General features: G+C 41.8%; 3 protein-coding genes across 9 annotated transcripts; 1 reads left to right on the plus strand and 2 right to left on the minus strand.

Annotated features, from left to right (window-relative positions):
- Nucleotides 1-17,455: 17,455 nt before the first annotated feature.
- PIGA (phosphatidylinositol glycan anchor biosynthesis class A) lies at nucleotides 17,456-34,737 on the minus strand. Of its 4 annotated transcripts, XR_014494360.1 has the most exons (8): nucleotides 34,508-34,737; nucleotides 32,806-33,575; nucleotides 30,668-30,800; nucleotides 29,633-29,765; nucleotides 25,729-25,935; nucleotides 23,646-24,216; nucleotides 18,671-18,807; nucleotides 17,456-17,608 (listed from the first exon to the last, which is right to left on the minus strand). XR_014494360.1 is itself a non-coding variant. In XM_083379324.1 (7 exons), the coding sequence occupies exons 2-7, from the start codon at nucleotides 33,521-33,523 to the stop codon at nucleotides 24,201-24,203; spliced, it is 1,308 nt and encodes a 435-aa protein (XP_083235450.1). In that variant the 5' UTR covers nucleotides 33,524-33,575; nucleotides 34,508-34,737; the 3' UTR covers nucleotides 23,995-24,200. The 4 variants fall into 4 exon arrangements, 2 of the variants coding, with proteins under 2 accessions (XP_083235449.1, XP_083235450.1); XR_014494361.1 differs by lacking the exons at nucleotides 17,456-17,608; nucleotides 18,671-18,807 and adding an exon at nucleotides 21,635-23,356; XM_083379324.1 differs by lacking the exons at nucleotides 17,456-17,608; nucleotides 18,671-18,807 and adding an exon at nucleotides 25,411-25,511 and having other exon boundaries at nucleotides 23,995-24,216.
- Nucleotides 34,738-34,889: 152 nt separating this feature from the next.
- On the plus strand, nucleotides 34,890-39,542 carry CHST14 (carbohydrate sulfotransferase 14). 4 transcript variants are annotated; one of them, XM_083379085.1, is made up of 3 exons: nucleotides 34,890-34,968; nucleotides 35,166-35,317; nucleotides 37,771-39,542. In XM_083379085.1, exon 3 carries the CDS (start codon nucleotides 38,305-38,307, stop codon nucleotides 39,409-39,411), a length of 1,107 nt encoding a protein of 368 aa, XP_083235211.1. In that variant the 5' UTR covers nucleotides 34,890-34,968; nucleotides 35,166-35,317; nucleotides 37,771-38,304; the 3' UTR covers nucleotides 39,412-39,542. The 4 variants fall into 4 exon arrangements, with proteins under 4 accessions (XP_083235211.1, XP_083235209.1, XP_083235210.1 ...); XM_083379083.1 differs by having other exon boundaries at nucleotides 37,885-39,542; XM_083379084.1 differs by having other exon boundaries at nucleotides 34,937-34,968; nucleotides 35,169-35,317; nucleotides 37,885-39,542.
- A 5,732-nt stretch (nucleotides 39,543-45,274) lies between these two features.
- On the minus strand, nucleotides 45,275-49,874 carry GLRX5 (glutaredoxin 5). The gene is made up of 2 exons (XM_083377185.1): nucleotides 49,490-49,874; nucleotides 45,275-46,144 (listed from the first exon to the last, which is right to left on the minus strand). Exons 1-2 carry the CDS (start codon nucleotides 49,785-49,787, stop codon nucleotides 45,966-45,968), a joined length of 477 nt encoding a protein of 158 aa, XP_083233311.1. The 5' UTR covers nucleotides 49,788-49,874; the 3' UTR covers nucleotides 45,275-45,965.
- Between the last annotated feature and the right edge of the window lie 21,967 nt (nucleotides 49,875-71,841).

Genomic DNA, 71,841 nt, shown 5'->3' on the forward strand with positions numbered 1-71,841 from the left:
ATGTTGTATTGGGATATAATTAATAAACTTTTATTCTTTGATGTCATGACAGAGATACATTATGGAGCCATGAACATTAGAATTAGAATTAGAATTTTATTGAATTTATATACTGCCCTTTCCCGAAGGTGGTTTACAGGGTATATAAAACATCAATACAAGAATTAAGAGCAATTTAAAAAGATTAAACTAAGTCCCTGAAAAATATAAAACCCCAGTTAAAACCCCCAATTAAAACTCAGCCTAGGCCAGAAAGCTCGAAGAGCCAGGTCTTCAGGTCTCAGCGAAATGATCAAAGGTCGGGGGCAGTCCTAAGCTCCACGGGCAGCTGGTGTCAAAGGGCAGACACCCCCACCGAGAAGGCCCTCTCCCTGGGTGTCACCCTGAGAAGGCCCTCCCTGTGGGAGCGCACAGGATGAAGGGAGCTTGATGCCGGCAGCAGGTGTTCCCTTAAATATCCCAGACCCAAGCCATTTAGGGCTTTATAGGTCATCACCAGCACCTTGAATCTCACCCGGAGGGCAACTGGAAGCCAATGCAGCTCGCGGAGCAGAGGTGTTACATGGGAGTAATGGGAAACCCCCATCACAACTCGCGCGGCTGCATTTTGCACCAGCTGAAGCCTCCGAGTGGTCCTCAAGGGCAGCCCCATGTAGAGAGCGTTGCAGTAGTCTAAGCGGGAGGTCACAAGCGCATGAGTGACTGTGCGTAGGGCATCTCGGTCCAGATAGGGTCGCAACTGGTGCACCAGGTGAACCTGGGCAAAAGCCCCCCTGGTCACGGCTCCTATTTGGTCTTCAAAACTGAGCTGTGAATCCAGGAGGACACCCAAGTTGTGAGCCCTATCAACGGGGGGGGGGTAACGAGGTACCCCCCATTGTTAACGATGGAATAGTTTGGTCAACCCGAGATGCCGGTATGCACAGCTACTCAGTCTTGGCAGGATTGAAACGAAGCCTGTTTCTCCCCATCCAAACCCGGACCGCCTCCAGGCAACGGGACATCACGGTGAGGGCATCACTGGGTTGGTTCGGGGTGGAGAAAAAAAGTTGGGTATCATCAGCGTACTGATGATACCCAACCCCAAAACCACGAATGATCTCGCCCAGCGGCTTCATATAGACATTATGTCAACTACAATTTTTACCCTGGGATCTTCCCTTGAGCTTTAATCTGTTCCTCATCAGCCAAATAAGTCACTTGTAACGTTATAAAATCTATCCTATTATCTATGGCCAGTCCACTTAGGTATATGTATTTCTACTTAAATCTTCTATGTTTAGTTTCAAAATATGGATCTGGGGTGTACTATCTTGGGATTAATGACCCAATGAAAATAATATCCAAACTGCATTCATGGTCCCATGTTCTTTCTAATATTGCCCTTCCTGATCTCAGGTGACAACAACAGACAGTTTAAGAGTGGAATAAGATAACCAGGCTACCCACTCCTAGAGATCTAATAACGTAAAGGTAAAGGTTCCCCCGCACATGCATGCTAGTCGTTTCGACTCTAGGGGCCGGTGCTCATCTCCGTTTCAAAGCTGAAGAGCTAGCGCTTGTCCGAGGACGTCTCCGTGGTCATGTGGCCGGCATGATAATATTAGATTCCCTTTCACCAGGCTTAAGTCTAGAAAACCTGAGCTTGTTGATCAGAAGGTCAGCAGTTTGGTGGATCAAATCCCGAGTGCCACGTAGCAGAGTGAGCGCCTGTTACTTGTCCCAGCTTCTGCCCACCTAGCAGTTCGAAAGCACGTAAAACTGCAAGTAGAAAAATAGGGACCACTAAGGTGGGAAGGTAACAGCGTTCCGTGCTAGTCATGCCGGCCACATGACCACGGAGATGTCCTCGGACAAGCGCTGGCTCTTCGGCTTTGAAACGGAGATGAGCACCGGTCCCTAGAGTCGGAAACGACTAGCACGCATGTGCGGGGGAACCTTTACCTTTTACTATTGTCTTATGGTCTAGATAAGAATGGTAATTAAAATGGAAACTTTTAATAACCACAACAGATCATGCAAATCCATGAATGCAATTGCACCCCAAAACATGGAGCCACTTGAATAGAATCAGGACAGGCATGTCAAAATGAAGGGAACTCTTTAAGTGGGAAATGGCTGAGAAACTGTGCTATGACTGTGATTGTGAATTTAAATTACTGCAAATAATGTAATTTATTTATTTATTTATTAGTTTTTATAAACCGCCCTTCTCCCGAGGGACTCGGGGCGGTGTACAGAGGAAGGAAGGTATACAGACCGAACAATAAAATAATAAGAAACACTAATGAACACAAACTGGGACCCCAATTAACGCTATCATGCCAGGCCAGCCTGCTGGAACAAAAAAGTTTTTAAGTCGCGACGGAAGGTACGGAGGTCAGGGGCCATCCGGATTTCGGTAGGTAAGGTGTTCCAGAGGGCTGGCGCACCCACTGAGAATGCCCTCCCCCTGGGGGCCACCAGCCGACATTCCTTGAGTGGTGGCACCCTGAGGAGGCCCTCTCTGTGGGAGCGCACAGGACGGTGGGGTGCTGACATCGGCAGAAGGTGCTCCCGTAGGTAGTCCGGACCCATGCCATGTAGGGCTTTGAATGTCATTGTTAGCACCTTGAACTTCACACGGAAGGCAACCGGAAGCCAGTGCAGCGCACGGAGGAGAGGTGTGATATGGGAGTATCGGGAGGCTCCCAAGAGTGTCCGTGCCGCCGCACTTTGCACCAGTTGAAGCTTCCGAGTGGATCTCAAGGGCAGCCCCATGTAGAGAGCGTTACAATAGTCTAGGCGAGATGTCACAAGGGCATGGGTGACTGTACGTAAGGAATCCAGGTCTAGATAAGGCCGTAGTTGGCGAACTAGTCGAACCCGGGAGAAGGCCCCCTTGGTCACAGCTCCAATGTGGTCTTCCAGGGAGAGCTGCGAGTCTAGGAGGACACCCAGGTTGCGGGCCCTATCAGCAGGGGGAAGTAACTTGTCCCCAATGTTAAGCAGTGGGACGTTCTGAATCTCCTGGCTTGCCGGTACATACAGCCATTCAGTCTTGTCCGGGTTCAGTTGAAGCCTGTTTCTCCCCATCCATTCCCGGACCGCTTTCAGGCAGCGGGACATCACGTCTAGGGCATCACTGATATTGTTAGGAGTTGAGATAAAAAGCTGGGTGTCATCAGCATACTGATGGTACCCTACTCCAAAACTGCGAATGATCTCACCCAGCGGTTTCATGTAGATGTTGAACAGGAGAGGCGAGAGGACCGACCCCTGAGGGACTCCGCAAGCGAGAGGCCTCGGGGTCGACCTCTGTCCCCCTGTCAGCACCGACTGCGAGCGACCCTGGAGAAAGGAGGAGAACCAACGCAGAACCGTGCCTCCCACTCCCTGTCCCCTGAGGCGTCGCAGCAAGATACCATGGTCGATGGTATCGAAAGCCGCCGAGAGGTCTAATAAGACTAGGACAGAGGAATGGCCCCTGTCCCGGGCTCTCCAGAGATCATTCATCAGAGCGACCAATGCCGTCTCCGTGCTGTAGCCCGGCCTGAAACCCGATTGGTACGGGTCTAGATAAACCGCTTCATCCAGGATCTGAGGAAGTTGGTGCGCCACCACGCTCTCAACAACCTTCGCAAGGAAGCGAAGATTGGAGACTGGACGAAAGTTATTCAAAGAGGATGGGTCCAAGGTGGGCTTCTTGAGGAGAGGTCTCACCACCGCCTCCTTCAAGGTGTAAGGTAATATGGTGTAAGATTTGGCAAACTGCTGAAATACTTAATTTATGATTATCAGAATTAAACATATAGACATTACCATACATATAAACAGGTTACATTCTGAGAGGCTGTTCACTAGTCCATTTTGTTCATGAATTCAAACTAGTATAAAAAATGCATAGAATTCTTATCTTACATAAGGGGCAAGCTTGCAGTAAAAACTGATGGTGATGGTATTGGCTTATCCCACCAGAAATGAGATGGCTTTTCTCCATATTCCAGAAGAAGCAATCCAGTGAACAACAAACTAACCCCCTCTGCCCAATCCTACCCAACCAGAAGCAGCCCCACTAAAACTGACCAATCAATTTCTCCACTTAGACAGAAACACACAGACCCACAACACCTCCTCAAAGAAAACATGCAGATACCTAACAAAAAGACAACTTCAAATATCCCTTAAAAAGCCACATCAACAAACACTCTTGAGATAAACAGAGAAGTACCCCAGACTGCAGCCCCCCCCCAAAAAAAGAAAGGAGAGTGTTGGTAATAGGAAATTCTATCTTCAAAGGAACAAAAGCATCCATCTGCAGACCAGACATACAATCCAAGGAGGTATGCTGTCTCCCTGGAGCAAAAATCAAAGATGTGGCTGAGAACCTAACAAAATAATTAAACCCACAGATTACTACTCCCTCCTCCTCCTCCACATTGGGATGAACGACACAACAAGCAACCTGCGTATAATAGTGAGGGATTACAAACAACTAGGCAATAAAGTCAAGAAGCTGCAGCACAAGTAGTATTCTCATCAGTACTCCCAATGAAAGGCCAACCCCCATTGAAAGAAAAAAGAATTTCAGAAATAAACCATTGGCTAAAGGGTTTGTGTTGGTTTTGGTTTGGTTTCCTGGATCATGGATTGCATTTGCTACATGAAGGACTCTTGGCAAGGCATGGGCTACATGAAAACAGGGAAAAATGTACTCGGAAAAAGACTGGCCCAACTCATCAGAAGGGTTTTAAACTAAAAATGAGGGGGGGGGGGTGATCAATCTCTAGAATTTCTAGACCCCAAGACCAAACACAAATCCCAAGAAAACAAATCAAACAATGAGGTAGGGAGTGATGAAAAAAAGAAAAAATCAAACGACAACCAGGAGATACAGGAAACACTCCTAAGGACAGGCATAAAAGTCTTAAATGCTTATATACAAATGCTCAAAGATTGGGAACAAACAGGGTGAACTAGAAGCAATAGTACACGAGGGAGAGTATGACATAGTTGGCATTACAGAAACCTGGTGGGCAAAAGCCATGAGTGGAATGGATTGATGGATGGATACAAATTGTTCAAAAGAAACAGGTCTACAAAAAGAGGAGGGGGAGTTGCACTATATATAAGAGAACTATATACAGTATCTGCAGAAATGCACATGATCAAACATAAAATCTCTCCAGAATGTATATGGGTCAATATATACTGCTCAAAAAAATAAAGGGAACACAAAATAAGACATCCTACTATTAAATACAGTACATTATGTTGTTTAAGTGTTCCCTTTATTTTTTTGAGCAGTATAAAAGAAAAAAAATTGACATTGCCATATAGGGTGTATATTACAGGCCACCCAACCAATCAGAAGAAATAGACGGACTCTTTGCCAACCAGTTAACATATGCATCTAGGAAGCATACCACAGTAGCATACCTTACAAACAGAGAAGAAGTGATAGAGGGAATCAAAATTGCCAGAATCTTGGGCAAAAGTGACCATGTCATACTGGAATTTAACATAATGCAAACACTAGCAATAGAAAATAATCCAACCAATGTCCTAAACTTCAAAAGAACCAACTTTAACAAACTCAGGGAGAACCTAGGAAAAATCCCATGGATGAAAATCCTAAAGGGAAAAAAACCCAGGAAGCATAGGAAACCCTGAAAAATGTGATCACAAAATCCCAGACCAGCACAATACCACTGAGAAAGAAAAACAGGAAATCCAAGAAGAAACCAGCATGGCTGCACAACGATCTCTCTAACAAACTAAAAGACAAAAAGGACAAATACGGGGCACATAACTATAGCCGATTATCACCAGACAGCCAGAATATGCAAAGATGAAGTCAGGAAAACGAAGGCTCAGAATGAACAAAGACTTGCAACAGAAATCAAAGACAATAAAAAAGGGTTGTGCCAACATATTAACAACAAGAAAAAAATCAAGGAAAGTGTAGGCTCAGTAAAGAGAGAAGATGGAAAGGTAATTACATGCAACAGGGAGAAAGCAGAGCTGCTTAACTTATACTTTGTGTCAGTCTTCACACAAAAAGAAACTATAGTCAAACAGACCAAAAACTGCAAAAGACATACTAGAACCAAAAATTAAAATAAGCAAGAAAATAGTAAGGGAACACCTATCCAACCTTGACAAATATAAATCACCGGGACCCGACAGACTACATCCCAGAGTTCTGCAAGAGCTGGCAGACATTATCTCAGAACCATTGCACTACATCTTTTGTAATTCCTGGAGCACGGGGGAAGTACCTGAGGATTGGAAAAGGGCTGATGTGGTCCCCATCTTCAAGAAAGGGAAAAAAACAGACCCAGGAAACTACAGACCAATCAGATCCTAGAAAAGGTAGTCAAAAAACAGATCTGCGAACAATTAGAAGCAAGCAAAGTCATAACTAATAGCCAGCACGGGTTTGTTAAAAACAGATCATGCCAAACCAATCTCATTTCATTCTTTGATAGTGACTAAACTAGTAGACCAGTGAAACGCAGTGGACATAGTATACTTAGATTTCTGTAAGGCATTTGACAAGGTAGACCACAACCTACTCCTTGGTAAGCTAGGAAAAGATGGAATACACAACATCACCACCAGATGGATCTGTAGCTGGCTAACAAACCGTACTCAATGAGTAGTCTTCAATGGTACTACATCCACATGGAGAGAAGTAAGCATTGGGGTATCACAAGGTTTCGTCTTAGGCCCAGTACTCTTCAATATCTTCATAAATGACTTAGATGAGGGAATTGAAGGGTAACTCATCAAATTTGCAGATGACACAATGGGCCCTGTTAGGCATATGGTCCTAGCCTACAATGTTGGGTTGAAAATATATTAACCATAATGTTATGTCTTTAAGAAGTTAATTGGCCAATGGGTGTGTAAGTGTTCTCATGGCCATAAGAGGAAGCTAGGAACGTAGCTTCTCTCTCTCTGAATTCACTGATCTCTACTGTTACTGTTTTTGCTCTGCTGTTGGTTTACTACTGTTGTAACCTGAACTGTGTATTGACCTCTGGACCGGTAAGAAGATTTTGTAGCTTGGAATGTTGCTATTGTTTATGACCTGGACTGTTTATTTTTGACTGTGCATTTTTGTTCTTACACCACCTCAAAAGTAAACTACTTTTTGTTTTTATAACTCAGTGTATTCTTGTGTGACTTTACTGCTCTCAGTACCATTCCTTGTCTGTGCAACTCTTTGGTAGCACAAGGAGACCTCTGCACAACAAATTTCTTAACAGGCCCCATCCAGCAAAATGAGTTTCAATGTGGAGAAAAGCAAAGTCTTACATTTAGGCAGGAAAAACCAAAAGTACAAATACAGATTGGACGAGACCTGGCTTAAAAACAGTAACTGTGAGGGGGACCTTTGAGTCCTAGTGGATGACCACTTGACTATGAGCCAGCAGTGTGCAGCAGCAGCCAAAAAAGCTAATATAATCCTGGGTTGTATAAACAAAGGAATAGAATCAAGATCACACAAAGTATTGGTACTGCTTTATAAAACCCTAATAAATCATACCTGGAATACTGCAGTGAATTTTGGTCACCATATCACAAAAAGGATGTTGAGAGTTTGGGAAAAATTCAGAGAAGAGCAACTAAGATGATCAAAGGCCTGGAGACTAAAACATATGAAGAATGGCTACGGGACTTAGGTTTGGCTAGTCAAAAGAAAAGAAGAAATAGGGGAGACATGATAGCAGTGTTCCAGTATCTGAGGGGCTGCCACAAGGCAGAGGGGGCCAGGTTGTTCACCAAAGCACCAGAGCGAAGGACGAGAAACAACGGTTGGAAACTGATCAAAGAGAGAAGCAACCTGGAATTAAGGAGAAACCTCCTGACATTGAGGACAATCAACCAGTGAAATAGCTTACCCCCAGAAATTGTGGGCATCACTAAGATTTTCAAGAAGACACTAGACATTCAGCTGTCTGAGATGGTATAGGTTCTCCTGCTTGAGCTGGGGCTGGACTAGAAGACCTCCAAGGTCCCTTCCAGCTCTATTCCGTTCTGTTCTTTGGATAGTACCCTTCCTCTTTTCCCCATAGATAAGACTAACAGTGGACTGTATCATGGACAGTTACAGACATTTTTGTGAAGTGCTTGATAATAGGATCCTGTGTCTTGGACAATAATAGCATTTTGTTAATCATGCTGAACCCTCTCTGCCATCAGCTTGGTTTGGAACTGCTTTGGTGGTTCAATTTTTCCTTGTTTTCACTAGCTTGCAAATTGCATGAGATCTTTGTTGGAGAGTTCTTCCAAGTGTGTGTAACAGTTCATCTCCAGGTTGAATTGAAACTCCTTGCTGAGGGCCACCAAGTTGCTGACTATGCTCTGCAACTACTTTCTACCATTTCAAACCTTCAAAGCCCTTGACTGACCTCACAGATATTTTTCCACCTCATTGCACCAGGCTGCATTCATGTTCTTGACAAGGTCTCTCCTGCCTGAATGTGCAGTGGACAAAATATTTTTGAAGGTTGCTATCATTTCCTGGTTTATAGGCTTCAGGAAGGAGGTGGTTATCATAGACAGATAGATAACCTTCACATTTGGGCAGAAATCATCCAGGTAAAGTGGATGACATGAGGCACTATCCAAAATTAGCAGAATCTGGAACTCAACGTTTTTCTTGGGACAATATTTCTCCACTTCCAAGACAAAATGTTAGAAAAACAAGTCCACAAAGATGAAAAGGGTGACCAAGCTTTCTCGTTAATCTTCCGCACAATTGAAAGTAAGTTCTTTGAGATGTTAAGAGCTTGGGGATTCTTGGAGTGGTTGACTACCAATGGTTTTAAGTTCATTACCACAAGCATTGCCATGTAACATCACAATTAGCCTATCCTTTGCAGCTTTGAAGACTAGTGTTGTCTTCTCTTCTTTGCTGATGAAGATTTTTTTTCTGGCATTTTCTTCCAATAAGCCCCATTTCATTCATACTGAATATTTGCTAGAGCAAACAACCACCTTCCTTGATGATTTCTGGCAGCTCAAATGCATCTGCATTTCTCTGCTCTTTTTCACATTAGGCAGGTTGGTATGGGCCTTAAAAAAAACAGGAACTGGGTCCGGAGAAAGGGATGATATCTAAGTGTTATAAATTGCTGCTAACTAGGGTAGTAGGGGAGGAGGTGGTAAAAGATGCGATGATTGCCTGTGGGAAGAATTTTGGTTATGCACTTCCACTTGAGAAATGGGAAGAGATTTGGTGGACTAATATGAGGCTGGTGGTTTCCACGTCATATAAGGAGAACATATACAAAATGCTTTATAGATGGCATCTCCCTCCGGCTAGACTTTCCAAAATGTTCCCCAGATTGTCGGCCGATTGTTGGAAGTGTGGTAAAGGGATTGGCACATACTATCACTTATGGTGGACATGTCCGGAAGTGGTTAGATATTGGATGAGGATCCAAAAATGGATAGAGGAAATCACAGGGTGTTTAGTTGATCTTAAACCAGAGATGTATCTGCTTGGCTCCAGGCCTGGAAATATTAAGAAGGAAATATGGTATTTGGTTTTACATATCTTAACGGTAGCAAGGATGGGGTATGCTCAATTTTGGAAGGCAAATCATACCCCGCTGGATGAAGTTATAATTAGGAGAATACTTGATTGTGCAGAAGCAGACACATTGACCAAGAAGTTGAAGGGTAAAGAAGAGACACCAGCATTTCTATCATGGAATAAATAGTATATTTGGATGGATAAAAGATTAAAGAAATGAGGGTGACTTGGAGGTTGGTCTAAAATGAAGTGATATAGTGTTTGTTAATAAATAAGCTTTGGAGTTGGATGGTTATAAGAGACTTAATGAGTGGAATATAATTGTTAGTTTAGAAGTACATATAATGTGAAATTTTTGAAATGGTTTTCAATTTTTCGATTTCTTTGTTTTTTTTATATTGCGGCTCTTTCAGCCATCTCCTGCGGCTCCCAGTCCTCTGCCATGCGCAGTCCCAAAAAAAAAGTGGGACTAAAAAAGTTCAACCAATCAATTCAAATATGCAGGGTAGATGCATATCTTGTCTTGGCTCCACTCTTCAATCAAACCCTGTTCTGCGCATGTGCGCATGTACGCACATGCGCACACATTTTTTGCGGCTCCCAGTTTTTCCTTTTGTGAGGGAACCAGTTCCGAGTGGCTCTTTCACTGTTTCAGGTTGCTGACCCCTGCCCTATCCAATATGATTCATTGTGGGGCCCCATAAAGTCGATAAATGCATTGGACAAACAGCTTTGTTAGTGTCTTTGCATTGGGGATTTTTTTGCATGGGATAAAATGTACTTGTTTAGAGAATAGATCCATCACAACCCAAATGACTGTGTTCCCCCCACTTTCTGGAACTTCACATTAAAGTCCATAGAAATTTCCTTCTAAGATGCTGATGGTGTTGGTATTGGTTGCAACAAGCCTAGGGTCTTCCCTTGTCTTCTCTTAGCTGCAGCACAAAACGGGCAACTAGCCATGTAGCTTTCAATATTTTTATTGACGGCCACCAAAATTGCCATTTCATTAGGTGTAAAGTTTTTACAAATGCGAAATAACCAGCTGATTTTGAATCATAGCATAGCTGCATAAATGTCAGTCTCTGGCCCTTTGGGATGTACAGCTTCCCTCACACCCATGGCAAACCATTGGTCATGGTACATAGGTTCTTGTAGTTTAGGAACCATTTGTCAGTTTCCAGTGCTTTTTTGAATTCAATCCCTGCTTGGCTTGCTAGGGGCTTTTGGAGTTTGGTTTATGTTCGGGTGGTAACTTGAGCTGCTAATTGTTTTGATGGCATGAGTGGGTCTGTTATCTCTGTTCTGTTGCTGTGGTATTGGGGCAGTCTGGACAATGCGTCAGCTAAGAAATTCTTCCCTTTGGGTAAGTGTTTTAGTGTGAAGTTAAATGGGTGGAAATGCTGTGACCATCTTGCTTGTTTAGGGGTTAGTTTTCTGGGCAACTTTATGGCTTCTAGGTTCTTGTGGTCCACACCTGGAAGGGGATTTTGTTCCCTTCCAGGAAATGTCACCAGGCTAGCCCATTGGACCACATAAGCCTCCTTCTCCCAGACTGCCCACCTTTCTTCTCTTTCTATGAGTTTCCTTGATGTGTGTGTGCAAGGTTGTAATTACCCTTCATCATTCTCCTGATCAGCACTGCCCCCACAGCTAAGTCACTGGCATCAGCCTTAATCACGAACAGTTTATCAGTGTCAGGATGTCTTAGAACTGGTTCAGAAGAGAATAGTCTTTTCAGTGTTTCATATGCAGTTTGATATTCTACTGCCCATTTCAAAGGCTGACTTGGCTTTTGATTCCCCTCCCTCCCCTTTGGTTTTTATAAGTTAGTGATTGGTAGCATGATCTGTGCAAAGGAGGGGATGAATTGCCAGTAAAAATTAGCAAATCCAAGGAAACTGCAACTGCTTCCTTAGGGCATGGTGGGACCCATTGTTGTACAGCTCAGACTTTCTCAGGGTCCATCTCTATGCCATTTTGTGAGATGTGATACACCAGGCAGTCAGTTTTTTCCTTATGAAATTCACATTTTGGCCTACAGGTGAGCTGCTTGGAGTTTTTTCAATACAGCTCTGACTAAGTTACACGTACTCCTCCTTTGTTTCAGTGAATATCAGGATATTGTCCAGGTAAACAGATTGTTGGGGCAATAAGCTGACTTTGTAATAATGCCGCTTGGCGGGGGCCGAAAGCCCTAATAAGCAGGCATATACATAGAATAAAGGCTATTGCTAAGCACATTGGTTTGTGCTTAAATTGTAAGCCGCCCAGAGTCTTCAGAGAAGGGTGGGATATAAATGGGATTAAAATAAATAAATAAATAAATAAACAAACAAACAAACAAGCAAGCACTCTTTTTATATAGGTGCTCTCGGAGCACATCATTTATTAATTGCATGAACACTGCAGGTGACCCCTGAAGGTCGAAGGGTAGAACTCTGAACTGGTAACATCCTAAGGGGCAATTGAAAGCTGTTTTCCACGCCAACAAACTGGGAAGATGGTTAGCTTATAAACTTAAAAAACAAAGAAAAAAAAGATATACAATTTTCTGGATGGGAAAGGTTATTTAAAATATAAAAATGAAGAAATAAAAGATAGTTAAAGAATTTTATAAAGACTGATATGATAAGAAAGAAATTGCAAGAGAAAATTGTAAAATACTTAGAAAACAGTAACCTCCCGAAGATCTCAAGAGACATTTAAAAATATGTTAGATGAAGGAGTTACAATGATGGAAATAACAGAGGCTATAAAGACAAAAAAATGGTAAAGCTCCTGGCCCAGATGGACTTCTGGCAGAACTATACAAAAGTTTGCAAGAGATACTAAGCGATCCGTTGAAAGATGTTTGTAACAGACTTTTAATAGAAGCTAAAATGCCAGTGACGTGGATTGAAGCAAATATCTCTTTAATACCAAAAGACGATTCAGATCTGATTCAGATCAAGAATTACAGACCAATTTCACTACTTAATGTGGATTATAAAATTTTCACTTCAATAATGGCGGAGAGATTGAAGAAATATTTGGTTGAATTTATACACCTGGACCGAAACGGCTTTTTACCAAAGAGACAAATTAAAAACAGCTTAAGAATTATAATAGATATACTGGAATACTATGAATTACATCCAGGGAAACAAATGGCATTAATATTTTTAGATGCTCAGAAATCTTTTGATAATCTTTCATGGCAGTTTCTAATTTATCAACTACAAGCAATGGATTTCTGACAGAACTTCATAAATATGGTAAAAACAATATATAGTAAACAAACTGCCAAAGTAATGGTGAACGGAGATTGTACTGAAAGTTTTGAAATAAGGAAAGGCACAAGGCAAGGATGTCATCTGTCCCCTCTGCTATTCATTTTTACTTTGGAAGTTTTAAATTGAAATATAAGACAAGATACAAAAATTAGAGGTTTGGAGTTGAAAGGTGAAACATATAAATTACAGGCATTTGCTGATGATTTGGTATTCATTTTGGAAGATCCTTTGAAGATGATTCCAAAATTGTGGAAGAAATTGGAACAATATGGTGAAGTAGCAGGATTAAAAATTAATAAGGAAAAAAAACTAAAATAATAGTGAAAAATGTTACGGATAAGCAAAAAAATCGAATATCAGAGGTGACAGAAGTACAGATAGTGAAAAAGCTAAAATATTGGGGTAAATATTTATCAGCCAAATGTTCAACATTAAAATAAGACAACTATATAAGACTATTGAAACAAGTAAAGTTAGACCTGGAAAAATGGAGGAATTTAAAATTGTCCTTACTAGGAAGGATAGCTACAATTAAAATGAATATATTGCCTAAGATTTTATTTTTGTTTCAGACAATTCCGATAAAACTTGGGGGACTTTTTTTTAAAGAGTTGGACTGTTTAGTTTTGAAGTTTATTTGGCAGGGGAAAAAAGCTAGAATAAAAAAGAAAACTTTGCAAGATACTAAAGAAAATGAGGGTTTTGGTTTACCTGAGTGGACTTTGTATTATCAAGCATCAGTACTGACATGGGTGAAAGAATGGATAATTCTTAGGAATAAAAGTTTAGTTTAGTTTAGTTTTATTTAATTTATATACCGCCCTTCTCCTTGGTGGGGACTCAGGGCGGTTCACAGGGCATATATAAAAAAGACAATACAAAAATTAAAAAAGATTAAACCCATGCCCAGTTAAAAACAGTGAACAAATCTAAAACAACTATTAAAACCCATCCCCGTCAGGCCAGACCAGCTATTTCAAATAGGTGGGTCTTCAGGTCACGACGGAAAGTTCGGAGGTCTGGTGCCATCCGGAGCTCCACCGGCAGTTGGTTCCATAATGCCGGAGCGCCCACAGAGAAGGCCCTCCCCCTGGGGGCCACCAGTCGGCATTCCCTGACTGGCGGCACCCTGAGGAGGCCCTCTCTGTGGGAACGCACAGGGCGGAGGGGAGTTGACGCCGGCAGCAGGTGGTCCCTGAGGTATCCCGGACCCATGCCATGTAAGGACTTAAAGATCGTTACCAAAACCTTGAACCTCACCCGAAAGACAACTGGTAACCAATGCAGCTCGCGGAGCAAAGGTGTAACATGGGAGTACCGGGAAACTCCCAAGACAACTCTCGCGGCCGCATTCTGTACCAGTTGGAGCCTCCGAGTGGTCTTCAAGGGAAGCCCCATGTAGAGAGCATTACAGTAGTCAAGGCGAGAGGTCACGAGCGCATGAGTGACCGTACACAGGGCCTCCCGGTTCAGATAGGGCCGCAACTGGCGCACCAGGCGAACCTGGGCGAAAGCCCCCCTACTCACGGCCACTATATGATCTTCCAGAGTAAGCCGTGAATCTAGGAGGACTCCCAAGTTGCGAGCCCTATCCACGGGGGGTAAGAGCTCACCCCCCATAGAAAGAGATGGAACATTTTGAATGTTGTTATGCTTGGAGGGACATGACTTACAGTTGGGATGGCATGCATTTTTATGGTATGGGAAAAACAAAATTCATAGATATTTTCAAAACCACTGTATTAGAAATGCTTTGATAACTGTATGGGAAAAAATGAAAATGAAAATATATGTAAAAATTCCAGGGTGGTTATCAATAATTGAAGCTTTTTTACATGTAAACTTGTTAGATTTTGAAAAAACGTGGACATATAAAGATATTTTAAATATTGATGGGACATTAAAATCGAAGCAAGAACTGGAACATCAGGGTATCAACATGTCATGGTGGGTACGTTTACAAATACAAAATAGATATGAAAAAGATATGAAAATGTATGGATTTTATAAAGAACAAAACGTGTTTGATAAGATATTACTAACTTCTGATGAGAAAGTAATTAAAAATTGTATAATTTTTTGTTAAGTTTAGAGATGGAAAGTGAACAAATTAAGGGGAAAAGGACAAGATGGGCGGAGAATTTTGGTTATACTATAGTTAGAAGAATAGCAAAAATTATGGGAGAGAAATTACAAATTGACAATGTCAACTGCATATAAAGAAAATCTGTATAATATGTTTACCTCCAGCCAGATTAGCAAAAATGTTTAAAAATGTATCAGGCAAATGTTGGAAATGTAAACATAATATAGGTACATATTATCATATTTGGTGGACATGTGATAAAGTAAAAGCTTATTGGAGAAAAATACATGCTTGGCTAGAAAATATATTAGGAGAACATTTAATCCCGAATTATTTTTATTAGGTATATTTCCAGAAAAGACTGATAAAACAAAATACATACTTGGTTCTGCATATCATAACTGCAGCAAGAATAAGCTATGCACAATGCTGGAAAAATGAACAAGTACCATCAGAAGAAGAGCTAATAAAGAAGATATTGGAATGCGCAGAGATGGACAGATTAACTATGAGACTAAAAGACAAAGAAAAAACAGAATATTATGAAAGCTGGAATTTATTTTATAAATGGTTGAAAAAAAGAACCAGAGTTAAATTTGTATATGTATTAATGAATTATGAACTCAGTTCGCACATTGCTTGGAAAATTAACATATGTGTGTAAAGAATAAAAAATAAAATATTTTAAAAAATGAAAGCTGTTTCCCATTTGTCTCTCTAATTTTAATTCTGTAATATGCCTCCCTTAAGTCCAGTTTCGAAAAGATTTTTCCTTTCGACACGTGTGCTAGCATGTCTTTCATCAGAAGGAGGTGGTAGAGGTTACTCTTACTCACTGCATTCAAAGATCTATAGCCTATGCAGAAGTGAAGTGTCCCATATTTGTTTTCATGAAATAGCACAGGGGCTGCGGTCTTGGGCTTTGCCAGTTGGATGAACCCCCTCGGTTCTAGTGAGGGTGATGGGTCCACTTACCAGGGGTTCGTCCTCTGAGTTGTCATCTGATAAATCAGGTGGCTCCCCCAGTGGTGTCGGAGTTCCCCTTGCCTGCCTCAGTGGAGTTGGGAACTCTACAACCTCCATGCTTTTCATAGCCATCTTCTTCGGCTTCATTGGAGTCTTTCCAGGCTTCCTCCCTAGGGCTCAGCCAGGCTTCTGGATGGGGGTCTTTGAGCGGCAGTCAGTGGCACAGTGCCCCTTCCTTCATTTAAAACATCCAGTTGCTCTCAGGGTGGCTGGCGCTTGCTTCGTTGGCTCTTGGGATGGCTCTGCTGGCGACTTTCCCCAAGATCTCTCTCAGCGTCATTGTCTTCTGGCACGATAGATCTATGCTTCCTCAGCCAGGATGTACCAGTCTTGGTGCCAGTCCGGATCCTCCCAAGGGATGCAAGCGTAGGTCATCATTCAGGCCATTTCTGAAATGTCCAAGATATCTTGTGGCGAGTTCAGCTTGCTAGCAAGGGCTCAGAATTCTTGTGGGTATTCCACCATGGGTCATCACCCCTGCTTGACAGTTTTGATGTGCTCCCGTGTTTTCCAATTAGCCAGTGGATCTTCAAATCGGCATCTGAGACCTGCCATGAACTGATTGAAGTTTTACAGTTCTGGGGCATCGGCGTCATGGAGATTTACCATCCAGTCTGCTGCGTTGCTATCTAGGGTCTTTCCACAATCCTTATCTGACCACGGTCATTGGGTATCTCACGGCCATATTCTTCCATATAGTTGAACACTTGAGTCAGGAAAAACCCCAGTCGCCGTGGCTGTCCACAGTACCTTAATCCTATTGGTGGGAACTTTCGGATAGATCCATGACCCCTCTATCTCCTGTGATCATCGGCTGGTGTGGCTCACCCACAGGTGGCTGCTGCTTCCGTGGTACCGGTGGAAGGAACTGGGATTGCTGGTTTGCCCCCCGTTCATCTGTCCCCTCGGCTGAGCCTGACTTAGTGGTGCTTCGGCATGGGTCAGTTTTCTCCTCCTTCATGGAATTGAAGGCGAATCTCAGCATGTCAATGGCTTGCTCCAGGAATTGGCTGGAATGGGGCGGGCGGTCATCCTTGTCTTCGCTAAGGCAAAGCGACCTCTCCATCTCGACTTTCCAACCCGGTTGGTGACTGCCACATCCGAGTGTCACCCACCTGGATCTTTTCTCCCAGTCCTTCTTCCCGATGCCCATTGACCACCTTGGTTTGTGGCGACATTCCATGGCCATCATCTTGTCCGATGAGCCTGAGGATTGAGAACTTTATTGGCTGGGCTCTGCTTGGTGGGAGAACTCTGCTCCCATGGCAGGTTCTTCCCTTTCCATTTCAATATCAGACATTGTTTGCTTAGCCCCCCAGTAAGGGTCTTCCTTCCGGGCTGATTACTGCAGATCCTGTGTAATGTCAGGGCCCACTTCAAAACCTCATCCCAAGAAAGCAGGACTCTTGGAACTGTTTCATTCCAAAAGGAACTTTTATTAGAAGAAGCTGATAGCAGGCATAAAGGCAGGATCTGAGGGTTTCCTGCTTAGATCAATAGGTTAAGAGAGTCCCAAGCAAACCCCACCCCAATAGTTCATCCAGTCAGTTTAAATGAGCCAATCCCCAGGTGTTAAGTCCGCTGTGGGAACAGAGCTGATAATGGAGTCCAGTCCCATGTTTGTGAAGATGTTGTTAGGGCTTTGCAACTTCCCTTCCGCAGCGAGATAAGCCAGATAGCCGGAGGCACATTCTTTTCTCACCCCAGGTTGACATCAAGGGAGACACAGTTCAAAGAGCAACATGAAGAAAGTAGCGGAAGGGACACATTGTAGCAAAGCAGAAAAACATACCGGAGAGCCTTCCCCCCTCCCCCTCAGGAGAATGGCAGAACCCACAGAAAGAAATGGATAGAATTGAAATAGATCTTCCCCCCCGAAAAAGGAATGGGGTCTGACAATCCCTCTTGCAGTTATTGGCATTAAGCCAAATTTCACCTAGTCTATACTTATACATTTGGTTTTTCTTGCCTAAGTGTAAAACCTTACTTTTATTTATGTTGCCTTTCATTTTGTTAGGTTGGACCCAGTGTTCAAGTCTGTCAATATCTTTTAGGATCATGTTTGTCTTCTGGGGGTGTTGGCTATTCCTCCCAGCTAGTGTCGTCTCCAAATCTGATGAATTCCCTTTCAATTCCCTTGTCTAGATCAGGGGTAGGCAACCTTGGCTCTTTTATGATTTGTGGACTTCAACTCCCAGAATTCCTGAGCCAGCCATGCTGGCTCAGGAATTCTGGGAGTTGAAGTCCACGAATCATAAAAGAGCCAAGGTTGCCTACCCCTGGTCTAGATCATTTATGACGATAGTACTGGGCCTAATACAGAAACTTGGGGTATCCCACTGCTTATTTCCCTCCCTGTGGATGTAGTTCCATTGAGGACTATTGAGTATGATTTGTCAGCCAATTACAAACCCACCTAGTGGTGGTCCCACATTTTATTAGCTTACCAGGAGATAGGCTGTGGTCTACTTTATCAAATGATTTACTGAAATCTAAGTGTACTATGTCCACAACATTTCGCTGGTCTACCAATTTGGTCACTTTGTCGAAAAATGAAATATTTGTTTGGCATGATCTGATTTTGACAATCACTTTTTCTTTTCTCTTGCCTGTTATCATGGATAGTATAGGCACTGAACTTTTCACATGTTCTATAATCTTGTTTTTGTTCTTAATGATTGTTCCAATTATGGAATGGTTCACACAAAAGGAACATGACATGTTCATCATCTCTTTCCTCCCCCACATATCCACCTTCATTTGCATCTTGATGGATTGGCGCTTCTTTGTGCAGCTCTCTTCCCTGTTATCACTCTGTTGCTTCATTGCAGACATCCACAGTTGCCAAACACCACACACAACTAAGCAGCAAACACTGTGTCCAAGTGGATCTGAGAACAGTACATGAGAAAAAGCATGAAGAAATTGAAAGAAACCAGGAAAGAAAGGTGGGAAAAGGTTAATTTTCAGCATGCCACAAATGCATGTGGTGTGATGGAAACTAACTCTTTCCCACCTTCTCCTGACTTCTGGGACCTTCTAGGGTGGGCTTGTGAACCAATCTGCTCATATCACTGAAAGTTTGCAACTCAAAAGTCTGTAAGTAGAGTAATATCTGTATTGATAAGAGTTCCCATCTGTATATCATAACTTAGTACATAATTTCAAAACGTTTTTTAAACTTCTTAAATGCTTCCTGTAAGGTGAAATAGTACTCAGGAATGTTCTTTAAGGGCACTGCCTAACAAATTACCTGCAACCTACTTTTTCATGATAAATTATCAGAAAATAATAATTTACAACCATATCAACAGAGTATTAAAAACAGTTTTATTTGTAGATAAAGACAGAAACCTGGATCTTTGACATTATATAGTAAAACTACCTTTCATCATCACAGAATGCAGTACTTGGTGTAGGCCACGGGTCGGCAACCCGCAGCTCTGGAGCCGCATGCGGCTCTTTGAGCCGTCTCCTGCGGCTCCCAGTCGCCTGGTGCGCGCGCACCTCTCCGAACCTTCAAGGCGGCGCTCGGCCCAGAGAAGCGGGAACTGGAGGGGCCACGATTTCCCCTCCAGAAGAAGGCGCTGGATGCGGCCGGCCCCACGGGGAATGGGGAGTGGCGGTGGGGGGGACGGAAAAGTCGCAGAAATGGTAGGAGAGATGCTGACTGGCGGCGGCCTCGGAGGAGGCGGAGGGGTGGAGGGAGGGAAGGGTGACCGGGCGGGGGAGGGGGGTGAGCCAGAAGGAAAAGGGAAACTCATCCGGCAGAGCAGTTGCAAAAAGAGGGAGGAGATAAGCCAGCCCGGTACCTGGATCCGCTTCCTGTGTCTCCTCCGCTCTGCCATGATGTCCCCGTTTGGTCTCCTGGTGACGTGGGGCTGAGCCGGAAAAGGGGGAGGGGGAGACCGAGGGAGGGAGGGACGGAGGGAGGAAGGGAGAGAGAGACGGAGCCAGCGTCAGCCAGCGGGCTCACGAGGGGCAGCAACCTCGCGAGAGGCCACGCGCAAGCCATTAGGTAACGCGCGCGAGCCCTTGGGGAGGCGGGGCAGGAGCACGGTCTGGCCTCTGGGCTTCCTTTCCCTCTTGTCCGCATCGCTGCAAGGAATTGCGCTGTTTGGGGACGGCGACGCTCGCCCATTCACACGCTGTCCAAACGCTGGTCATTTGCTGCAGGGCTCCCGCTTGGAAGGGAAGGGAAGGTGCGGTGAAGAGGCCAGGCTTCCTTCAGGGGGCCTTTCATTCCTGTACAAGGGGGAAGGGGAACTCTCTGTGCTTTTGTGTGTGTGTGTGGCCCATCTGCAAAGATGCCGAGGAAGGAGAAGCGGGATACTGGTTGGGTGGGGGAGCAGCAAAAGCGGGGGGTGGGGGGGAGAGAGAAAAACGGCTCCGCCTTTGGTTCCCCCTCCTAAAGCACACGGGCGCTAGAGAAAGTTTGGAGTTGGGTAAAGAAGCGCAAAATTCAGGAAGGAAAGCGGGGCGACGGGTGAACCGGGAGCATTGGGGGGAGCAGAGGGGAGCGATTACTGTCTTGCTACTAAAACGAGGGCCGGCCACTCCGCTGGGACGAGCGTGCCTGTCCTGCTCCCTTTCTCTTCCAAGCGGCGCTGCTCAGCGGAGACGGCGACGACGACCTCGGAGTCACAGCCTAGGAATGCTAAGAATGCGGGACGGCCACCGGCAGTGGAAGGCAGGAAACATCGGGGCTTGAGATCTCGCTTTCCCCCCCTCTTCCTCCCTCTCTTGTGCTTTACATACACGCACACACAAAAGCACAGAGTTCCCCTTCCCCCTTGTACAGGAATGAAAGGCCCCCCGAAGGAAGCCCGGAGACCTGCCGCGTTGACGAACACGGCAGCTGTGCAAACGGGATGGCGGCGGTTTGGAGAGTGCGCGCGCACCTCTCCCAAGGACGGCGGCGGCTTTCTGACGCCTCCGGCTGGAATCACACCCATTAGCAGCAGCGTCAGGAGCGTCCGCCGGGGCAAACGAGGGGAAGGGCGGCTCCCCCAGCCTCGCAGATCCTCGGGAGCAGCAAGGACCGGGTTTCTGCTCGGAGGGAGGGGGGAGCGCAGCTCGCACGGTCCGGCTTCGTCCTCTGGCCCGGCCCAAACGCCGCCTCTCTCGCCCCCTGCGCCAGGGCCAGGCTGGGCACGCGAGGCGTTGTTCCCCTCCCGCAGGGCAGCCGCGGAGCAAAGAAGGGAGGGACGTGCTCCCTCCTTCTGCCCCCCTCCGGAAAAGCGGGCGGGGGCGGGCTTCCTGGCCGGGCTTCTTTGGGATGCTGGCGCCTGAACAAACGGCGGGAGCCGCCCAAGGTGGGCTGCAGCAACTTGCTTCTCTGCCCCCCCTCCAGGCAAGTGGGGCTTCGTCCCCCGCCTCTCCAGACCTGCCCGCGGTGCTCTGACCCTCCCACTTTTAAAAGCCACTGTTCTTAGGAGAAAAGCCCCTGTCGCCCCCTCCCCCCTGCGCGCGCCGGTCTGGCCCCGTTTGACGAATGCGGCAGGTCTCCAGACAGGACAGCGCGCACCTCTCCAAAGGGGAGACCCGTCGCCGTGCAGGTGCCTCCCATTTTGCGCATGCGCAAAATGTTTTTTGTGCATACACGTGAGTGGACGCACGTGCGTGCACTTTTTGCGGCTCCCACTTTTTTGTTTGTGTGACGGAACCAGTTCTGAGTGGCTCTTTTCCTTTTTCTGGTTGCCGACCCCTGGTGTAGGCAAGAATACTTCTACATTCCATAATTGCTATGAAGGCTATTAATGAATTGCAAAGATTTTAAAATCACCTAATTTTGTAACCTCCAAATTGGCAATACCATATATGTAATAGAAAAAGTATTAATTTTACTGTGATACATTTTCATTATTAGCCATGATTGAGAAACTGAATATTCAATTTATGAATATTTTTCATAAATATTCATGAGTTTTTTAACAGCCAAGGAGCCATTGCTTCACACTCACTAGATTACAATAATGTAGCCACAATATATGCAAATAAATATAGAAAACTAGGAACCATTATTTATTGTGAAACATGTACCAAATCAAAGAATACAATCAACATTATTTTTAACATGTAAAGGTTTTTCCTACTATCAAATGTAACATAATTTTGGTTAATTCTACCATCTATAGAATTAGAAATTGCTCATAAGGAGTGGCAACTAAGCAGAGAAAAGCAAATCACTTGACATAGTAAGGCTATGATATTTAGATATTTAAGAAAAGCTCCAAAGTATCTTCAAATATACAAGTTATAGAATAGACTTTGTAATAGTATTTTTCCTCCAGAAGAACAAGCACCTTTAGCATATCTAATTAGTCCTTTTCCTGCAGCCCTTTATATAAATTATTCCACAGGGTTAAATAAATCTGCAGAGTAAAGTCATATTGCACAAGAATAAATCTATTTCTGTAATATTGGGTTAGGCCAAAGGAACCATAGGCATAAGAAGCTGTAAAAATTCCTACTCTACAGAAATTGTTTTCTTATGAAAAGATACCTGAAATAAACTGTTAGTCATAGAAGACTGATATTGAGAGAGACCATAGTAATATTCAATTATAGAAGAGTGCTTAGAAATTTTGAAATATAAATGCTAGGTAAATGGCAAAGGGCTGACATTGCATTTGCCAAGGTATGAAGTAATAATCCAAATTACTAAATTAGTCTTCTTTTTAAAATTAACATTATGCCAGAGAAATTGTCAATTCAGATTTATATATAATATTCCTCCAAAGATGGTATTAGTTAAATTTACTTGGAGTAGTTAAGTTGGAGGTCAAGAATATTGACACAAATTCTATTGCATGTCTATCATATTTACATTCTCTGCATATTCTACTAGGATTGGCAAATTTGTATTGGAAAAGTGTCTATTTGTCCTATTTTCTTCCTCAAAATATTTTTAGATCTTTATGAATGCTTTCAACTAAAAAGATTACTCTCTCATTTACAAAATGGGAGTGCTTACCTCTTCTTTGTTTTTTACAATAATGAAAATTAAAAATAGAAATCTTAGGTGTACGTATTTCATCAGTGCTTTAATACAGTGTGGGTAATTTTTCCTTCTCAAAATAATTATGATAGGGTAAAAGAAAATGACCACTGTTTTCAAATTTTCTGGTGTTTGGAATAGTAGAAATATAACAGTATAAACAAAATTATTCAGACAAAGGTCACATATAGGAAAAAACCGAAGCACCTGTTTTTACTTTAGATATGGCAATCCTATCATGGAAGTATTGATTGGAATGAGTTTTAATAGATACTATAAGACAATTTTTATTTAAAAATGGAAGTGAAAGAAAATAATAAACATGATGCTGAGCCTTGATGTAAAAAGAGACTTTTTTCATTATGTCTCAACTGACTTATAAAAGTAAATTCAAGACTTACTCTTAGGTCTTGGAAGAACTTGGAACCTTCTTCTGAAAGCTTCAAAATATTGGCAGAGAATTCAGAATGTGTCAATTATACTTGTTTTCAAACTATTAGAATGAGTGATAGATGCCTAAACAAAGAGAATATTCTCCCAACTTCACTAATGTTCACTATCTCAACAAGTAGATTTGGGATCTATACTTAAAAAGTTAGGTATTTTGTTGTATTATACAGGATCAAAACATATACTGTTCCATACAATTTTTAAGCATACTATGATGGTGCAAGACAAATTAAAAACAGAAATAAACTCTAAAAATAGACAAAAGATCTACCAACTCACCTATTTTTCCTTTTATTTCCTCAGATGATCTCTTTCATTAATGGACATGACATTCCATGTATTTATAAAATATTTCAAGCTGAAATAAATGTGAACAGATTTTGCAGCATATCTTGGGAAAATGTCTCCTAAACCAATTTAGATTAATGCTGAGGTAGAACTTCGCTTTAGTTTCTTTCCATTCATTACTGAAAGCTGTCCAAAGACATATAAGCAGTTTTGCTTGATAAATGTAAATTTAATAGCAAATCCATAATAGTGTAAGACAAGTAAGGGAATGAAAGTTTTTTTTTCACTTCTAGCACCTTTAGGAGTTTGTAATATTTTCTTTTTTCTTTTTCTTTTTATTGTGGAAATATTTTCTAGTCCATGCTCCCTTTAGGCCTGTGGCATCTACTGCAGTATCAACAAAATCATCAGGTATCAGCCATTTCAGAAATATCAGAAAAAGAAAGCTGATCATAGCCAAAAGAGCAAAAATGCAACCAGTCACTGGGCCACAATGAGTGATAAGTCTCTCAAGTCGTTTGCCCACTGACAATACAGTTTCATTTGCTACTCTGTTGTATACCTGGAGGAAGACAAATACATAAATTAGGTTTGTTTGCAATATGTAAATTGTATTAACTCAGACACTCATTCTTAATCATAAAAATATTATAAATGTAACACTAGAATACACTAGGGAATAACCTTTGGTATATCCAAAGGAGTCAGCTAGAAGAACTAATTTCCCTTATTTTTCAGATGTTCTCTTAGAATAATCTCCAGATTCCTAAAATTTGTCATTGAACATTTCATATATTTCCTATTCATAATATGATAGGATTTGGCATGTAATCCAAACTGGATTATGAATACAAATGTATGATTATTAAATATAATTACAGAAGACCTACATTTACAAATGAATATGGATAATGAATTACCGTATTTTTCGGACCATAAGATGCACCGGACCATAAGATGCACCCAGTATTTAGAGCAGGAAAACAAGAAAAAAAATCTTTCTCCTTCTCTCTCTCCCTCTCTTTCTCTCTCTCCCTCCCTCTCCCATTGTCCCTTCCTTCCTTCCTTCCTTCCTTCCTTCCTTCCTTCCTTCCTTCCTTCCTTCCCTCTTTGTCCTTCCCTCTCTGCATTAGAGCAGTACCCGCGGAGGCGGCCCTGCAGCCCGGCTTTCTCTTGCAGAAAGCAAGCTGAAATGGAGTGAGGGAGATTGCCAGAAATGCGAATCGGCCGATCTCGCACTCCTGCAAACTCCCTCGCTCGGTTTCAGCTTCCCTTGCTACAAGAGAAAGCAGGCTGAAACGAGGCAGATTGCAGCAGCGCGAGATCAGCCGATTCACATTCCTGGCAATCTCCCTCACTCCATTTCAGCCTGCTTTCTCTTGTAGCAAGGGAAACTGAAACCGAGCGAGGGAGAGTGCAGGAGCGTGAGATCAGCGTTTCTCAGCACGTGCCGATTCGTGCTCCACTTGCAGAGGTTGGGGCTGGCCATACGGATCACCTTCAGACCATAAGACGCACCCTCGTTTTCCCCCCCACTTTTGGGGGGAAAAAGTGCATCTTATGGTCCGAAAAATACGGTAATCAGACCGTGGTAATCTCTCATCAAATCTCTGGACATAAAACCAGAAATTAGGAACAACCCATAAAGAATAACTTTTACAGCAGCAGCATCCACTGATCATGGTTTTGTGCCACATCGTTGGCTCCCAAAGATTATTTTTCCAAAGCAAAGGATTGTGGAAGAAATTTCTCCTACCCATGTGCAGTAACTCCAATCGTAATAGAACAGCAAGCAAGATATACTGGACAAATAGTCCCTAGAAATGAGACTGGAGTATAAGATGGATATGATGGGATCTGCAAAAAAATTGCCATTTGAGCTAGTATGCCATTAATAGATAAGTCTCTTGTCTATACTTACTCTGGCACACCAAGTTCCATATATGTAAGATACTAGATGGCTACAGGTTAAGCGTATAAAGATAGCAATATAACTGAATTTCCACAATGAGATAAACTATTAGAAAACGTGTTCCCAAATGAATACAGTTTCCAAACAAAAAAGTTCACCCACTTTTTCAGTTCTTTTTGCAACATTTCTCCAAGTGTAGAATGTTCTAACTTTATCATGCATAATTTCTGGAGGCAACAGTGATCCTGACTTCAGTTGGCCAATAGCCTTTTCCAATCCAATACAGAGGGATTTCACTGAAGGTTCACACAAGATTATAAAATCATCTGGAAGTACTTCAGGAATCCCACCAACTCTTGTGCTAACCACCTGAAACAACAGATAAATTATTATGTTTTTGCTACGCAATTTGTCTCTCAAGAATACAAATACTGTACTGATAATATACAACAGTTTATGTTTCACAAAAAGATCTGTTGTTTTTATGAATAGTATACAATTTTTTTAATATACTCACAAAACCATTATCTCACTTCTGAACTATTTCCTAACTATACCCTCCACTATTTTAATATTTTGTTTGTAGGAATCTTTATCCCAATAATTGTCTAGTATTTTTCTGTAAAAATACTTCACATTATCTGTCAGAATCCATTTATATACCATTCATAAATCCCTATCTGTATGTTCTAAAATCTTACATCCCTCACTGGATTCTGCCATTCCCAAGGAGGAGATGTTGAGAGCCTTGGTGGAACAGTGGGCTAATGCCTCCTTAAGTAACACCAGCTACCTGCAATTAGTGCAGGTTCGCATCCCACCAGGCTCAAGGTTGACTCAGCCTTCCATCCTTACGAGGTAGGTAAAATGAGGACCCAGATTGTTGGGGGCAATTAAGCTGACTTTGTAATAATGCCGCTTGGGGGGTGTATGAAAGCCCTAATAAGCAGGCATATACATAGAATGAAGGCTACTGCTAAGCTTGTAAGACGTCCTGAGTCTTCGGAGAAGGGCGGGATATAAATGGAATTAAAATAATAAAAAAATAAATAATTGGCCATCCTTATCCATTTATTACAAGGGTCTTTATTCAGCCTGCCTGGAGGCATCATCAGACCAGGGGAAGAACCTTTGCACTGAAAAGAACAAATAAAGGGAGGGGGGAGAGATCTGGTTTGTATCTCCGATTAGAATCTGAAAGGGAGGAAGGAAATGTCGTAAAGCCATGGAAGATCCCTCTTCCCTTGGAAGGTTTTGACACCTGAACTTTAATTGATCCGGGACTGACCAAATGGACTGAGGGGAGGGGGTTCACTCGGGGACACCTTAAAAGTATTAATCTGTAACACAGTTTTCAAATCCTGTCTAGATTTTCCACTGACAATCATGTTTTAGTAAAAAGTTCCTTTTTGGACAATTCTGTCTCCAAGAGTTCTTCTTTCCTAAGATGTGGCCTGGGGTGGGACGTGACATTATCTGTTGTTCTGACTGTATCATGTTCATTCTTTACTTTATAAAATGCTTATTACCTTCAGCCATTTAAAAGTTCAGTGCTTCCAAAAATGTTTACAGTGGGGACCAGTATTAAATAAGTTGTGTAGATTGTCCTTTCACTCCAAAATAGAAAAGAAAACAACTGATTTACCAATACCATTGTTTCAAATAGCACGTTTGTGTAATGATTAAGGCACCAGGCTAGAAACTGGAAGACGATGAGTTCTAAACACGCCTTAGATAAAGTCAGCTGGGGGACCTTGGGCCAGTCATTCTCTCTGATTCCTAGAAAGCTGGCAATGATAAACCATTTTCAAAAAAAAAATTGCCAAGAAAAGTGTGGGGACTAGTCTAGTTAGTTGCCGGGAGTCAACCCTGACTTGAAGGCACAAACACACACATGTTCAAATGGGAAAGGATACAATTGTTATGTTTCCATTTTATTTTTTTAAATATAATTTTTATTGAAAGCCTTCACATTAAAATAAGAACTAATACAAACTAAAATAAAATGAAAAAGGGAAAATTTAAAAAAGTTGAGAAAGTACAAAAAAAGTAGAAATAGAAAAAGTACCGTATATAAAGAATATAAAATTATGGCTTCCAAGTTTCTTCACAGCAGTTATAAATGCCTGTTTTTTCCCCTCTATCAAATACTTGTATTGACAGCCATAATGCTGTTTTCAGGAACAACCTGGACTTGTACCTATTCCACATTCTCTATATGCACATCTAACATATAATTTTTGAACACTGACTTTAGCATACCACAAATATCTATTACAGCCAAATATCAAGTCACGTCTTTCTAACTCTTATTCAGTCTTTGATTTTCAACAATACTCAAACAAAATGATAAACTGCAAAATACGATTTCAGATCAGGTAAACCCAATCCTCTTCTTTCCTTTGCATTTTATAACAGCTTATATTTAACTCGTAGATTTTTCCCTATCATACAAATTTAGAGATAACTTTTAGGTATTATTTAAATGGTCTATCAGTTCTCAAAAAAGGTAGTATCTGAAACAAAACTATCCTTCCAGGATTTATTTTTATCAAAGAAATTCTCCCCAATCGTAACAAATTTATTTTCTCCTCACATTAGCATGTCATTTTAATTTCATTCCATATCTTACATAATTATTTTGCAACAACATATAATAAATATTTGCAATACTCAAATATTTTATTTTTTTCTCAATCTTAAACCAATTTTCTTCATCATTTTTGTTTGATCTTTACTTTTGTATTTTTGTAAACATTTTTGTCTGCTAATTCTTAATCTTAAAACCTGCTAGCATTAGTTTGAATTACAGGCTTCCCCCAATTGTTTTTGTTTTGCCTTTCTCTGTCCTTAAATACTTAAGTCTCATTTGATACTCTGTAATTACAGTCATACAATCTGTCTCATATTTACCTTTATTTTGTCAAATCTATTGACTGTTTCTTTAATATTAAAGAAACAACATTCTACAAAAGTCTAATCTGCATGTTGATTTAGCTCCATTACTTTTAAAAGTCTTTTGCCAAAAATTAATCTTTAAAAACTACTGTCCCTTTTATCCATTTAAACTTTCTTACACCAAATTTTTGTTAAGCTTTTAAGTAGCAATTTAAAATTCTTTAAACATTTTTTTCACTTTTATCAGAAACTCACCAAGTGATTTTTCCTTATCCTGCTATTTGGAAGATCTCTCTTAACTTTAAATTGATTGCATCTGATAGTGGTTAAGAAAATGAGGCATTTGCAAATCTTATGTTCATTAAAGGCTGCATTGCAGTTGTGAGCATGACTGAAATCCCTTGACTTCCAACCACTCAACCCCACAATTTTTGCAATCTCCTCATGAGTAGCAGCTGTCTGGAATGCAGGTGCGTAATCTCATGGTCTCTCTTTGTCCAGAGAAAACTCCACTGGCTAGAATTCAATGTCTGGCCACCAATCTCCACTGCAATGCCATTCCCACTCCTTCAGGGATGTTTAGTTTGTCATTAAACCTCACGCTTATGTGTTTCCATTTTAGAATGTACATGCAATACACTACAAATGTTATTCTTCACCATTTTTTACTTGACAGATGCTTTTAAAAATTACTATTTTACCTCAAACTAGATGGAAATTTTGCTAGTAATAACCGCTAAATTTATTTTGTTTACTTATTTGCAGGCACTCCAATCAGCCAACACTGAGAAGTTTACAATTCCATAACATATAATCAGGATTTAAAATAATTTACATTAACTTTAAAACAAATTATGTATTATAATAAAATAAATGATAACATGAAGAAAGGAACACCCAACAGAACAATTTTCCTCCTCAGGAGGATGGCAGTCTCTAATCAAATATACACTTAAAAAGCCTGCCATACTAGTTTGCATTAAGCAAACAGATGTTACTGGGAGAAAGTGACAAGGCTTTAAAAGTGACAAACAGCACCCTGAATTGTGCCCAGAATGGCAAATAATGCAGCTCTTAACATAGAGGTGTTATATGGATTTTGTTCCTATTGTAGTTTTTTCTTAAGACAATGGTCCATTTAATTTCTTTCAATAAGAAAAAGGTTTACCTGTAAACCACAACTGGCAGCTTCCACTATTGCCATACAAAATGCTTCTGTGAGAGACGTATTAAGAAATATATGACCTTGAACCAAGACATTTCTAACTTCCTGGTGTTCTAAGGCTCCTAGAAGACGAACTCTATGAAGTTTTGAGAAACAAATAAAGAAAAAATATTGATAGAAATATTTTTATCAATGGAGAAAAGCACAGTCCAAGATAAATACTTGCAACTAACCCTGAAATCAACTGGATTATGAATGAACTACTAAAGTTATCGGTATCAATGAATTTTTAAAGTTAATTTTAATTACACCAAGAACAAAGTATGTTAGACTATGCTTTTTAAGAGTTTCCACATCAGTCACATTTCATAAGGAATGCAGCTAAATTAATTTTGAATTTTTTGAACTCGTCTTCAAAGAAGGCTAAAATGCTAAATGGTTCAGCTATATTGCAAATATTCAATTGTCAACTACAGAGAAACAAAATAGTGAGATCTAAGATCATCCAAACATTATCTCATGTCAAACAGTTCTTGATATTTTTACCAATAATAATTAATATTAGAAAAAAATCAAGAGAAACAGCCTACATTTTCACATGAATTTATTAAGGCTTGGTATTCCTCCAAAGGAGCAATTAACAAGCATATTGATCTAGATCCAACATATCAATATGTAGGACACCAGACCATTCGACGTGCCAATCAACAAGAGAACCAATCAGCTGCTCAGAATTCAAATTTAGCTTCTAACAAATGACCATCTGACTACTCTGGCACACAAGACATTTTTGAGCTAAGGAGAATAGGATAAGAAAATCCTGCTGCTGATGTTACCTAGTTTGGTAACAAAATGTTCAGAAATTATATTAAGTTAGGAGAACAAACCACAGCTAAAACCTAAAACCCGAGCTACAAGTATTTTCTATTATTTCAAAATATTATCTATTGTATAAAATCATCATCCCACTCCTTTCTTCATTTCCCTGGTAAATCTTTAATTAACTTAGCTATATTAAATACCATGCAGAAAACATACCTCTCATGTAGTTGATATCTTTCCCGTACTTCTTCTAATACAATTCTTTTTGGTCCTTCTCCTCCAACTAAGAAATGTAAATCTGGATACTTCTGACATAGCTCGGGAATTATACCACTAAGTAAATCAATACCTAAAGAAAAATATTTATTCAGTTTTATAAAAAATGATTCTTAAGTAATCATCTTTTTTATGAATCATTCCACCACTGGTTAGCTTTCAGAATTTCAAAACCAAAATACAATTTTTAAAATATAAGACACCTTAATAATTTACTAAACCAGTTTTATATTAATATTGCATGTTTGTAAATGACCTTCCAGGACAGAACCTCAAAAGAGCTTATATGCTGCTGACCAACCTCTGTGCAGTTTTATTTTTCTGTTCCACACCAGGGTGGTCATTGCATAATTTCCATTCAAAATTATGACAGACTTTGAAAAAGCTACCCACAACCCTTTCTGAAAATTAGGACTTTCATACCACCACAACCCTTTACAGTTGTGGTTACATTTTCGGTGCTTGGCAACCAACTTGCAATTATGACCAGTTGCAATATCCTGGGATCATGAGACTGTAGTATGCAAACTTCTGTTTTCCAGCATAAAATGCTAATTAGATATGCTGGATTTACTTAATGACCACATGATTTGCTTAATGACTGAAATGGATTGTTTTATGACTACCATAACAAAAATCATAAAACTGAGTCAGGTAACATAGTGACCGGCTGAACTATATGTAACAAGGTATGAGCAAAATTCTGAGCTCAAGAGTATACAACCTACTCTTCTTATAAAAAGTAATTTACATCTTATTTTCAATAACACTCTTGATTTCATTTAGAATAAAATAAAAACCCTAAAGCTCCAGATTAATGGCTGGCAATCCTTTAAGGTAAAAGTACCTCCATGCCTTATATTTAAAAAGAAATAAAGCATTTATCATTTAAACACTTAAAATGTCCCAAATATCAAGAATGTATATGAAAGAGATCATTTTAATTTTGGAAGTCAGGGGGTCACCTTTTAATTGGTTGGGATGTTGCCAATCCCAGTCCAGCATAATGGGAAACATTATATGCCAGTGGTTATTAACCTTTTCTTCACCACAAACTCCCATTAAAAACCTTTTGTGGCCACAGCACACCAAGTCTTAACTCAAGATTTAAATCATAACACTTTTTCAAGCCTTCACAGACCACAGGCTGGGAATCACTGTTATCTTCAATGCCTAGAGCTCCCCTGAACATTGTCACTAAACTGTAATTTTAATGCAATAGGAAGGAAAATATAATATGCAAGGAATAATTGTTCATTTTTAATTAATTTAATTTACTCTTAATTTTTATTATATTCAATTAATTCAGATTTTGACCTAGACTGGCCATTTTTTGAAAGTAACATTGACATATCAAAAGAGAGTACCTTCTTGAACACTCAGCCATATACATCTATCTTTTTCACCATTTTCAATCACAACCTGCAGAAAAGATTAGCTTGAAAAAGGTACTGGTGCAAGATTATCTGGTGAATTTCATTACTCAGTGAACATTTTCTTGGTCCTAAACTAAAATCTCCAAAAGAATAGAGTACACATTCATAACTTGGTTATACCAATCTTGAAAAATATGCCTGCTAGAAATTTTTGACTGAAGCAATCTTTTTAAACAAAAAACTCTCATTCAACATGTATATCTTATTGTGTTTTTGGTGAATGGGAATGTCCATGTCCTAGAAATTTACATTATTTCTAATTTATAAATTAGAAACCAGTTTTAGTCTGCATTTGTACAGCAAGATGCTGCCAGAATTTCTTACAATTTTACATTCAAAACCTTTGCTTAAAATTTCAAGACCATGCAAAGTAACACCATCTCTTTCCTCCCTCCCTCTCCCTCAAGTTGGTTGCAGTTCATCCAATTTATAGATTCAATCCATGACATACTATATATTAATCCAGAATTAAATTACATCTGTCATGGGTCTAAAATCCAGTTCAGACAAGACAGAAACATCTTAGGGCTTAAAAATCACCCATTATACAAAATATTTAAAATGCAAAATCAGTAAAGGTAATTTCTGATCCATACACACTAAAAAACATTTAAATACATCTTACCCTTCCAACCTTATTACCTTTTCTATATACAAGTCTGCTAACCACAACAACAGTTATTGTGTTGTTGTCACGTCTAGATGCATCAGGAGTGAAGTCAGTAGGATCAACAGCATTAGGGATGACAGAAACTATTTCTGGATTAAGTGCTGCTCTTAATACAGTATTCTCTTTGCTTGTGTAAGAAACACATACTATGTGGTTTGTATCACATAGTGATACAGTCAAGAGTTTATTTGTAAGCACCGAACTGACATCAGCAAATCCAAAAAGCGAATGATCTGTAAAAATTGTCCGTAGCTGCATTGTCTTAGCATGAAACAGTGCATCATGAGCCATAGAAGAAAATGAACTATGTGCATGGACAATGGTGATTCTTTCTCGAATAAATATGTACCTGAGCAGAGGCAGACTGTGAAAAAGAGTAGTGGCTGTAGATTGGTTGTACATAACTCTTAATGGTAAATAGTAGACTTTCAGTCCATTGGTGAGGTATCGAATGCCTTTGCGATCATCATAAGCATGGGTGACTACAATCACTTTGTGTCCTCTTTCAATTAGACACTGTGACAACTGATAAATATGGCTTTCCACTCCACCCATGTTTGGATAAAAAAAATCAGACACCATACATATTCTATGAGCTTGACTGGCATATGCCGGAGACTTATTAGAATTCATAGTTGAAATGATATTAGAGAGAAGCTGTTCTTGAGTTCCTTCTCTTCTACAGGCCATATTAGTTAATCGTTAGTCCATGTAAACACCATTCACTTTGAAAAGGAAATTCCTAGATGCAGAAAAATGCACACATTAGGGAAAAAAGTGTTTCACTATAGGGATTATCATTTTAAAAGTAGCAACATTTTACAATGCAATCCATTACACAATCAAGTACAGGTACTTCTCATTTAGTGATTGTTCGAAGTTACAGTAACAATGAAAAAAGTGACTTATGACTGTTTTTCACACTTAACAACCATTGCAGCATCACCCACGGTTGCATGATCAAAATTCAGATGCTTGGCAACTGACTCAACCAGTGTCCTGGTTTCATATGATCCCCTTTTGCTACTTTCTGACAAGCAAAGTCAATGGGGAAGCCAAATTCATTTAATAACTGTTACTAACTTAGCTACAGTGATTCACCTAAAAGGTTATAAAATGGGGCAAAATTCACTTAACAAATGTCTCACTTAGCAACAGAAATGTTGGGCTATTTGTACAGTCATAATTGCAAGTATGATAGGTGTTGCTGGAATAGCTGGAATACAATTAATAACTCTTATATCTTCTACTGAAAATCATATACCTATTAACTAAAATGAACCTTTAGAAGCATTATATTCAATGTGGCTTATTCAGACAGGGGAACCCAAATTAAGGCGGCCTCAGGAGTATATGCCTATGATAAACTGAATCACAAAACCTAAACTACCTTTTAACCTAGAATGTTAGGCAAGCCCAATTATGTAGTTAGCGTATATTCACCATGCCGTGCTAATCTCGAAAAAATGATTTAACTAAATAGACTACTGCTCAATTAACTATGGTTAAAGATATTACACAAAGGCAATTTATCAAGGGCTCCACAAAATACTGCCACTATTAATTATCGTGGAATCCCGGTTTCGTCACAGAAACGATCACTCTTTCCGACTAGTACGGAAGAAATCCCGAGTTCCCCTGTCCCAATCACAAAAGGAATGAAAAAGCGCATACCGTTCTTTCCCACAAACGAGTCGTTCAATAGAAAATGAAACTCCTGAAGATGCAAACCAACTCCTATGGCGACAGCTACAATCTTTGTTAGTCACTCACATATAATTACATCCTGACATTTTTAAACCCAATCAAAGTCCACGACGCAATTCAGGAGTCATTGTAGGCGGGAACTTTCGGAGTCAGCCGTTTTTTTCTCTTCTCACAATAAGCACCTCACCAACCGTCTGTCCCACCTTCCACTTGCCCTTAAGAAATCTTCATACCACGCGCAAAAAGTAACCAGTCATAAGCCTCTGCCGGCTCACGTGGGCAATGAAAACCAATCTTTTGAGATTTTTGGAAAGAATCTGGCATGTAATTATCGCCACTGGCTGGCCGGAATTTTTCTTACATGCCAAAGGAACTGTCTTTTCTTATTGGGGTGTAGCATTCCAGCATATATTAACGTTTTCCAAGAGGTTGATTCTCTATCCTTCCTTGCTTTTTTCCTATCAAATTGCAATCTAAAACATTTTATTCTACTTAGACTTACCTTTCTTCTTGCTTTGGGGACATATCTATGGTATTAACTCTTAATTAGCCTGAGAAAAAAGTCCTGTCCCCTGCTGGGAAATCTGATACGATTGCTTGATTTGTTTTTCTCTTGCCCTTTTAGCAGCATCCGGATGTGGCATCCTGTAGAAAAGATGGATCGACTTGAATAGCCACTTTCCCCGGCCTATCCTACAGAAGAAAAAGAAATAAAAAGGCTGATAGCTGAGGAGCTTTAAAAGCTCAATTTGTGTAAGGAAGAGGCAGGAACTAAAGGTAATAAGAAAGCTGTATTGTCATAAAGTTCTAAGTCCAAACAAAAATTGTCCCAGACAATACATGCGGGCTAATTTGTGTATTAATGAAAAATTGTATTTAGCAATTTTTAAAATTTGTGTCAGTTCCATATTGAACTTAAAAAAAACAACTAGGAATATTATTTTCTGCTTTAGCATGAAAGGAATTGCAAACGTTATGGTTATTACTTTTTAGTGTTGGTAAAATGGAATGACTTTGTTTGGACCTCTGGCATATGATACTTTGTGGGTTATATTTCTTTTTTGATAAATTGCATAAATTGTTGTTTTATTTCTGAATATAAACTTCTATTTCCCAGAGTGATAGAAGTGAAATGGGTGGCCATATAAATTGTTTAAAATATAGATCTCATGTCAAAAAATAAAAATTAAACACTGCAATACCAGAGACACTGCAATATTCCTTGCCCTCTCCAAATAATTGTGACATCATAGTTCTTTAGTGTGCAATGTATTGTTTCTATTTATTTCCAGTTTTTTTGTAGGTATGCCAGCACTAGATTTCTAAAATTGAGTTTCCAAATCTGAGTTACAAACATTCAGAATACCACTAAGTGGCAACATATGTTAGTCATATGTCTTTGCTGTCATACAGTACAGTAGTCATCCAGATTCTTGTGGATTATGTAGGATAGCCTTCCTCAAAACTTCTTAAGCTTCATCTTCAAGCTACTGGGTTATATTCTCTCACCATTTTTCCCCTTTGTCATTTTATAGCATAATTTTACCTGAGCACAACATCCTCTATTAAAAACAAAGAAATTTAACACCCTTATGCAGAATGGAGGGAGATAATAGTAGCGACAAATTCTTCCATTTAAGGTCTGGAAAGGGAGGGGGGGTGATAAAAGAAAGCAGAAGGAAGCTGATGCTGGATATACTTGAAGGAAATGAATATTGTTAGATATTAGCTTTGTGTCTTGAGAATCTCTCTGCTTACAGGAAGAGACTCCTGTAAGGAACAAAGGATATGGGTGTCAGGCTTCACTAATCCAGTATTGGAACTTAGACCCAGAGATTTGAGGACATGGCTTTTGATAAGATAGTTCAGTGATGGTGAACCTTTTAGAGACCTAGTGCCCAAACTGCAATCCAAAACCCACTTATGTATTGTTGGGTGCCGGGTGGGCGTGTCCCATTGGGTGGGCGTGGCCATGGTGGTAATGGCAGACTGGGTGGGACTAAAAAGTTCAATCAATCAATTCCAACTTTGTGAGATCTTTTTTTTTCCCTAGAAGTTGAAATTGATTGATTGAACCTTTTTTTTCGCTATGGCGGCAGAGGCCTAAAGAATTTTTTTTAATAAAACCCAGCTGAAGGCCTATGACTGGGGAGATGGTCCGCATGCCCACAGAGAGGGCTCTGCGTGCCACCTGTGGCACCTGTGCCATAGGTTCGCCACCATAGAGATAGTTTTTTTTACAGATACTAGAAATTCTATTAGTACAAAGAAAGCAACTGTAAATTAATAGTTGTATAGACATACTTAAGGTAATGTCTTAAGTCCTTTCTGCCCATATGGGCAGCCATTAAATGGGGAGGGGGAAATCTCTTCAGTGTTATAATTATTGATTTTAGAATATATGCTTATGACCTCACCCAAACCAGTTATAACAGAACTCTTGACTTACTTATTTAAGTATAAATAAGTATAAAACTCTTGACTTACTTATTTAATAGATATGCTTCCCATCTCAGTCAAGCAACTCTGAGCAATTTCACACTACAAAAGTTTGGATGCAACAAGATATTTTATGTGAGGAATTTCCTTTCATTAAAAAAATTCCTTTTTAATATATAGTGAAACACCAATCAGAGAATGGTCTTTCTCCTTTTAATACCTATAGCTATAGAGAGGAATGGGACTTGTTCAAAAATATGGCAGTCTCCATCTCAAGAGCAAGGTATTCCGGAGCTTTAGTTTTCCTTTGGCCGGAGTACAGCCATGATGTGTGTCTCTGTGTCTGTCTGTCTGTGTCTGTCTGTCTGTGTACACACACACACTCATGTAAACACTGGATTCACACAGTGAGCTAGGTTGTGGTAGTTGCTTGGATCCACATTTTAGAAAATATTTGTGAAACAATTTTAAACACATAAATACATTATGTCACCCTAAGATGGCTGGTGTTTGAGGACTGAATTTGGATATAGTAGATTAGGCTGAGGATAACTTGTTGGCATTAAGAATTACTGATTTAAAAGTGACTTCTTGTTCCTTCCTCTCCCTTGCAAAACAGTTGCATACTTTCTGGTGTGCAAATTGTGCCTATTTATGACTGTACTTCCCTATTGTGAATTATCTTTTTTATGAAATTGTGGATATTATGTTGAGACTACATTACAGTTGTTTTGATCTTTGCCTATTTCTTTCTCTTTTTCTCTGGAAACCCTGGAATAAATTGGGACTAGCATCTCACTCTGCTTCCTAGAGGGATTCTGCAGGCAAGCGTATGAAAGAAGGGAGGCAGTAGTTTGAGTATAAGTTGTCTTTTGCCTGTTCACTCCTCTGTATGTTCTTCCCAGGAAGTCTGCAAATGCAGCAGCTACAAGAGAAAGAGGAGGGGTAAACGAGGTTTCAATTGCAGGAACAGTCCCTCCCTGCCAAGCCGTCACTGCCGGCAGCCGCCCTTCCTGGGTTTTGCAAAAAAAATCAGCTCATCCAATCTTTTTCGGCAGCTGTCCTGCAGGCGCAAAGAAAGAAGCCTGGAATCTCCCATTTTCTTTTGTCTCATGGAATATGCCAGCTCATCAATTTTAGGGCCCTGCTGCTGCTTCATGAAAGATATTAGCCTGAACTGGGCCAGGCTAATTAAGGCTGCTGTCAACAGCACTATTGTTGATATATAGCCAGGGCCCTTTGTTTCCAATCCATCCAAAGCAATGTCAGTGGCAATAGCATAGTTAGCCTCAAATTTGTGCTGCCACCACCTGAGATTCCAGACTATGTTTCCACTGCCCCTTGTTCCTTTAGGGACAAGAGCTAAAGAGACGGGGATGTCTTCGATGCATCGGATGACCTTGTCTGCCAAGAATCGTTCTCGTGGTACCAGTAACACTATGCTGCTGCCTTCCATGTTGATGTTTGGTGTAATTCTGGCATCTAGTGGCTTACTCCTCATGATTGAGAAGGGAATTTTGGCTGAGATGAAGCCTCCACCACTCCACCCCTCTACTAAAGAACTGTTTTGGAGAAGAACTGGCAGTAGAACAGCAGGAGATATGGATTATCAAGTGCTGCAGGATATCCGAAATAGGACAATCCATACCATTTGCAGACAAAAAAACATGCCTCGCACCATTTGGGATCTATCAGCAGGCCAGAGAAGGACAGTGCTCAAACATATCCTGGTTAGTGACAAACATCGCTTTTTATACTGTTATGTTCCCAAAGTGGCTTGCTCCAACTGGAAACGAATTTTGAAAGTTTTAGATGGTGCGTTGGAGAATGTAGATGTTAAACTTAAGATGGATCACAAAAAAGATTTAATTTTTTTAAATGATATGAAATCAGATGAGATACGTTATCGATTAAACCACTATTTCAAATTTGTGTTTGTCAGAGACCCAATGGAAAGACTTTTGTCTGCTTATAGGAATAAATTTGGTGAGATTAAAGAATATCAGTTAAAATATGGTATAGAAATAGTGAAAAAGTATAGGAAAAACCCTGGTAAAAGCATGGGGGATGATGTCACCTTTTCTGAATTTCTCCGGTATCTCATAGATGAAGAAACAGAAAAAATGAATGAACATTGGATGCCAATTTATAATCTCTGTCAACCTTGTGCTATAAAGTATGATTTCATAGGATCCTATGGGAGACTTGAAGAAGATGCCAATTTTGTTCTTGAAAGAGTACAAGCACCATCCTTTATACATTTCCCAGAAAGGCAAGCATGGTATAAGCCTGTAAGTCCAGAAACTTTGCATTATTACATGTGTAATACTCCAAGAGAACTTATAAAAGAGCTATTACCAAAATATATTCTGGATTTCTCTTTATTTGCATATTCCCTTCCAAATGTTACTAGCCAGTTTTGCCAACAATGAAAGTTTCTTTTGTGAAGCAAATTGTGTATCCCATGCAATTTTTCTAATTTTATGGCTTCTTTTTAATACTTTTGATACATTAGTTTACTATATGTGCTATCTTTTAAAAAAGCTTTAAATTTTATACTGTATATACATACACACACATACATATATATATACACCCTATACACACATATATAATACATACACTATTGAACTAAGCACAGTATCTTTATTTGAACAGTGTTACTTTTGTGTACATTAGAAACAAGGCATTTTTGTAAATGTAAAATAGCAACCATAGGACAGTAAAGTAAAACAGCAGGAAGAACAAAAACTAGGCTTGTACAGAGGGCTCAGAAAAACCTGATGAGTGTGCACCATTTCACTTTCACTGATACAAATGTGAAAGCAGCAGTTTCACACAATATTGCATTAAAATAGTGACATAGGATTTTAAGATGGCTAATGTAGCTATTAAAGCAGATAGCAGCCTTATAGTAATTTTTGAAAGCAAGTCATATCCTGTTCGTTAGATATGCTTCCATATAACAAGCAGAGCAGGATTTAAATTAAATACAATTTACATAATGGCTCAAAATATTTATCAACACTTGTCTGAACACTGAAATATAGGAAAGGACATTAATATAGCTGGTTGAAATGATCAGCAAAATTTGATTATCTAAAATGCAATGTTTTGAAGGGAAGGGTAGGAAAGGTGAAGGTATGAGTTTGTATATGCAATTCAAATAATGTGTAGCTACATGTACTTTAGATTGCCATAATGGACATTGTATTTTTCTTACTGTGATAGTTTTTTAGGCTACCATGACATTTTTTATTTCCTTATTGAATGTAAACTTGGGTGTGCTTTATTTGTGAAAGAAAAATTGTAATCTTATTTCAGGATTTACTTCTGATAACTGTTACAATTTTGTTAGCAGCCAATTTTTCAGATCATTTGTTAAATTCTGATTATCTACCTAAATCCTCGATTGTTTATGACATTATCATCATTTCATTCCCTAGAAAGAGTAAAGCAATTTATTTTTGCACATGAGGTTGCACACTGGTCATGTGTATCATGTGAACTGCCTTTGCCATAGAAACAAGACTATTGTCAAATGCAATAGTAGAAGATACTCCTATAATATTCAATATTTTGTGGATGGAGTGAAGAACTCCCATCTTTTGCTTCAAGCAAGAAAATGTCTAGGATTAACAAACTCAATAGCTTTAATTTTCAGATGGTCATACTTTTTCCCATTTTTTTAAATGTGTAATTTTTACTTGGATATTGTATTTTGCCCTTTGCTGTACATTTTGAAGTAAAAATAAAAGCCCACCATTATAATTTGAAAGGAGATTCTTCCAATATTTTATCTTTGTTCAACTAGTTGTGTTTAGATACTGTGATTAGAAATTAAATAAGCTATGTGGTGAAATGGGTGTGGAATGTGCCTAGTTCACTGAATCATTGCTGGTCAACAAATAGGCCCACCCATGTCTGAAGTCCTTGCGAGAAATGCTTTACCTACTATCCATGCACAATTGAAAAAAGCTGTAAAAACTAAAACAATTTAAAAAGTGACAATTTAAAATATAATCCTCATTTGATCCTGCAAGATTTGTATGCTCATTTCTTTTGATCACACAGTGTCTTCTCTCAGACTCCAAGTTGTCTTCCCTGTAGTAGTGCCTGCCCTTTGGAATGAGGTTCTCCATTAGATTAGAATGAAATACATTCAATTGTTTAGAAGAACTATTAAGAGCTGGCTCTTGACCCAGCTATCTGCAAGGTATGTTTGCCACTTTTTAAAAAGTTTTGTTGTAAATTGCTGAGTATCTTTGGGAATCAGAAAGTATGCAAATTTAATAAATAAGAATAAGGCTATCAATTTTCTCTTGAGGCTATTGGTCACATTAGCTATATCATTAGGATCATAAATAGCATATCTAAATTTCAATATGGACATGACCTGATACATGCTTTATGGCTTTTTTTAAAAAAAACATTATTTGAATGCATTAAACTGACACACATTCTACGAAATGGATACTTTATACTTTTGTAAACATTAATTTATGCTCCAATTACCTGATAAAACAGAGGAGAACCATCCTTAAAAGTCAAATAAGGATATTGTATTCATTACAGTAAAGAATTTTTAAAGGATATTTTCATATCTTTAATCATGATCATCATAAGTGTGGTCTTTATACTGAGTTATAAACTACATAAATAAAACATGCTTGAGATAAATAATATATTGCCTCTAAAGAGGGCATATTTATAAGAGAATATTTATATAAATAATATTGAGCAATAGCCACAAACAGCAGGCCTGAATTTTCTGAAGCACTGTGGTGAAATTGGGAAATTAGTGGAGCCAAGAGATAGAAGCTGTCAGAACCTACCTGAAACCCACATCTTAAGAAAGCAGAACTCTTGGAGACAGTTTCTTGCAAGCAGGAACTTTTACTAAGAAATAGGAGATGGCAGGCATAATAGGCAGGATTTGAGGGATTCCCTTTCAGATCGATATTTTTAAAGTGTCTCCAAGCAAAACCCCATCCCACAGTTCATCCGGGCAGTTCCAGACTGGCCAATCTCCAGTTGGTAAATCCATCGTGCGAAAGGAAAAATAACATCAATCCGGTTCCATTTGCAGTACGATCATTCCACAGTTCTTTATACTTCCTTTGGAGAAATAAACCAGATCCTGGAGGTTTGTCTCTCTTCCCCCACCCCCACCGCTTTTCCTAGTTGCCCGGTAAGGGAGGGAAAGTTCAGAGAGATGCATAGTATAGGAAGCAATTTCTTACATTGTAATGGATAGCAGACAGGTGAATAAACAAAAGGTTACATTTAATGGAGGAAGTGAAAGCAGTAAAGCCTGCATGCCTATTCCCCTCCCCCTTGGGAATATGGCAGAATCCAGGGGAAGGTGAGATTTGCTTCCAGCTCGGAGGAGATAGAAATGAAGTATAAATCAATTCTGACAGAAGCTCTTGGTAACTTACCTTTTAAATAACAACTGAGCTCAGTTAGGAGGAAACTAGGAAGAAACATTTCAAATTATTCAAGGAGATACCACCTTAATGAGCTAATGTGTGTGAGGGTTGACAATTCACTCCCACTTTTCACAACTGTATTTTCCAAACATTCAGAATGCCATATTTAAGTCTGTACGGCCTTAATCTTTTCCAGCTGTGTGGGGCTTCACAAATATATAAAATTTACAGTAAACACATAATAATGTGAAGTGTAATAAATTATCAATCACAATGTTCAATTTCCATGGAACACCAAAAAGTGGGACACATTAAGCACTGTGCATAAACTCAGTTAAAAAGTAAAAAAATCGGTGTTCCTTGTATCCAGCTTCTATCCCAAAATATTTTTTCACAGTCCATATAAGTAGAAATGGTATTCTAATGATTATCTCTTTTTTACCTTTAACTTCAAGTTGAAAATGATGTTATGCAAAATGAGAATGGATGCTTTTAAAAACATGTTTTTGTATGTTTGTCACAATTTCAGAATCTTAAAACTAAAAACTATTTTGCAACCAGTATCCAAGTGGTTTGTGTACTGATTCAGAAGTTCAGAGATACAACCGTTTTAATTCCAAAATGAATCCTCTATTTTTATTCTAAACTGAAAATAAACATAAGTAAAGCTTATTTTTGTTATTTCAAAACCTATCAACAATATCCCAAATCCCATTAAAATATTTGGGCAACAAAATAATGGTTTTGTTGCTTTCTAACAAAATAAACAGTTAATATTTTAATGTATTTACTAGTGTTATTTTATATGTATAAACATAGGTTGATTATATGACAATAAGAGTTCTACACAGTTAAAAGTACTATATATTTGTTTTAACAAACACACAGTTCAAATGCTATGTATAAAGGACATATGTTTTTACCAAACACTTTTCCAAATTAGTTTTGGATCAATGATTTCTCACCATTAGTTACATTTTTAATGCTTATTCCCAAGAATATATCAATGAACATGAGGCATTAATAGCCAAAATCCCTATTTATGTGTTAACTCAGGAAAATCATACTGAGTTCAATAAGGGTTAGTTTTCTGATAGCACTGTTAGACTTTTAAGCAAACTAGAGGAAGCTAGATAAGAATAGTGAAATAATTGATAAGTCTGTACCATTAATCTGGTGAATGATCTCTGGAGGGCTCAGGATAGGGGATATTCCTCTGTCCTAGTCCTATTAGACCTCTCGGCGGCTTTCGATACCATCGACCATGGTATCTTGCTGCTGCGTCTCAGGGGATTGGGAGTGGGAGGCACAGTTCTTCAGTGGTTCTCCTCCTATCTCCTGGGACGCTCGCAGTCGGTGTTGGCAGGGGGGCAGAGATCGGCCCCTAGGTCTCTCGTTTGTGGAGTTCCTCAGGGGTCGGTTCTCTCGCCTCTCCTGTTCAACATCTACGTGAAACTGCTGGGTGAGATAATTCTTGGTTTTGGAGTTGGGTATCATCAATATGCTGATGATACCCAACTTTTCATTTCGACCCCAAACCACCCCAGTGATGCCCTCGCTGTGATGTCCCGTTGCCTGGAGGCGGTTCGGGTCTGGATGGGGAGGAACAGACTTCAACTCAACCCTGACAAGACTGAGTGGCTGTACATTCCGGCATCCCGGGACATTCAAAATGTTCCATCCCTTTCTATGGGGGGTGAGCTCTTACCCCCCGTGGATAGGGCTCGCAACTTGGGAGTCCTCCTAGATTCACGACTTACCCTGGAAAACCATATAGTAGCCGTGACTAGGGGGGCTTTCGCCCAGGTTCGCCTGGTGCGCCAGTTGCGGCCCTATCTGGACCAGGATGCCCTGTATACGGTCACTCATGCGCTCGTGACCTCTCGCCTAGACTACTGTAATGCTCTCTACATGGGGCTTCCCTTGAAGACCACTCGGAGGCTCCAACTGGTACAGAATGCGGCCGCGAGAGTTGTCTTGGGAGTTTCCCGGTACTCCCATGTTACACCTTTGCTCCGCGAGCTGCATTGGTTACCAGTTGTCTTCCGGGTGAGGTTCAAGGTCTTGGTTATGATCTTTAAGTCCTTACATGGCATGGGTCCGGGATACCTCGAGGACCACCTGCTGCCGGCGTCAACTCCCCTCCGCCCTGTGCGTGCCCACAGAGAGGGCCTCCTCAGGGTGCCTCCAGTCAGGGAATGTCGACTGGTGGCCCCCAGGGGGAGGGCCTTCTCTGTGGGTGCCCCGGCACTATGGAACCAACTGCCAGTTGAGCTCCGGATGGCATCGGACCTCCGATCCTTCCGTCGCGGGTTGAAGACCCACCTGTTCGAGTTAGCTGGTCTGGCCTGAAGGGGTATTTGGGTTTTTTAATTGGTTTTATTATTTCACTATTGTTATATTTTAATTTGGGCATGGTTTAATTTTCTTTTAATTTTTGTATACCTATTTATATATGCCCTGTGAACCGCCCTGAGTCCCTAGGGAGAAGGGCGGTATAGAAATCCAATAATAAATAAATAAATAAAATAAATAAATAATCTTGAGTTTATTTAGTGTCTTAGGGATGCCTTTTTCCCCTTGGAATGAAAATCGGTTTTAAACATTACGTTCTCTTCACACTTCACTTTCCTAAAGTGAAAACTAAGTCTTAAAGTTGAAGAGGTTGCTTTTTCCTACGTTTATCTTTAATTCTTTCCACTTATATTCAGCACATTAATACAACATTCAAAGCTGTTTTTAAAACTTAAGTACTTTTTATTGTCAAAATGAAAAGGTAATCTATAGCTCTTAATAGTTTCAGATAATACAAGGCAAAAAGTCTACAACCACCAACCTACCAAATAAAACTAGCGAGATGGGGTAAATTGTAAATTCAAATGTTTATTAACAACTATAACCTGCACTCTTCTTTAGATGGTTCTGGAAATTTTAACAAATTGCCTGTTTTCAATTGAAATATTGCTATCAACTTTTAGTACATTATCTCTTAATAGAACAATGTCAATACTATTAATATGAACAATTAGGTTAAAATAAAGAAAAATTAAGATGTGAGAAGACACCCTAACTTCCCAAAGAATCACCGTATGTCAAAAGCTGTTTCTTTAACAAATTGGAAGAGCATTACTATCATAAGGTGCTTCTGCAAAGAAGCTAGATCATGTGCAATGTGAAGGAAATGCAGTTAAACATCCCAAAGTCCCAAGAATTAACTTGAGGGGGGAAAAATTAAAAAAAAAATACTTTATGAAAGACATAATCCCAGCTGTTCTGGAATAAATTCTTAGCATAAAGGCAATTTAAAAATGACTAATCAAATACGAAGCAGTGCAAAATAGAAGTGAATTGCTTTTTTTTACTCTCATAGTATTGTAAATGGATGGCAAAAGTAAAAATATTCATATATCAGTTGATCATACTGTGCAACAGACAACAAAATGCTTAATAATAAACCTCATTAATTCAAAACCTGTTTTTTTTCTAAACTAAAGAACAGAAGGCTTTTTCGGTGCCAATTATCAAAATATGTCTTTGTCGAAATCACAGTAATTTTATTTTTTGCCACGGTCTTTCTCAGATTCCAGAAGTGCAGACTGAATTCCTAATTTCTTAAGCTCTTCCACTAGGTCTCCACTTTGATGCATCTGGAGTAGTATATCGCAACCTCCCACAAATTCACCATTGAGGTAGACTTGAGGAATAGTAGGCCAGTTGGAATAATTTTTAATTCCTAAATCAAAAAATAAAAGGAAGTTAAACAAGGATATTAAACAATGCAGAACAGGACTTTTGGAAGTGTGGACAAAATATAGGAACATTGGGGAATAGTGCTAATGCACTAGCTAGCTTGCCTGTCTTTGTAGACACACACTTATATTACTCGTCTCTCCTATTCCTTTTCTGATATATAAAATTAGTTTTGTTACTTTGTCATATTAATTGCTCTGATAGCACTGTATACTGTAACTGAAACTATGTTGAAGTTTCTAGACATGAAGCTTATGATACCCACTGGAGCTATTAAATTTATCACTATGTATTAATTAGTAGTTTCAGATTAGAATGGAAGCAGCATAGCCAAATGGTTTAATGTGAGAATACAGGAGCTGACATTAATGTATATATAAAACAAAGCATTTAAGAGCCAAATAATGAGAAAGTGTTTATGTAGGAAAACAAAACGAGAACTCCATGTGTAGCATAAAAATGCCCTCATTTCCCCCGTCTTTATCTTTTTTTGTTATAACTTACATAATTTCACAAAACAATAATTAGCATATTTTTCACTTGTTATACTGAAAGATGGCAGTATAAAGTGGCTAAACCAGTTAGACAGCAAATTACAATCTGAACAAAGATGTCTCCATTCCAATCAGCTACATTACATACTAAATCATTTTGCTTTTAGGGTTTTGTTTTGTTTGTTTTTTAATATACAAACTCAAATTCTAAAACTGGGAATGGCATATAAAAAAATCTTGGTTTTAAATAGTAATATACAAATGGGAAGATTAATAAAATATTGCACTGTATTTCTTTCCAAAAAGAGAATTCTTATTTCAGATTCCACAAACTATTTCTTTCAAGCAATCTACTATCCTTATATTCCTCGTATGCTCCATTTTTTACAAACCAATACCCATTTGCCACATTTTGTATTATAAATATTAACCTTCATCTGATATTGAGAAACAATGTGACTTTCAATTCAAATTCCAGCAGAGTTCTTTTGCCAAAGAACTACAGAATTATTTAAAGAATCACGTGATGTGTAAAAAATCTTTTTCAAAAATTGATTATATCTTAAAATTAAGCCTAAGATGTTTTTACATTAAATATTTGGAAATATTTAAATATTATGGTACCCACTGGAACTACAAAATTTATCAACATGTACTAATTTAAAGCTCAGCTTGTCGATCAGAAGGTCGGCAGTTTGGCGGGTCGAATCCCGAGTGCCGCGTAGCAGTAAGCGCCTGTTACTCGTCCCAGTTTCTGCCAACCTAGCAGTTAGAAAGCATGTAAAAATGCAAGTAGAAAAATAGGGACCACTATGGTGGGAAGGTAACAGCCTTCCATGCGCCTTTGGCGTCTAGTCATGCGGCCACATGACCACGGAGTCGTCCTCAGACAAGCGCTGGCTCTTCGGCTTTGAAACGGAGATGAGCTAGTCGGAAACGACTAGCACGCATGTGCGGGGGAACTTTTACTAATTTAAAAATGTTGCAAAGGGAGAGCCTTCAGTTCTCTTTGCCAACCTATTTTCATCCAAATTCTTATCTTTTTCTAACAGATTCTGGGGAGTTCAGTGTGTGGTGTATCTTGTTATGCATATATGGCATATTTTTTCTCACTTCACAAAACACAGAAAGTAAAGTTATGGCATTTTTAACTGTAAACCTCTTAAGCATGGTACTATTCCACAGGTTCACAAATCAGTTATGAAAATAATGCAGTATAACTTTAATTCTTAGTTACCCTAAAGATTTTGGATATGTGTTTGTACATACATACACATACACACATGTGCAAGCACACACACTAAGTGTATGTGTGTGTGATTAGATATGCAAAAAAGCGGAGAGGAGGGAGAAAAAAACAAGCAGGGAAGAATTCTTTGATACACATAAGCAAAAACAAAACCGTATTTCAGTTAGCACACGACAGACTGGATTTTAGGTTTCTATTTTATTAATATGAGCCTGAATTGTATAAATGAACCCATCTTTATAATTTTATGAAAATGAAATGCCTTAAATTACTTGCAAATTTGGATCTTGTTTAGAGTTTCTAGAATGCAATAGTTATTTCCACAAATGTATAAAACTGAAGATTAATTTTGCAACTTAATGGTTACTTACAAGTAATAGCTGTAAGTTCTGGAAAAAAAAATGTTATTTTCCATAAACCACCATAAATTTCCATTTAAGGTGATACATACAAGGATAAAACATTTTCCCCAATTTTGGACAGAAGAAAATATTTAATAATTGTTCTCATTAAAATAACAGTGAAATGTTGTTTCTTTTCATACATTAACACTATTCCCATATCTAAATTTGTAATGAGTAGTTTAAAGGATTAGCTATTAATATGTATATTCATCAACTGAAAATACAAAATTGTTTAATAATTATTTACTGTATTTATATATGACTCTTAACTGTTTAACAAAAATATAAACAAAAATGTCTTCCAATAAAATCCAAAAATATAAAACTAAGAATATTAACAATCCCACCAGTACAGTAGCGATGGCAATGTGCCATGCAATATGAGATGGCACTTGTTCTATTTACTTAATCCTGAATAAAAATTTTTTTTGAGAGGAGACAATCTATTTGAGAAAGACCAAAACTGAATATAACATGCATTTTATATGTCCTTATTTAGAAAGCCAAATTACATGGATATTGTTTTTGTGATTCAATTTTCTGAATGAGTGTCAAATTAGATACAAAGGAGAACAGACATGATGATTATTTCAATCAGGCAGCAAAGTAAAGACCATAGGCTATCTAGAAAGCTCCATATGTCAAACCTAAGCACCAAAAACTTGGACTATATCCATAGTAGCAATGTAGTAGCCTTTACCTAGCAATTGTCTGTATTTTTCTCAGATAGCCCTAGTTCTGATGAAGGCAAGCAAATGGAGCACAAATAAGCATGTTCCCTTATGAAAAGACAGGCAGGCAACTGAACAGAGACCACTACTGCCACTGTTCCCACCTCCCCCTGGCCCAGACAAAGTAAATCTTGCAACGAAAATGTGTTTGTGGTTTATCATTCTTGTTTTAGACAGCAAGGTGTCACCTGTTCAGTCATCAAGTAAGTCCAACTTGCTTCTTTAGCTAATTGAGGAAAAACAAAGATGAGATCAGAGATAAAGACAACAATCGGATTGCTTAGGAAAGTAAAAGTTATGCATATAACCTAAAAGGTACAGAAATTATTAACGAAATTCAGGGGGTAATATATGGGGGACCTAAAAAAGAGGGTGCAAATGGCTGAATGCATATAGAGCTCTGTGGGGCCCAGTCACTTGAAGGGAAGGTTGAGCAAGGGCGACGCCTACCTTGCCGGAGGTCGGGATCCTGGAGGACGTCGTAGGCACGATAATCATTAACACCATGAAGGCGCAGAATCTGCACCACCGCGTTGCTGAAGCCACACTGGGGCTGGGCCGGGCTACCCTTTATGAACACCACCACAGGATGTGCGCGCACCAGTCGCTCCACCGCTTCCTTCGACCCACTGCCCTCGCCATTGGCATTCGGTCCCCCCTGACTCAGCTGCTGCATAAAATATCCCGAGGGTCGTGAGCGTCCCGCCAGCCGTAAGGCTGCGGGTAGCCGGCAAAGAGACCCAATCATGACTACTACAGCCGCCGCCTCCTTGACCTCACAAAAGCGTCTTCCTTTGGAGCGACCTTCCTCGCTTAGGGCTACCCGGAAGCACTGATGGGGCAGTTGGTCCCGCCCGCTTGCAAAATAGTTCTATGAAAGGAATCACTTTCAAGATAATAGCAGCACATGTGAAAGGCTGCCTATACTTTAGCCCTGCGCGGCGGACCAATCCGGTGGAACCAAATTACACCTCTACTTTGCGATTTGCTAAACTCGAGATTCAATTCTCAGTGTTGGGCCTTTAAAACTACTATGAAAGCATCGTTGCATTTTTCGATTGTGTAGGAATGGGTGTCTGGATCTTTTTGGTTTGTAGAGTAAGTAAGCAAGGAGAGAGCGAGTTAGGATCTTGAAATGTGAAGCTGAAAGAACATTTTTTTCGGCCCAAAGGAAAAATAATAAAAAGGCATTTTCCTTTGCATGCCCGGTAGATCTTGAATTAACAGAAAGGTAGCATGCATTAAGATGAATCGTAATTGTCCTTTGTGTAAGATCGAGAAGATCTTGAATTGGGTTATGATACTGTAACTCTTTATTGCGGTTCTTGGGGAGGGGAAGGTTTGCCTGGGATGGAAGTGAGTTTTAGAAGGGGTCGGAGGTTAGCCAATGGACCCTTTAAATGCAGTCCCGTTCTCAACTCCCAGGTTTCTGTAGATGGCTTACCTAATGGTTATGGCTAAATTTCCAGCTTCAAAGTACTGGATTATATTAAGTTAAAACAGCAGGACTATATATTTCTGTTATGGAACTGTGATTAATTTTCAGTTTAATGGCCATGTATACAACAAGTATACAACATTTAATAAGCCTTGGTGGAGCAGTGGGCTAATGCCTCCTTAAGTAACACCAGCTGCCTGCAATTAGTGCAGGTTCGCATCCCACCAGGCTCAAGGTTGACTCAGCCTTCCATCCTTCCGAGGTAGGTAAAATGAGGACCCAGATTGTTGGGGGCAATAAGCTGACTTTGTAATAATGCCGCTTGGGGGGGGCTGAAAGCCCTAATAAGCAGGCGTATACATAGAATGAAGGCTATTGCTAAGCACATTGATTTGTGCTTAGATTGTAAGCCGCCCTGAGTCTTCGGAGAAGGGCGGGATATAAATGGAATTAAAAAAAGTATTGCAGACCCAATTGGCAAAAGAAAGTTCAGGACCGTATTGGTTAGAAACATGCAAAAGAGGCCTTCATCCTGCAGTGTATAGACAATGGCTGAAATGAAGATGATGATAAGGGCATCTGGGAGGGGGCACATGATGTGAACTCAGTTCTTTAGTACTTCTATAAAGCTTCACTGCTCAAGTATGAAAGGGCAGAGTCACAATTTTGCAGTGCCCATTTAATCATACATATTAGCATCATTTAAGAATGTGGTAGAATGCAGTACTGCAAGCTACTTCTGCTGACTGCCAGCAGCTCGCCAGCTCAAGGTTAATTCACCCTTCCATTCTTCCGGTAAAACAAGGACCCAGATTGTTGGAGGCAATATACTGACTCTGTAAACTGCTTAGAGAGTGCTGTAAAAGCACTGTGAAGTGGTATATAAGTCTAAGTGCTATTGTTATCAATATTAAACCATCTGTACTCACTGTATATCCTCTGACCCATCCACTGCGATCATTAAGTTTGCAGATAGTACCGCCATAGTGGGTCTTATTACAGGTGGAGATGAAACAGCGTACGGGGGGGGAGGTACAAAAACTATCCTTATGGTGTTTAGAGAACAACTTGCACCTGAACATTGGCAAGACGAAGAAGATGGTGCTAGACTTCTGGAGGAAAAGAGAGGAAACTGCCCCACTTTACATCGGGAAGGGGAACTGTGTGGAGAGAGTTTCCTCCTTTAAATTCCTGGGAGTCTACCTCTGAAGATGTTACCTGGAAAGTCAATACAACCCAGGTGGCCAGAAAGGCCCAACAGAGACTCCACTTCTTCAGGGTCTTGTGGAAGAACAGGGTAGAACAATGACCTTTTCTTACCGGTCTACTGTAGAGCGTCCTCTCACACTGTATTGCAGTTTGGTATGCTGGCCTGACAGCCGTGGATAGGAAGATATTACAGAGGGTGGTGAACACAGCACAAAACATTGTGGGCTGTCCCTTGACACCACTGGATGACATCGCCAGGGCTCGCTGCCTTGGAAGAGGGAGGAAAATTCTCGGGGACAACTCACACCATGGTCGGTACCTCTTTACTCTCCTATCATCGGGTAGGAGATACAGGAGTATAGCCAGCCGTACCAACAAGCTGAAGAATAGCTTCTATCCATGGGCTTTCGGGCTTTTGAACGGGAAATAACTTTATGTATGATTAACTTGTGAGGCCGGTGTGTTGTGTGCAGTTAGCTCACATGGTGTAATAAGATGGTTGATTTGTTGCCACTGTGAGTTTTAGGGGGGGGCACAAAGAGGCTCAGCCAATCTCAATGTATATATGGTTGTACTTTGACAATAAAGGTTCATTCATTCATTATAGTTTAAGTGCCATTTTTGTCTAGGGCAGGGGTGTCAAACTCACAACGTCACATGATGTGTCGTGACGTGACTACTTTTCCATTGTTGGCAGTGGGGAGGGTGTGGTTATGGCATGATGCATCTGGCCCGTGGGCTGGCATTTCGACACCCCTGGTTTAGGGTATGCAGATGTGCTTCCTGAGTTTGTTTTCCATGTTTTATAATGTAGGATAATTAACACATTTTGGCTTGATTCTGCATGGTATAACTTGCTTATCTCAAGGCTAAACATACCATGCTGGAGCAGATACCTTCAAAGACTAGCATTAGACAGTAAAGTTTGGCATTGGAAAACATTTTCAGGGTCATATGTGTTCAGAATTTATAATACCAGAGTTACTGGAGTTATTGAATTCCCATGATTTATGAATGCGTGTGACCTAAATATGTATTTAACTTTTTTCATGATCATATTATATTACAGTTTATGTTCAGCTTAAAAAATAATTCATTTAAGTGAATTATTTCTGAGTTAATTATATGGTATCTTAAACACTCAAATTATATATTTCTTTTATGGCACACAATGTTAAATTTAAAAAAAACAGAATCCAGTAGTACAATAAGCATAACACAATTACAATGAACTATCAGTAAAAGATGGTCTCATTAATTATATTGGAATTATCAATGAGATGCCAGAAGTAAATGAAAAAGGATAATTCTATGTTCTAAATTTAAATATATTTGCTTACCTTATTAATACTAATGAAAAAAATCAGAGTTGAGGTTGGTACTCTTGTGATCTGTCTGTTATAACTTGTAAATCTGAAGAAATAAGTATTTATGATCCATAGTATTTATAATACAGGTAGTCCTCAACTTACAACCACAACAGCCAAAATTTCTGTTGTTAAGTGAGACATTTGTTCAGTGAGTTTTGCCCTATTTTTTCTTGCTACAATTAAGTGAATCATTACATTGATAGGTTGTTAAATGAATCTGGCTTTCCCCATTGACATTGCTTATCAGAAGGTTGCAAAGGTGATCAGATGACCCTGGACACAGCAGAGGTCATGAATGTGAACCAGTTGCCAAGCATCTGATCATGGGGATGCTGCAAAGTTAACTATGATAAAATGGCTATAAATCACATTTTTCAGTGTTGTTATAACTTTGAACGGTCACTAAATGAACTGTTATAAGTTGCATTTAAATGGCAACATTATTTCAGGGGTGGAACTTATTTCAATAATTATTGCTCCTGAGAATGCATGTAAATAAAAATTAGAATCATAGATTGATATTGAGAACAACCATCACAGCAGGATTTTTTCTACCAGTATAAAAATATTTGCTCAAATTCCAAGCATTACAGCAGGGTTTTTAAATAAAAAATGTTTGCTCAAATTCTAAAAAGTTAACTAGTGATCTACAAGAACAGTGGATTTTTGTGAGACATTCAAGATTTTGTCATGTACGGCAAGGGCATATTTAATCAGCAATATTAGAACTTGACACAATTAATTTGTTAGTTCTCTTTACGTCTGCAGCCTTGAAATTGCCCTTGGTTGACTTGTACTCTGGGCATATTGGGTTTGCAAAGAGTATATAACAGAGGAAACTGAGGCAGGACTGTAAAAAAAAGCAGCAGCAGCTCCATGTGCAATGTTCCTCTGACATATTTCACACTGTTACCACGGAGATAATGATTGTCCTTGTATCATTATCCATCTGTCAACAGTAAAAGTAAAAATGCAATGTGATATTGTTCAGCAAATAAAGAATTTCTGCTCAATACATAAAATTGCTACATTTATTTATATTGTTTAAAACCAAGTAATGCATTTCTGTTATACTCCAAATATATTTAAAAATGTATAACTATTGCTTTTGGGTGTGCTTCTGTTTTCAGATTGTAAGATGTAATTGAAGGTTGTATCTCAAGAACTTGCTTAATATTTAAGTATGCTGTCTTATACCTTTAAATCGTGTCTTTTTTAATTTTGAAAGTCAACACAGAAAAGGGAAATGTTAGTAAGATATATTCTACTATGTATCTTAAATAATTTTTCTCAAGTGGATGTTGTGCTTACAATCTAGTTATCCATCTTGTAGGGGATATACTAATGAAACAATTGACTTAATGCAAAGTATTGTTGCATACAGTACAGATTAAACTAGAAATTGCTCTGATAACAATATTTCCCATAAAAGCTACCAGTATTAGCTAGATCCTAACCATTTAACTGGTTTTAATTTTAAATGATATAATTAGTATCTTGAATGCCTTCAAGATCATGGATTTTCTGGTTTAATGTCTTTTGCATGGATTGTTGCAATATTAATATATGTCTACATTGCATGATTATGATAATTTTGTTTAATGATATTGTTGCTTAAAATGCTCTATGGTTGTCTTAGATCACAGGTCTGCAACCCGCGGCTCCGGAGCCGCATGCGGCTCTTTCAGCCATCTCCTGTGGCTCCTAGTCCTCTGCCATGTGCAGTCCAAAAAAAAAAGTGGGACTAAAAAAGTTCAACCAATGAATTCAAATATGCAGGGTAGGTGCGTATCTCGCCTTGGCTCCACTCTTCAGTCAAACCCTGTTCTGCGCATGCATGCATGTATGTGCATGTGCACACATTTTTTGCGGCTCCCAGTTTTTCCTTTTGTGAGGGAACCGGTTCCGAGTGGCTCTTTCACTGTTTCAGGTTGCTGACCCCTGTCTTAGATGTAGAAAGGAAAGCTCAGAAATTATGGCTAGATGATGGTGAATGTATCTTATTTCACTTGCATTAAAAGTTTTGTCAAGGCTGAAATAAAACAAATCTAACATACTGAATTATAAAGACTGGGATCATCGTGAATAGATGCCCCAATATAGTAAGATGTGCATAAAAAAACGGTGGATCTTAATTCAGATCATATGCCCTAACAACTGGGTTTGGTCGTTCCCATTTCTGGACTAGCTCTTTATTCAATTTACAATTTTAATATTAAAACAGGAATATTGTTATCCAAATCCAGAAAATTTCTGGTTACAAATTCTGTAAACATTCCCTTAAGCATTTTTTTTAATTTTAATCCCATTTATATCCCGCCCTTCTCCGAAGACTCAGGGCGGCTTACAATTTAAGCACAAACCAATGTGCTTAGCAATAGCCTTCATTCTATGTATATGCCTGCTTATTAGGGCTTTCACACACACCCCAAGCGGCATTTTTACAAAGTCAGCTTATTGCCCCCAACAATCTGGGTCAATGAATGTATAATGAATGTATAATTTTATCTTCAGGTTTTGAATTTCAAGCAAAATTACATGCTGATGTTTAGGGGATATTTTTTGAAAGAAAGAGGATATAAAAATCACAATTGAAATAGCACTTTTTTTCTGGTTCCATTGTTGTACAATAACTTATGCCCATATATGCTTGGTCCCTTATAATTAAAAGAATCAGTCATATAGAAAATTAAGGCCAAAGAATACAGAGTTAAAGAAACTATTATTTTTTAATAGCTGCATTCCATGTGATATGAATATCTTAGTTTATTAGTGTGTATAATCATTTTCTACAAGTTCAAAAGTTTCAGAGATTTTAAATGTTAGTATTTGCGGTATCGGACAATTCGATAGCTGTTGTTGAGAAGCTAAAATAAATGTAAAATTTCTCTTTACTTACTAGTGTATTTTAATTGTTTAAAAGGAAGTAATTGTCCAAACCACTAAAACAATACAGCATTTACATATCACATGACTGACACATAGAATTAACTTAACTGTGATTTGAATAAAACACAATTGAATGAATTCATAGAATGGGTGTAGATCCAAGAACATCTGCTGCAGCAGTTAGAGCTGAATTGGGAATTCATACAATTCAGGCATTATCTAAAATTAGAACTTATAACTACTGGTGCAAAGTTAATGAAATGGAGACTGATAGACTCCCCAAATTATGCCTACTAGAGCAAATAAAACTACAATCACAAATCTCCTGGATCACCAAACTAACAAATTTTGTAAGAAGCTGTGGCCTTCCTGTTTCTTGCGTAACAGGAGAACAATCTAAAAAAAGAGTTGCCCAAAGAATTAAGGATATAGAAGCACAAACTGATATAGCTATCCTTAGTAAGGCGGGTAACTTGAAATGGCTGAGTAAATACAAATGTACTTTTCAAGTGGACAGTTATTTGAAGTCACAACTCCCCAAACATCTTAGGGAGATATTTACGAGAGCGAGATTCGAACAGCTTGACACAATGGTCAGATATAGAAGATTTCATGCTATACCGTACAATGAGCGTCTCTCCATTTGCGGAGCGGCAGAGGTAGAGGACCTGGCTCACATCCTATTTGACTGTTGTCTGTATAAGAGAGTGAGAGACAGGTATCTTGGTCTATATACCAACCGAATAACCCATTGGGATCCCCATATCAAAATAACTTACCTTATGTCCGGCCAGAACTTGAAAAGATCATTCAACGTAGCACAGTATTTAAACAAAATGATCCAGTTAAGATCTGCATATGTGGGACTGATTGGGGTAGATTGTAAGGGCGACTCCGAAATATAATGTTATATTTTATCTATATCTTAAATTTGTATTTTATTACTATTTCATCTTAAATTGTATCTTATTTAATTCCATTTTAAATTGTATTTTATCAAATTCCATTTTGGATTGCTTTTATCAAGTTTTGGTGACGGTTTGTTGCTGGAACTTTGCACTTTGATATGGCCCAAGGGCTAATCAATAAAGCTGTTGTTGTTATAGAACACATGAAGATAAAATACAGTTGCAAGAAAAAGTATGTGAACCCTTTGGGATTACGTGGAGTTTTGCATGAATTGGCCATAAAATGCGCTCTAAACATCATGTAAGTCACAACAATAGAAAAACACAGTCTGCTTAAAATAATACTACACAAACATTAGCTGTTGTCATGTTTTAATTGAACATAAGATGGAAACATTCACAGTGCAGGGTGGAAAAAGTATGTGAACCTTTGGACTTAATAACTGGTTGACCCTCCTTTGGCAGCAATAACCTCAACCAATGTTTCCTGTAGTTGCAGATCAGACCTGCACAACGATCTGGAGTAATTTTGGACCACTCCTCTTCGCAAAACTGTTTCTGGGAGTTGAAGTCCATGAGTCATAAAAGAGCTGAGGTTGCCTACCCCTGGGCTAGGGGTTCACATACTTTTTCCACCCTGCACTGTGAATGTACGCCCATATAATTGTACTATTTTTAAACAGTGTCTCATTTTCACAGATACTACCCAGAAAATCAACTGACTGAACTTAATTTAATTTAATTTAATAACATTTATATACCGCCCTTCTCCCTGAGGACTCAGGGCGGTTCACAGGGCAGAATAAAATAACCAATACAAACATTAAAAACAGATTAAACAATTGCCCTAGTTAAAAACAATATGATACAACGCTAAAAACCCCCAGAAAAATTAAAAAACAAAAAATAAAACAACCCCAACACTCCCCCTCAGGCTAGGCCGGCTTGTACAAACAAAAATGTCTTGAGATCGCGGCGAAAGGAGCGAAGATCGGGCGCCATCCGGAGCTCTACCGGTAGCTGATTCCACAGCTCCGGAGCGCCCACAGAGAAGGATCTCCCCCTGGGGGCCACCAATCGACATTCTCTGATCGGTGGCACCCTGAGGAGGCCCTCTCTGTGGGAACGCACAGGGCGCAGGGAGCTTGATGCCGGCAGCAGATGTTCCCTGAGGTACTCCGGCCCCATGCCATGGAGTGCTTTGAATACCGTTACCAGTACCTTGAATCTCACCCGGAAGACAACTGGCAACCAATGCAGCTCACGGAGCAGAGGTGTAACGTGGGAGTATCGGGAGACTCCCAACACCACTCTCGCGGCTGCATTCTGTACCAGTTGGAGCTTCCGAGTGGTCCTCAAGGGCAGCCCCATGTAGAGAGCGTTGCAGTAGTCCAGACGAGAGGACACGAGCGCATGAGTGACCGTGCACAGATCATCCCGGCTAAGATAGGGCCGCAACTGACGCACCAGGCGAACCTGTGCAAAGGCCCCCCTAGTCACGGCTCCTATATGATCTTCCAAGGTGAGCCGTGAATCTAGGAGGACCCCCAAGTTGCGAGCCCTATCTACGGGGGGTAATAATTCACCCCCCATAGTTAGAGGTGGAATGTCCGAATAAACCCGGGATGAAGATATGCAAAGCCACTCAGTCTTGTCGGGGTTGAGCTGGAGTCTGTTCCTCCCCATCCAGACCCGAACCGCCTCCAGGCAACGGGACATCACGTCGAGGGCATCACTGGGGTGGTTTGGGGTCGAAAAGAAAAGTTGGGTATCATCAGCGTACTGATGATACCCAACTCCAAAGCCACGAATGATCTCACCCAGCGGCTTCATATAGATGTTGAACAGGAGAGGCGAGAGGACCGACCCCTGAGGAACTCCACAAATGAGAGACCTCGCGGTCGACCTCTGCCCCCCTGCCAACACCGACTGTGAACGTCCCAAGAGATAGGAGGAGAACCACCGTAAAACTGTGCCTCCCACTCCCAATCCCCTGAGACGCCGCAGCAAGATACCATGGTCGATGGTATCGAAAGCCGCCGAGAGGTCTAATAGGACTAGGACAGAGGAATGCCCCCTGTCCCGAGCCCTCCAGAGATCATTCACCAGCGCGACCAATGCCGTCTCCGTGCTGTGCCCGGGCCTGAAACCCGATTGGTACGGGTCTAGATAATCCGCTTCATCCAGGACCAGAGGGAGCTGATGCGCCACCACACTCTCAACAACCTTCGCAAGAAAGCGAAGGTTGGAGACAGGACGAAAGTTATTCAATACAGCAGGGTCCAGGGCAGGCTTCTTGAGGAGAGGCCTCACCACCGCCTCCTTCAAGACGGCGGGGAAGATACCCTCACTCAAAGAAGCCGATATAACTGCCTGGAACCAGCTGCGTGTCCTCTCCCGGGCTGCATAAACCAGCCAGGAAGGGCACGGGTCCAATAAACATGTGGTGGTGCTCAGCCTCCCCATGATCCTGTCCACTTCCTCCGGAGTCACAGAATCAAACTCCTCCCAGATGATATCGACAAGACCACCCGTGTCCTGATCGTCAGACTCTGCCCAGTCAGAGTCCAGACCGGTCCGAATCCGAGCGATTTTGTCCGACAGATGTTGGTTAAACTCCTCGGCACGGCCCTGCAAGGGATCCTCCCTCACCTCCTGATTTAGGAGGGAGCGAGTCACCCTAAACAGGGCGGCCGGGCGATTATCTGCGGACGCGATAAGGGTGGCGAAGTGGTTAGACCTCGCCTCCCTTATCGCAGCGAGATAAGACCTAATGTAGGCTCTTAGTCGCAATCGGTCGGATTCGGATCGGCTGGACCTCCAACCGCTCTCTAGGCCCCGTCTCCGACGCTTCATCTCCCGAAGCTCCGCAGAGAACCATGGAGCTCGACGGGATCTGCACCGGGTCAGGGGCCGCAGGGGTACAACTCGATCAAGAGCCTCAGTGGCCGTCCTTTCCCAGGCTTCCACTAAGGCATCTGCCGAGCTGTGAGCAAGGGAGGCAGGTGGGGACCCCAGAGCTGTCTGGAACCTCTGGGGATCCATTAAGCGTCTGGGGCGGTACCATTTAATTGGTTCCAAACACCCACGGCGGGGGGTGGCAAAACGGAAGACCAGTCGCAGGAGATGATGATCGGTCCATGACAGGGGCATAATAATTGGAGAGCCCCCACCAAGATCATCTAACCACTGTCCAGATAAAAAAACTAGGTCAAGGGTGTGGCCTCCCTCATGAGTCGGTCCCGAAATTACCTGCGTCAGGTCCATGGCCGTCATGGAAGCCATGAACTCCCGGGCCAACTCAGATGATCCTCCCAGCGATGGTAGGTTGAAATCCCCCAAAACTATAAGTTTCGGGAACTCAACCACCAGCGCAGAGAGGACATCGAGCAGCTCAGGCAGGGCTGCTGCTGCATGACTAGGCGAAAGGTACACCAGCAGCAAGCCCAACTGCGCACCAGGGCCGCATCTCAAAAAGAGAGACTCACACCCGACTATCTGAGGAACAGTGGCCTCCCGCGGACACAAGGTCTCCCTCATAACAACAGCCACACCCCCACCCCTACCCTGAGCCCGAGGCCGGTGCAGCACCCGGAAACCTGGTGGGCAAAGATCAACCAGAGGAATCCCGCCCTCTGGGCCCAACCAAGTCTCCGTGATGCACGCCAGGTCCGCCTGCTCACCCTCGACCAGATCACGAACGAGAGGAGCCTTATTAGCGACGGACCTGGCGTTCAAATACACCAGCCGGAGCTCAGGGGGCTGCACACCCTCACTCCCGGGACCTTGGGGTAGAGCCAGAGGGTCGGAGTGCCTCACCGCTTGTAATTCCAACATCAGATCTATAAAGATTACTTTCCATAAAAATATTATCCTATACCAGACATGTGAAACACAAGGCCCGGGGGCCAGATCTGGCCCATGAAGTGATTTCATGTGGCCCGCGAAGCCATCCTACAAACAGTGAGGGAACAGCCCCCACTGCCTTGGCCCTGGCCCAGAAACCCTCCTTCTGCCAGAGACCCTCAAATCTGTCCCACTCCTGCCCAGGCCCCCATAGGCACCCTTGATGCGAACGATGTAGAGCTGGCCATGCCCACCCAGTAGGCCATATGCATTCTAGCCACACCCACCCAGTAGGCCACACCCACCCTGGCAATACCCACCCGGCCCCCTGAGGGCAACCGCAATGCTGATGCGGCCCTCAATGAAATTGAGTGACACCCCGTCCTATACAATTTAACTTTCTGTCAATGGGGTGTGAGAGGGTGAATGAAAGCAGATTTCCTGCATTCTTGTATCACCTTCTGTAACTGGTTATACTTCATTCATAAATTGGACTTCTGTGCTAGCACATTTTTCCCTTGTACTGAATTAGACCAGACATGTCAAACACAAGGCCCGGGGGCCGGATGGCCCGCGAAGCCATCCTGGAAACAGTAAGGGAACGGCCCCTGCTGTCTTGGCCCAGGCTGGCCAGGAGCCAATGTACAATTTTGTGGTGGTCATCTATGCTGAAATACATTCAGTCTTAGCTCCACAAGGCCATCTGGAAACAGCAAGGGACCGGCCCGTGCCATGTCAGCACTGCTCCCTAGGCACATGCTGGGGAAATATCACCCTTTGTGAGGAATGAAGAAATGCACCATCACCTGGAAGTGGCCAGCACATGGCTCTGCTTACTTTGGGCAGGCTAAGGGTTGGGCAGATTCATGCCACCTGGCTCAGCCTCTCAGCACTGTGAGGACAGCACCCCGCTGTCTGCAAAAACCGGGCGGGCTGGGGGCTGGGCAGCATTGGCCAGGTAACATTGACTCTCACGCTACTCATGGCATCCCCTCCCCCAGAGCCCACCAAGCCGAAGTAGGCGAGGGCCATGTGCTGGCCACTTAAGGCGATGGTGCATTTCTTCATTCCTCACAAAGGATGGCACTTCCCCAGCTGTGTTTGTTGCCTGTTTTTCTCCCTCCCTCATCTCAAATATTTTCCCACCACTCTGTTTTTTGGAAGGAAGGAAGGAGAGGGAAGATCTGAGGGAAGTCCTACCTTAGTTCTGCTCTGCTGCCCTTTCACCATCCCCTTGCCCCCTCCTCCTGGCCTATCCTGGGGGGTCTCCCATCCTATTGCTAAGGAAGCTTTGGATACAAAGCCAGGTCTCCTCACATGGAGAGGGAATGGGCCTCCCTCTTGATTTTGCCCTCGTACCCATCATGAGCAACCTGGCTAAGGAGAGCAAGCAGAGCAGCAGCATCCTTGAGGAGGAGGTAAATGCAGCTGGGCACCCCCTTGGGGAAGTTGGGCTGGGCTTAGTGCCGTGGGTGCATGAGGGCTGGGCTAGGCATTTGACGTCCGCACCACCGTCCAGCCCCCTCTCCATGGCCTGAGAGGAACAGTGAGGCTCCTCCAGTGGACCATGCCTTGGCACTTCCCTGGTCTCATCTCCTGCCAGAGACCTTCAGATCTGTCCCACTCCTGCCCAGGCCCCCATAGTCACACTTGACACAAATGATGTAGAGCTGGCCACGCCCACCCAGTAGGCCACACCCAGCTGGCCCCCCAAGGGCAACCACAATGCTGATGTGGCCCTCACTGAAATTGAGTTTGACACCCCTGCTCCAGATTTTTATGATCAGTCCAGACTTCAAAGGAGATTTTACTTCTTTCTAGGAACTGTCTCCATGTCAGTAGTGGCCACTGTATGACAAAGACTTCCTTTTCCCATACTGCCTTGCAGTGTAAGGTCCTCCCTCAGCTAGTGCTCCCAAGAAAGCAGAACTCTTGAAAGAGGCATTGTTGCACAAAAGGAACTTTTATTGAGAGACAGTGATAGCAGAAGAGTAAAGCTAGATCTAGCATTTTCCCACCTGAAATGTTACATTAAAGCATCCCATTCAAACTCCACCCCAGTGGTCAAATGTCCAGTTTGATTTCATTCAATCCTCAGGTGCGAAGTTATTATGGGAATAGAGTTGATAACCATAGTTTCCAGGCACCATTCTCATGGTTTCATTTTCCTCTTGGCCTCCTCCCATCTCCACTGGAGATAAGACAGATGGCCCAGGACAAATTCCTTCTTCCATTCAAACCCAGATTGATCAAAGGAGTGAAAAACAAAGTGGAAGAAACACAGGCAGACCTCCCCCTCCCAACAGAATGGCAGAACAACCACCCCCTCCCAACAAAATGACAGAACCCGAAAGTAAAAAGTAACATAGAAGTTGAGGGTGACACTCAGTTTTGTTTAGCTTTCAGGAAGAGTAAGTGCATGGATGCAGATGTCCCTGTTTTTTTTTCTTTTTGAAGGACCACTGCCATCACCGCAACATCACTGACATCTTCTTGAATCATGAAGGATTAGTGTGCTTTAGGACAGGCTCCACCGCAAACAGTCTCTTAAGCTTTTCGAACACTGTTTGGTATTCCATTTTCCATTTTCAATGGCTGGCTGGGTTGGGGGGTTCCCTCTCCTGGCCCATTTTCAAATGTTCTGTGATTGGCAAGGTGATTTTTGCAAAGGACGGGGTAATTTGCAATAGAAATTTGCGAACCCTAGAAAGCTTTCAAACTGTTTTCACGTCTGGGGAGCTTGCTATTCCAGAATGGTCTTCATCTTTCCCATGTCCATCTGCACTCCCTTTTAAGATATCCTATAACCTAGATCAGGTATGTCCAACTCACGATGTCACGTGACGTCACGCAACATATCGGAACTTTTTCCCATTGCCGAAAATGGGATGGGCACGGTTTCTCCGTGAAACTCTGGCCCACGGGCCGGCAGTTTGACACCCCTGACCTAGATAGTCTAAACTGGTCTTGTAAAATTTGCATTTTGACAACTGGGCATATAGCTTAGCATCTGCCACACTAACTTTATATGCTCTCGGAATAGATAAGGATGTTATCTAAATAGACTAGGACCCCTTTGTATAGGTGCTTATGCAGCACTTTGTTAATGAACTGCACAGACAGAGTAGGGGCTCCTTGTCCAAAAGGCATCACTTTAAACTGGCTGCAACCTAGCAGTCAGTTAAAGGATGTCTTCTATTCATCACCTTCCTTGATCCTCACCTGGTAATATGTCTGTCTCAAGTCCAACTTAATAAACAACTTTCCCTTTGCTAGATGGCCCAGCATATCTTTCACGAGGGGAGGAGGGATACATATTTTCCACACATATGCTGTTTATCCCACATAAATCAACACACAATCTCAGTGAGCCATCTTTCTTCTCTTTAAACAGCACTGGAGCGGCCTGGATGAACCCCCGAGCTAGCTTGTTGTCAATATAGTCTCTTAGCTCTTCCATATTTTTTTTTTTGGTGTCATTGAATACATTTTTGGCTTGCGGAGTTTCACTCCAGGCAAGATCTCAATTGCGTAGTCTGTGGGACAATTGGGAAAGGCATTGCATTCCTTTTCACTGAACACCTCTGCTAAATCCTGGTGTTCTTTGGAATAGCTGAACTCTCTGACATTCGTTGTGATGTGCCCTTTGTTTTCTTGGATTTCTTCCTTGCCTCCCCTTGATATTTAGCTTTGGGGTGCTCTTCTCCCAAGGGTGTGGGACCTATCTTCACCATCGCTACACCTCTCTTTTCCCTCCCCCAATGCATGATAGAGTGCCACTCTGCTAGCCCCAATATCATGGCTATCTTCAGTGCCACCACGAATTGAGTGATTTCTTCATTGACACCTAACTTCAGGAGCACCGGCTCAGTTAGGTAGGAAGCAGACAATCCCCATATCATGGAGCTGTTGACTTGCTTGAACTTCAAAGGCTGGTGCAGCTTTCACACCCGCAACCCCAGGTTGCATACCATCTACAAGCTGACCAAACATCTGGTACAGCTAGAATCTATCAGGCCCTTCACCATTACCCTTGCTTCTGAGCTAAGTACTACAATTTCTACCTGGGCCGATAAGGGGCTGATGGTTTCATTTACCATTGGGTAATTCTTTCCCTCACTTTCACTTTTGTAGAGGTTCAGCTCTAGTTCATCTCCAGGTGGAGTACTCTCCTCTTCACTGCTTGGGTTTGAGACCTCAACAACCTGGTGTGCCACTCAAGATTTCTCCTTCCCTGTAAAAACCTGCCTCATTTAATTCTCCCAAAAAAGCAGAACTCTTGAAACTTGCATTGCCTCAACAGGAACTTTTATTGGATTTTATTGGAAGGTATTGATGGCAGAATAATAAGGCAGGAACTGAGGATTTCCCCTGCAAAATGTTACATTAAAAGAACCCTTTCAAACTCCTCCCCAAATGTCCAACCAGCCAGTTTGAATTGAACCAATCCATAGGAGTTAAGTTTTTGTGGGGAAAAACCAATAAGGCACCATTCTCAAGGCTGTCTGGTTTCTCCACGGTTTCTTCCCATCTGACTGGAGATAAACCAGATTGATGGAGGCACATTCCTTTCACACCTCAAGTAAGATACTTCAAAGAGGATAGAACAAAGCAAAGGAAATACATTGTAGGAGTCCCATAGGTCATTTCCCTCCCTTCTAAGAACAAACTTCCCCCCCAATAGAATGGCAAAACCCAAAAATGAAAGGCATAAGAAAGAAATAGATTGAGGGTCTAACATGCCAGCACCAGCACCCTTAAGAAAAAGAGAGGTCCACCTGGAGAACAGAAAATAATGAGAGAAAATGAAACATACTGTAGCAGTTAGGCTTATCAGGGTAACGGGCATGAAAACATTTGAGCAGTCTAGGGGCTCTCACATGCTTCTTGTGACCCACTCATTCTGAGATGCTGGGAGATCCTTCCATGCTACTAAGTATTGGGTGGCCCCATGGTGCATTCTGAAATCTAAGATTTCCCTGATTTCAAAATTTCATAATAGGTTGTGGTGGAGGGGCTACTGCTGGCCTTAAAGGTGAACTCATCTTGGGCTTCAGCAAGCTACAGTGGAATACTGGATGGATCTGTCTTAATATTTTGGGGACTTCAAGTTCTACTGTGACTGGGTTCATGATGCATTTAATAGGGAAGGATCCCATGAATTTTGGCCCTAACTTCTTGGAGGGCTGCAAGGACTGCAGAATCTAGTGGAGAGATATACCCTGTACCCCATACAAAAAGGCTTGGGTTTCACCCTTTTTTTATCTGCCTGGGCTTTATAGGATTCTCTAGCTTCATCTAAGGCTTTTCTGACAACTGGCCACATATTTTGCAATAATCTATTGCTTAAGGAAAGCGATGGTAGGTTCATTGGCAAGTAATTCAGGCATTGGGTTGAAAATCTGTCCTGTAACCACTTGGAAAGGTCTGTAACCAGTACTGGAATGCACTGCATCATTATAGGCTACTTCAGTGAATGGTACCAGGTCTTGTTGATAGCTTTTGAAACACTTCAAGTATTGTTCTAGTATTGAGTTTGTTTGTTTTGTCCCCCATTTGTTTGAGGATGATGACTGAATGACTGGCCCTGGTTGATGCCCAGTAGGTCCAAAAAGGCTCTCCAGAATTTGGAGATGAATTGGACCACCCTATCTGAGATTATGCATTATGGGGCCCCATGTAGCCAATAGATGTGTTCTACAAACCTCTTAGCCAAGGCTTTAGCAGTTGGAATTTTCTGGCAAGGGATGAAATGGACTTGCTTGGAGAATAAATCTGTTACTACTCAAATGACAGTGTTTCCCACACTTTCTGGTAGCTCTACGATAAAGTCCATAGAGATCTCTTTCCAGGGTGCTGAAGTTTTGCAACCATCTTCAGGAGGCCAGGCATTTTTCCCTGTGCAAATGGAGCAACTGGACCCCAGGTAAGTACTGAAGAGATAAATTCAACCAGTGGAAGTGCTGGGCCCATTGAGCCTGTTTAGGGACAGATTCCTGAGGGTCTTTAGTGCTTCAAGGTTTTTATGATCAGCCCCTACTTGGAAAGGGAACTTGTTCCCTTCCAGGAAGTGCCTCCAGGTGTGGAGGGTCCAACGTACAGCATAAGCTTCCTTCTCCCAGGCAGTCCATCACTGCTCAGTTTCTGTGACTTTCTTTGAGGTGTAGGCACTGGCAACTGGCCTTCCTGGTTTTTTTGGAGTAGTACCATACCCACTGCTATGTTGTTGGCAACTGCCTGGATGATAAATTGCTTTTCCTGATCTGGGTGTTTTAGTACTGGCTCCACGGAAAAAAGTTCTTTTAATTTCTCAAATGCCGCTTGGCATTACATAGTCCATTTTAGCAGCTGGCTAGGTTTCTACTGGTTTTCCCCCTTGGTTTTTAGTAAGTTAGTAATGGGGAGTGCAATCTGAGCTAAGGAGGGGATGAATTGCCAGTAGACGTTTGTGAAGCCCAGAAATCCTTGGAGCTGTTTCTGGGTGCATAGTGGGGCCCACTCCAAAACAGCTCACACCTTTTCTACGTCCATTTCCACCCCTTCATGAGAAATTCGGTAGCCAAATAGAACTGATCGTTGACTGCCTGCACTTCACACTTAAGCTTCACTTTGGGGCCACGATGGCTACTGGGTGAGAGGGGTTTCCCTTTTGGAAATCTCAAGCTACCCATTCTCCAGTTCACCAACGAGTTCCATTTTTTTAAATCAGGCCAGTCCTAGGACCAGGGGACATTCCATGCCAGGGGTCACTATAAAAGAAAGTCTCAGTATGATCCCCCACGGTTAACTTCATGGGCACCATGGTGAGGGTGGCCAGGACACCCCCTGCAATAGACTCGTCTAATTGAAAGAACGAAATTGACTTCTTTAGTCTTCTTACATGAATCCTCAAATTCCCCATCAGGGTTGGGCTTATTAAACATCTAGTGCAGCCCAAGTCCAATAAGGCCTTCAGGGCCACCTTCTCCATGCCTGGGATTAGCAGTTCTATGGGCATGGTAATTGAAGTGATGGGTCCACTTACCTAGGCTTCATCATCATAGTTGCTGTTGGACATCTCTGGACCCTTCTCCAATGGGGTTGGAATTCCTTCTCCTGATTTCTTGGTGGGTTGGAACTCCATGACCTCAGTGCTTTTCATTGCTGTCTCCCTGGGGTGCTGGGGGTTTTGATGGGTTCCCTCCCCGAAGGTCGGTCTCCTTTTCTCACTAGAGTTTTTGAATGACACTCTGTGGCTTGATGGCTCTCTTTGCTGTATTTATAAGAGACAGTTGAGTGTGAGATCACTGAGGGGTTTTTCATCACCTCTCATTTCCTGTCTGATGGAGAAGGTCTCCACGCTCAACCGAAACAGTGTTGATTCTGGGCTTGGTCAATCTGTGCTTCCTTGGCTAGGATGCACCAGTCACGGAGGTACTCAGGGGCTCCTTGAGCAATATAAGCATGGTAGAGGTCATTGTTCAGCCCATCCTTGAAACAGCTCAGTAGAATGTCTTCGGGCCACTTTAGACGGCAAGCCAAATTTCAGAATTCTTTGGTGTATTCGGCCATGGGGTGTCGGCCCTGCCTGTCTTAATGTGATTCCAGGCTTTCCAGTTGGCTAAGAGATCTTCAAACCACTGTGTCAGCACTGCTATGAATTGGTTGACATTTTGGAGCTTGGGTGCCTAAATATTGTGCAGGATCATCATCCACCAAGCTACTGCGCCTTCCAGGGCCAGGGTGATGTCCCTGAGCTGGGTACCCTCACTAGGGAGCTCTTGGCCATACTCCTGCATGTAGGTCAGCATGTGTGCCAGGAAGAACCCCAGTTGCTGGGGGTCCCATCGTACTTCATGTCAAGGGGGGAGTCTTATGCTCAGGACTGTGATCCCACCTTCTTTGGGCTATGCACCCATCACCACGGGCAGAGGTTCTGTTGTGACTCAGGGCCAGCCTGTGGGTCCGGCAGCCGGCTCAGATGTGTCGGATGACTCAGATGAGGGGGAGGAGGAGTGTGTGGGAGACGAACTGGCTGATGATGGCTTGGAGGCTTTGCAGAGCCCTCAGCCGGGGCCCTCTTCTCAGCTGCGTGAGCCCGATAGTGCGGAGGATGATGACCCACAGCTGGCCCTGTTCAAGGACGCCCGACGCAGGAGGCAGTCGAGCAGGACCAAACAGAGAAAGGCTGTGGGACTCCTCGGGAGGAGGCACAGGGAGGCCACGCCCTGATCTGTAAATAAAAGGAGTGTTTGGGGAAGGGCTGGTTGCTGAAAGCAACCCTTCCGTTTGAGGATTCAAGTTCCAGTGTTTTGTTTCTTGTTCTGTTGTTCGTGTAATAAATCTTGGCAGACGCTTTTCAGCCTCAGATGCTCTCCAGTCTCTACTGTTTGAACAGGGGTTTGCCTTATTGCAAGGCCGGTAGCTGGCTGGTTCAGAACAGTTTGCTTTGAGCCTCCCACCCCTTACTACTACGATGGAGCAGCTTCGTGCCGAGAATGCTCAGCTCACCCAGCAACTCACTTTGCTGGCAGCTCAGGTGGCTCAACTGCAAGCTCAGGTACATGCTGCACCCCCACCCAGGAGGAAATGTCAGATAGCTATGCCGGATAAATTTGCTGGCAATCCAGAACTGTTTCCTGCCTTCCTGGGACAATGCCAGCTCTTTATCAGCTTGAGAGCAGCTGATTTCCCCACTGACCGGGATAAGGTGGGATTCGTGTTAAGCCTTCTGTCGGGGGATGCAGCTCGTTGGGGCACGCCTCTGCTGGCACAACCTAGCCCTTTGTTGGATAACTTTGGGGGGTTTTGTGACCATATGCGCCTCATGTATGAGGACCCAATTAAGGCGCAGACTGCCACCCGACGCCTGAAAGCTTTGAGGCAGGGTCAGCGCCCCCTACAGGGCTATATCAGCGATTTCCGGCTGCTTAGCCAGGATTCCGCCTGGAATGAGGCTGCGCTCGTGGATGCCTTCCAGGATGGTTTGTCGGAGGAGATGTTGGATGAGCTGGCCCGCGTGGACATTCCCTCAGACCTGAATGGGCTGATCCATCTTTGTCTGCGGATCGATGCCCGGCTGCAGCAGCGAAAGAGTCGCCGTGCCACCCCACAGACCCCTGCCGCCCCTGTTGAGCGTGAGCCCCCAGTCCAGAGGGAGGAGCCAATGGAGCTGGGTGCCGCCAGGTCCCGTCTCTCGGTGACGGAAATGGACAGACGACGATCGGGGGGGTTGTGTTTTTACTGTGGGGACCCTGAACATTTGGCTGCTTCTTGCCCGAAGAAGCGTCAGCGGGCGTCAGTGACCAAGCCTGCCCCGAGAAAGTCCTCTACTTTGCTGTCGGGAAACGGCCCAAGCCCGATCTAGACGGTGTGATAGATCGGGCGACTCACAACGACCACGTCGAGCGACGCCGTTCCGACGGTGCCTGTGAACCTCCACGGCATTTGATATTGGAGGCACGTCTGATCCTTCCTGCCAAGCCAGAGGGGATTCCGGTCCATGCCTTAATTGACACTGGGGCTACCACTAACTTTATGGATTCGGCCTTTGTGGCCAAATGGGCTGTTCCCCAGTGTCCGGTGGATCCGCCCATGCTAGTGGAGACCATCGATGGTCGAGTGCTCCTGTCCGGGCCTATTACGGCCGCCACGCAACCAGTGTGTATGGCCATCAGTTCCCATGTGGAGGCCATCCAGTTCTACATCACTTCGGATCTGCACTTCCCCGTGGTCTTGGGTCTGGCGTGGCTCCGGGCGCATGATCCACAGATCTATTGGTCTCAGAACTTGGTCACCTTCCCAAGTTTGCAGTGCGTGGACCACACCCGCCATATCTGTGCCGGCCAGGTGGAGGGTTCCTCAGGGGTTTCCTTGCCTCCCGAACTGTCCGACTTTGCTGATGTGTTCAGCGAGTCAGAGGCGGACCAATTACCCCCGCACAGGCCCTACCACTGCTCCATTGATCTAGTCCCTGATGCGCCTCTCCCAGTGGGGCGTTTGTACTCCATGTCGGAGCCCGAGTTGGCTGCATTGCGGGACTTCCTGACAAAGAATTTGGCTCGTGGTTTCATCCGGCCCTCGTCCTCGCCAGTGTCTGCGCCCGTGCTCTTCGTCAAAAAGAAGTCGGGCGACTTACGGCTTTGCTGTGACTACCGGAAACTCAACGCCATCACGGTGCGTAACCGCTACCCGCTGCCCCTCATCCCCGAGCTCTTGGACCGACTCCGGGAGGCTAAGATCTTCACGAAACTGGACCTGCGTGGAGCTTACAACCTCGTCAGGGTTCGGCCGGGTGACGAGTGGAAGACGGCGTTTGGTACTCGCTATGGACATTTCGAGTACACGGTGATGCCGTTTGGCCTGACCAACGCCCCCGCTGTGTTTCAGCATTTTATGAACGACATCTTTCGGGATCTGTTGGACCAGTTTGTCGTGATTTACCTGGACGACATCCTGATTTACTCCCCGTCGCGTGAAGCGCATCATCAGCATCTCCGTCAGGTCCTGCAGCGCCTCCGGAAACATCGGCTGTTTGCCAAGTTGGAGAAGTGCCAGTTCTACCAGGTGACCATCGATTTCCTGGGTCACCGCATTTCTCCTGAGGGCATCGCCATGGAACCGAGTAAAGTTGAGTCGTTGCAGAGTTGGCAACCCCCGCGTCGCGTGAAGGATGTTCAGCGACTTCTTGGATTTGCCAACTACTATCAAACATTCATCCCTGGCTTTGCTGCCTTGACAGCCCCCCTCACCCGGCTCCTGCAGAAGAAGACTCGGTTCCAGTGGAACGCCCCCGAACAACAGGCGTTCCAGGCTTTGAAGGACGCCTTCATGAAGGAGCCCATCTTGAAGCATCCTGACCCGCAACGGCCGTTTGTCGTGGAGGCGGACGCCTCCGACATTGCCATTGGGGCCGTGTTACTCCAGGCAACGACGCCCAGCGGTACCCTTTTCCCTTGCGCGTATCACTCCCGGAAATTGAATCCCTCGGAGCGCAACTATACCATCTGGGAGAAGGAGCTGCTGGCCATCAAGGCAGCGTTCGAGGCTTGGAGGCATCATCTGGATGGGGCGCGGCATCAAATCGAGGTCCGGACGGACCACAAGAATCTGGAAAGCCTGCAGACCGCTCGGAATTTGAACCAACGCCAGATCCGGTGGTCC

This window comes from Vipera ursinii, assembly GCF_947247035.1.
Source record: "Vipera ursinii genome assembly, chromosome: Z".
NCBI lineage: Eukaryota > Metazoa > Chordata > Lepidosauria > Squamata > Viperidae > Vipera > Vipera ursinii.

Bases quoted from the DNA above. Each gene is read 5' to 3' on its own strand.
- PIGA (XM_083379323.1), bottom strand. From the start codon at position 33,523: ATGGCCTGTAGAAGAGAAGGAACTCAAGAACAGCTTCTCTCTAATATC. The intron at 30,801-32,805 runs GTAATAAGGTTG...ATTTTTCTTTAG, and splicing joins CAGACTTGTATATAGAAAAG to GTATTGATTTACTTAGTGGT. The intron at 25,936-29,632 runs GTAAACCTTTTT...CTGTTGTTTCAG, and splicing joins CTGCCAGTTGTGGTTTACAG to GTGGTTAGCACAAGAGTTGG.
- CHST14 (XM_083379085.1), top strand. From the start codon at position 38,305: ATGTTTCCACTGCCCCTTGTTCCTTTAGGGACAAGAGCTAAAGAGACG.
- GLRX5 (XM_083377185.1), bottom strand. From the start codon at position 49,787: ATGATTGGGTCTCTTTGCCGGCTACCCGCAGCCTTACGGCTGGCGGGA. The intron at 46,145-49,489 runs GTAGGCGTCGCC...TTTTTGATTTAG, and splicing joins GGATCCCGACCTCCGGCAAG to GAATTAAAAATTATTCCAAC.